This window comes from Musa acuminata, chromosome BXJ1-10 (assembly GCF_036884655.1).
Source record: "Musa acuminata AAA Group cultivar baxijiao chromosome BXJ1-10, Cavendish_Baxijiao_AAA, whole genome shotgun sequence".
In the NCBI taxonomy this organism is placed as follows: domain Eukaryota; kingdom Viridiplantae; phylum Streptophyta; class Magnoliopsida; order Zingiberales; family Musaceae; genus Musa; species Musa acuminata.
The window spans coordinates 4,181,117-4,253,205 of NC_088336.1; the positions used below are offsets into that span (position 1 = coordinate 4,181,117).

The window sequence follows — 72,089 nt, forward strand, 5'->3', positions numbered from 1 at the left end:
TCCCAACGAAATTGCGTTCTTGACTTTGAGACTTCATTTTGCTTTATAACTTGCTATCATAGTTAATCCTGCACATATAAAAACACACTTCGATCTAGACAATTATTACTAAGCATGAATCATGTCGTTCAGCATGTCATTGGTCCATCGACACTTCGTCTGATTCATCGGCGCATCATTCTCTCTTGTGGCCTATTACCCAATCAGCTAGTTGACCTCGCAACTCTGATATCCTTGGCGTAATTTTCACTCTTCTTAGCTCGATGCTCGAATCCATGGCCTGAAGCCTTCTGTTGATATGTCGATTGTTCCTCCGGCCCAACGTCTAATCTTTTGACAAGTTTTCCTCCGGCCCAACATGATTCTTCCTGCTTTAATTGTCTCTCCCTGATCGAAGCATCCTACATCACTCAAAATATAAATTAAATTATAAACACTTATCAATTGGTTTCATCATCAAAATCCGAGATTCAACAGGTTGATGGTGCATGGAGGGTCTCACTGCCTGCTTCAATCGCAAGTTCTCTGACACCTTTAAAGCAAGCCTCATTCCCCCTTGCAAGGATGAGGATGAATTTGCCACAGTTCTTTCAGCTATGTTTTCGATGCTCCCATGAATGTGATAGATGAGGAGTTCACAAGTATGGCTAAGGTTCACTTGATAGATTTCTCATTGAATGACAGTAGAGTTGGTGAAGGTTTTTGGAGATCATGCTACCTAGCAATGATCTGATATAGAGACTGCTACAGATTCGACTTAATACCAATAAGTACTTGGCTCCTTATAGTACTTAACTCTCACTCATCCAGATATCTCATTTGCATTCAATAAATTATCACAATTCATGCATCGGCCATCTATTACACATTGGTCTGCGATCAAATAAATTGTACGATATCTTAAAGGGGCCCTCAATCATAGCCTCTTTCTCTACAAACACGCTCCATTTTCATACCTTTGTTGATGCTAATTGGGCAGGAACTTTGATGATAAAACATCCACGTTAGGGTATATTATCTTCCTTGGAGCTAATCCAATCAGTTGGAGTTCTAAAAAATAAAAGACAATCGCATGATCTATAATTGAAGTTAAATATCATGCCATCACCACCGCTACTGCTGAACTCAATTGGGTCACAAATCTGCTCAAGAAACTCAATGTCAACTCCACAATTACTCCTACAATATATTGTGATAATGTTGAAGCTACCTACTTATGCACCAATCCAATGTTCCACTCATGTATGAAACATATTGCCATCGACTTTCACTTCGTATAAAATCAAGTTATCAGACATCAACTATGTGTTTCTCATATACATATAACTGAGCAACTAGCAGACTCACTCACGAAGCCTCTCGCTCGTAAACTATTTTCAACATCGATCCAATATCTATATCCTTGACAGAAGCTTAATCTTGTGGGGGGCATGATAGTAGTAGATAAATTTTTTTCAACTACACGAGAAAATCTCATTAATCAGTTAAGAAAAATCCTCTCTTCTAACTTGTATAAATAGGCATTACACTCAACTAATTCAAGTATGCTTTGTAATTACATTTTATTTTATTGGGTTCAACCCCAATTGACCTTACCTAACCCTAAGACATGTTACTAAAATGAGTTGCATAAGACGTTATAGGAAATGAACAAGTGTTTAGATGACATGAGGTAAAAACTCAAATAGAGAAAAAGCTCCACCAAGTCAATCGAGGTAAAAAACCTCTTTCCTATATCTATTGACAAAAGTACAAATGTCCATATTAGAAATATCACTATTCTATTCTGTTAAGAAAAATTAAATAGAGAGCATCATATCAACACAAAAATCATATCATTTTTATTCTTAACACGGTATCAAAGCATTTTGCCTGGAGCAAACTTTCTTCCCCATCCTAAGCTGACGCCGAGAACCCTCTCTCCGCTACTGGCCGCGTCTCCATTTGGTTCTTGGTCCCTTTCCCTGCGCTCTCGGTGACGCTTTTGTGAAGATCGTCCTTAGTTGTGAGAGGATATTTTGTATTCCTCCCGTTCCGTCTCCATTGGCTAGGAGTAATTGGTATTCTTCTGGATAAGCCATTCGCCATTGGATCCATGCCAATTTTTCAGCTTCCCCGAGCAAATTTTCAATAAACTCCATTTTTGCTAGAGGATCTGTAAATCCTTGTGAAGATACCAAGTTCTTCGTTATTGATTCCCACCTCATAAATACTTCATCAAACATTCCCAGTTGGGATGGGATTATAAATATTGCTCCCTACTGCTGAAAGGCTGAAGGGAGGTTCCAGGCTTCTGAAAAGTTCTTTGCCTTGAACCTTGGTTGTCTTGAATGCCCTTCATATTCTGGCCTTTGGCTTGTGGATTCTATATTCACAGCCGGAGGGTAATTTACTGGTCCCATGGTTGAGTTCGCCGGTGGCCTGTAATTTGACACAGCAGATGATGAATATACCTGATGAGATAATTTTACTAACTGGGGGTATTCCATTACTAGTTCTTCTTCTAGTCCTGCTGCAATTAATTCCCTCTGAGGCTTTCGAGGATACGGCATCTCTACTTCTTTTTCTAAGATATGGGTATCTTGAAAATAGGAATTCAGGCCTTCGCGTAGTTCTTCTGCTTCATCTTCACTACTACTTGATAATTGAATATTGACAGCTATTGTGTGTCTTCGTATTTCTTCTTCATCACTGAACGTTTCATCATCCACAGTGTTATAGTGGATTCTGCTGGATGTCGATGCTGCTTTATAATTATCAAAACTGATCGAAATCCTTCCGTCAATTAAGTTCCTGCTCTTGAGCTCAGCAGGTTGCATGGGGATTGAGACTTGCGTTGGTCTAATCATCCAGTCTCTTCCTCTGATTTCTGCCGTGGAATAACTTCTACCTGGTAGAGCCCTTATGCCATGGCTTGTTAGGTAATCCACCACCCCTGAGATTTCATAAGCAAAGGCGACATTCGGGGTATTTGAAAGCCGCCCTACCATTCCTCTGGTAATTAATAAATTTGCTTCTCCATTCTGCCATGTGTCATATCCACGGGTTAGTATAGAGAGTTGTATATTGCGGTAAAAATCTCCTACCGTCATCATAGTATCTGGTACAACATAGACCAGTTGACTTCCTCTGGTCAAGTCTACTTCCATGGTAGCAATGATGGACCTATCATCAGCCCATCTGTTGTCTCGGAACACTAATAGCGCTAGTGTCCCTTCTTCTTGCCTGTGGAGTGTCTGAATCCTTGTTTGTAGGATTCCAAGATGAATATATCTCATCCCGCTCCTAATTAGTTGGTCAAAGCTTTGTTCTTGTATGAAGGCCCTGTCTTCTTGGTTATTGGTGACCAACATAGCTTCTTCTGATCGATGCGTGTAAACCCTGTGGTGTGCATCGTCCCTCCGTGAGTGATACAGTATTTCAGCTGGTGCTATTGCAGCTCTTTCCCTCATGGATAATTGTAGCTGTGCCTGAGGGTCTATTTGTTGCTCCAGAACTTGTGTGTTTGAGTCTGGGTTTCTGGAAATTAGTTGTCCCAGTCGTCTTCTAGCGTTGAATATTCTCCTCTGGTTTCTTCTGTAGTTTCTGATCTGATCTTCTATAAGAGGAGTTGATGTGGATACCTCTTGGGTTCGCGTTCTGGAAGTCATCCTTTTGCTTCCTGAAAGATCTTTATAGGATCCTTAAAAACCAGGATTTTTCCTTTCGTCTCTTTAGGCCTTTCTGAAGGACCCAGGTTAAGGTTTGCCAATTTGGTAATAAGTTCGTCTGGTACTACTTGGGATTGTATTATTTTTTATTGTTGCAATTCCCGTATTGTTTGTAGTTCTGTCCGTATTCCTTTTATGTCTTCAGCAATTTGTATCAGAAGTTGTATCTGTACGTTATGCTGCTTGATTACGGCGACCTGGTGGCTGAGAGTTCCAGGAAAATCACTTGTTTTGAGAAAACCAAGTGATGGAGGTTCAATGGATTCAGTAACTTTGAGGGCCTCTTTGTAGGATTCGGTGCCCCTAGAGGATATATGGCTCATCCAAAGATCTGTTTCTCTATTTTGGATAATAGAATTTCGATCCTTTGGAGTTTTTGATCTAGGTTTTGTGATAATCGTAGGGCCTCCTCTTCAATAAGTTTGGGTTGCTTAGATATTTCTAACACTAATTTCTGAACCTCGGATTGGGTGAGAGGCTTATTTTCAATGAATAAAGAGGATAGCGTTTTTACTGAAGATTCGAGATTTCTAATCCTCTTTTCAAGGTTATGGTTTTCTTCAAGCAAGAGTTTGAAGTTTCTCAGGTTTACTCGGCTTGATAGACAGGTTCTGTCATAAATAACAGAGATGTTATGAGCATGTTCTTTCTTAGTGGGTTTTGTGGTCTCTGCTAGATTCAGATAGTCAAGATGAGAGGTATGAGAATCTGTATACCACTTTTGAATAGCTTCTTCCCAAAGTTTAGACATATACTAAATATGCATTGTTTTGGATCTACTTACGTTCTTAACCCTGAGGGCTTGCGTCAAAGGTCTTACTGCGGTTCCCTGACCTGATTGCCTTCCTCGGGCTCCTCACAGGTTTAGATTGTAAGAGATATTATTATCAAGCACATTTTAGCATAAATGTCATGATGGTTTGGTTGGAAACTATATCAAAACAACATACAAACTAGCTCTGATACCAAAAAGAAAGCGGAAGCTACCAAAAGTTTGTAAGAAATGATAAGCACAAAGAACTATAGAAAGCTTAAAATGCTTACAAAGGATTGGACTTAGACTTCTTCTCAAGTAAGACTCTGGTTTTTCGACCGATGTCTTGCAAGAGTCTGAGCTAGAGGATATATAGAGAAAGAGGATAGAACCGGGTACTCATTGGGCCCCATCGCATTCTTATCCCTTCATCTGATATATCTACTAAGCTTCCTGCTGAAGGAAAGCATATTCCTTGGTACAATTATTGATGACACTACGAGTGGCTCCCCGAGGCTCAACTCGTTTTTCTTGACAGCTAAGAAAAGCAGATGCTCTACCCTACGCAACTTGTTTTTACTTGGCGGCTAAGAAAAGTAGATGCTCCAGTTGCTGCAGGTCCTACCTCTAAAGGCTAAAGCTAGTTGTCCTTTGTGAGACAGCTTTTGCTAGAGATAGAGCCTTCTCCAGTTGTTGTTGCTGCTGGAGAACAACTGGTAACCAGTCCCTGTACCAGTTGTCTTTTCCACTGCTCCTTCTTTGATACTCTTCAGTCTTGATTAGGTGGATGTCTATGAATTGTTGTAATGCTTCACATGCTTGTCGGGAGGCTTCCTTTTGAATTGCTCCGAGTCTTCTTTCAGATAGTCCCATTTCGTCCAATGAGAGTCCTTCACGTGTCTTGGTTCTGAGCTTATCCATTTCTTGTTGGTATTGCAAGAGGAGGTCACCTGGTTTATTAGTTGATTCAGGCGTGCAGCGGCCTTGGGGTTTAGTTTGGCTTGAACTTCTTGAGTGGCTTCTAGGAGAAGGAGTAATGATTCGTTCGGCCATCCTGCAACCAAAATATTTATTAGTCGGGATAAAGAGTTAGCTAGAATGTTACTATCTCCTTCGATGTGCTCAAATTTGACTTCCACGCCACTTCCAGTGATGTAGTCTACAAAGGACATCCATCGGACTCTAGATGGTTTGTTCTGAGTGGATTTGTTGAAGAAGCTTATTATTACTTGACAGTCAGTTCTGATGATAATTTCCTTTTTATCAAGAAAGTAAATCTTCAATGCCTCCAGAGTTTTCATGACTGCATGCATTTCAGCGTCTATAGTGGACTTGATCGGATTGTACTTTCCGCTGGCGTAGGCACATACCTTTTCAGTGTTTCTGGGGTCGTATTTTTGTTTTTTCCATTTACAAATACCTCCCCATCCTTCCATGCATCCGTCCGTTTCAAGTATTATAAAACAGTCTTCAGGAGGTACCTCTAGATCAGGGAGATTTTGTACCAGGCTCTTAATCTTCCTGATTAGTTTCCAATCTTGCTCATTCAGTCTTTTCTCGCCAGTGGGGCTTGTTTTTTAATATAACGGGCCTAGAAGCCTGCCCAGGTTGGGTACATAGCTTCTTGCATAGTTTAGAATTCCCAGCCATGATCTGAGGCCTTTCTTGGTAGTAAGGTCTTCTTCCTGATACTCTGTGATTCTTTTAAAACTCTGGAGGCATTGAAGATTTACTTTCTTGATAAAAAGGAAATTATCATCAGAACTGACTGTCAAGTAATAATAAGCTTCTTCAACAAATCCACTCAGAACAAACCATCTAGAGTCCGATGGATGTCCTTTGTAGACTACATCACTGGAAGTGGCGTGGAAGTCAAATTTGAGCACATCGAAGGAGATAGTAACATTCTAGCTAACTCTTTATCCCGACTAATAAATATTTTGGTTGCAGGATGGCCGAACGAATCATTACTCCTTCTCCTAGAAGCCACTCAAGAAGTTCAAGCCAAACCAAACCCCAAGGCCGCTGCACGCCTGAATCAACTAATAAACCAGGTGACCTCCTCTTGCAATACCAACAAGAAATGGATAAGCTCAGAACCAAGACACGTGAAGGACTCTCATTGGACGAAATGGGACTATCTGAAAGAAGACTCGGAGCAATTCAAAAGGAAGCCTCCCGACAAGCATGTGAAGCATTACAACAATTCATAGACATCCACCTAATCAAGACTGAAGAGTATCAAAGAAGGAGCGGTGGAAAAGACAACTGGTACAGGGACTGGTTACCAGTTGTTCTCCAGTAGCAACAACAACTGGAGAAGGCTCTATCTCTAGCAAAAGATGTCTCACAAAGGACAACTAGCTTTAGCCTTTAGAGGTAGGACCTGCAGCAACTGGAGCATCTACTTTTCTTAGCCGCCAAGTAAAAACAAGTTGCGTAGGGTAGAGCATCTGCTTTTCTTAGCTGTCAAGAAAAATGAGTTGAGCCTCGGGGAGCCACTCGTAGTGTCATCAATAATTGTACCAAGGAATATGCTTTCCTTCAGCAGGAAGCTTAGTAGATATATCAGATGAAGGGATAAGAATGCGATGGGGCCCAATGAGTACCCGGTTCTATCCTCTTTCTCTATATATCCTCTAGCTCAGACTCTTGCAAGACATCGGTCGAAAAACCAGAGTCTTACTTGAGAAGAAGTCTAAGTCCAATCCTTTGTAAGCATTTTAAGCTTTCTATAGTTCTTTGTGCTTATCATTTCTTACAAACTTTTGGTAGCTTCCGCTTTCTTTTTGGTATCAGAGCTAGTTTGTATGCTGTTTTGATATAGTTTCCAACCAAACCATCATGACATTCATGCTAAAATGTGCTTGATAATAATATCTCTTACAATCTAAACCTGTGAGGAGCCCGAGGAAGGCAATTAGGTCAGGGAACCGCAGTAAGATCTTTGACGCAAGCCCTCAGGGTTAAGAACGTAAGTAGATCCAAAACAATGCATATTTAGTATATGTCCTCCTTTCTGATGATGCCAACCAATTGATGATAGATTTTAAACTAAACTCCCCATATCAATATGGTATATTGATAGAAACTTTGAATTTAGAAATCAAGACTATTTCATCATTTCATGCATCATGAATATTAAAAGAACCAATTAATCACATCATTGCATGCATCTTAAAATCATGAGTATTTCATGCATAATCAAAGTACATCATACATAATCATCATTATAACTTCTCTCCCTTTGTCATCAACAAAAAGGAAAAGTGTAACTAGCAAGTTTTTCAAGCTAGCAATTTAGCAAGATTTACATCATTTTAGAACATGGAAGCTAACAAGTTGGCAAATGTTACTTCTCTTTGTAGAATGAAGGCTAGCAAGTTTTGCTTCTCTTGAGATGAGTAAGCTTGCACTTTTATCTTAAGATGTGCAAGATAGCAAGTTTCTACTTCTTTGAAATGTGTAACAAAGCAATTTTGCTTTCTTTTACAATGTGTAAGCTAGCAATTTTTGCTTTCTTTTGCAAGCTAGGAAGTTTTCTTACCTTGAAATGTGCAAGCTAATAATTTTTGCTTCCTTTTGTGATGTGCAAGCTAGCAAGACTTTCTCCCCCTTTATTATTGTAAAAAAATAGGGAAGAATACAATAGTACAATTTTTCTCTTTTTTAAATTAATGATTTAATCATATCATGAGATATACAAATCATAAATACAAGTCAATTGTACATTATAAAATTCAAGTCATAACATCAAGAAGTCAAGTGACATATCATGGTTAATATGAATACATCTCTACTTTAGAAAATACCAAGAAGAATCGTAGGAGGACAATTAATGAAAAATCTTGATTCATAATAAATCTCAATTTATAAATATCAAGTGAAAGATTCAAGATTCGTTTGGATGAATCTCTTCTTTAGTGAAAGGAAAAATCTTGATTCATATGAAACTTTTTAAGTTATAATCAAAAGAACAATCATGATTCATTTGGATAATTTTTCTTTTTAGTAAATGACAAAAAGAAACATAGGAGATCAAATACGAGATCCTTGATTCAAAAAAATCTCAAGTATCAAATATTGACAAATTAAGATCATGATTAGAATAAAAAATAAATCTCAATCCATAAAATTTTCTTGTAAGAAATGCCAAATCATTATTATCATCACTTTGGGCATGATACCTGAACAATAAATTTTCAAATCATCATTACTTGGGTATGCATGATACCAAAACATAGTTTCAAGTCATCAAGGTATAACATGCACAATTTCAAACCATTACAAACCATTATCAAGGTAATCATTTATTTGCATAAGTCTCTTCTTTAGTAAATAGTAAGAAGAAATCATCAAAGATAAAAAAATATTTTGATTCTCATAAAAGATACCTCAAGTAGAGAAATCAAAAGAAGGTTCATGATTCGGAGGGAAAAATTTTATTCAAATTCAATTTGTCAACTCCAAACTCATCATCAAAATCACTTTTCTTACATTTGGAAAATTCATTGAAAATAATGTATATTGATTCCTATGAGATTAAAAATAGCTAAAATTCTTTAGTTTCAATTTGTATGATTGACTTTATACTAGCACGTTATAGTCTTCTATACAAAAGCATTGCATCATCATTTAAAACTGAAAAGCAATATGAAAATCATCAAGATCAATAGATTATTGTTTGTGTAACCATAAACAATTTTCAATCAAAAAATTTATTATAACAAAAATCAACAAGTTTCAATCATGATATTTCCTTTATTATTGTTTGTTATAGTAATACATTTTTTTTAAGTGAATCTAACTCTTCATACATAGTGATAAGAGTTAACATGCAATTGTTATGCTTAATTTTTTTATTTTTTTAAAATCACTAGAAAGAAAAGTATGATCCCCTTTTTTTTTTGTATTTTATATACTAATTTAAAAATATCACATGAAATGTATTAAGTAATTTCATAGTAAAGTAAAGGAGTTTTGGTTGAGTCACTTATCTTGTTGTCGAAAGCCACTAAGGTGTAGTTCGCCACATCTTCTTTGTCGGTTTGCTCATTGTCTTTGGATGCACTCGAATCGTCCCAAATCACCTTGAGTGTCTTTTTGTTCTTTTGTAGCTTGTTCTTCACTTGCGGACATTTACTTTTGAAGTGCCCCGACCAATTGCATTCATAGCAAGTTGTTTTGTCCTTTTTAAGTTCTTTTTATTCTTAGATTCTTGTTTTATGAGCTTCTTTAATTTTATTATAAGGAGTTCAAAGTCATCATCACTTGAGCTTTCGCTCGATTAGTCTTCATTTGTATAAAGTATCAAATCTTTCTTGTTCTTTAGAAGGTTGTTCTTATATTCATCATGTTTGTCATGTGTCTTCCACGTCATTTCCTATGTCATCAATGAACCAATAAGTTCTTCGAGTGAAAAATTGTTTAAGTTCTTTGTCTCTTGTATTGCTATTACTTTTGGATCCTAACTCTTTGGAATGGATCTTAGAATCTTATTTATAAGTTTAGTATTAGAAAAATATTTATCAAGAGCTTTTAAGCCATTGATGACATCCGTAAAATGGGTGTACATATCAAAAATAGTTTCGCTTAGCTTCATTTGAAATAGTTCAAAATCATGCATCAGAAGATTTATTTTAGACTCTTTAACTCTATTTGTGCCTTCATGAGTTACTTCTAGTATATGCCAAATCTCATGTGTAGTTTCGCAAAAAGAAATATGATTAAACTCATTTTTGTTCAAAGCATAAAATAGAGCGTTCATACCTCTAACATTCAAAGAAAATGTTTTCTTTTCCAAATCATTCCATTCATTCATTGGATTAGAAGACTTTCAAAAATCACTTTTGATAATTTTCCATAAATTTAAATCCATAGAAAGCAAGAAAACTCTTATTCGAGTTTTCCAATAAGTATAGTCCGTCCCATTGAACATAGGAGGACGAATGATAGAATGATCCTTTAGATTGCCCAAAAAAGTCATCTCTCATAGGTGTTAGACTAATAGAGAGAAACGTGACTCTGATACCAATTGTTAGAATCAAGTTGGCATTAAGAGGGGGTGAATTAGTACTTACGATAAAAATGACGGTTTGAAAATTCTCATTCGATGAAAACTAATATCAGAAAAGAGTTTAACTTAAAAGCATGTTCGTAAGCATAGAGAGAGTAGTAAGCAAGTAAATCAGTTTGCAATATGACAATGAAAAATAGAATTGAAATGCAAATCGAGTACAATGGATTTATAGTGGTTCGGTCATCGTGACCTACGTCCACTCCTAATTCCTCCTCCGTTGAGGCCACCGGCATCCACTAACAGCCTTCTTTCAATGGGAGAAGACCAACTACTCTATTATATCTCTTTTCTCCTTTTCATAAGATTAGGTGATAACCTTTACAACCCACTCACCCCTCTCTTAAACAAAAATCAACACTTAGAGCTAAAGGAGGGGAATTCTCACAAGATTACGATAGTGTTTTCCCTATTTTTTTGTTCTTAGTTGATGTGCTAACTGAGTAGGGATAAGTGGGGTCTTTATAGGTCGTAAATGGATTTAAATTTGGAGCCAAAACGGTCTCATCCCGAGTTTTTAGGGTCCTTGTGGTACCACCACCAGTATTGGGCGGTACCATTGCCTAGTCTGGCGGTATCACCACCTAACACAGTCTTAGAGATGGTGTCTTGGAGACTAAGCAGTTGGCGGTTCCACCGCCTAGACTGGTAGTGCCACCACCTAACCCAACTTTTGGGTTACTGAATGAGCCATTCTCTTGACTCAAAACTGCCCTATCTTAGGCCCAATGGGCCTCTAATTGAGTTGGCATGGATACACCTAAAACCAACTCAATTAGCCCTCTAAACTACTTCGATCTAGACAAATTATTACAAAAAATGAATCCTTTGTTGTCCGACATGTCATTGGTTCATTCGGCGCTTCGTCCAACCCTTTGGCGCATCATCCTCTCCTTCCATGTATTGCCTAATCGGCATATTGGCCACCACAACATCCGATCATAATGTTCGATCCTTCGGCTCGATGCCCAAACCCATGGCACTAGTGTGCTATATACTCATTTGGAGGTAATTAGTCTCATAGCTGCTCAAGTGGGGATACTAAGGCTACAATATAGGTGCTCATTGGAGAATGAGTTCAATGATTGATCCGCTCACGTAATGCTAGATACCTCATTATTAAATAATAATTATGTTGTCCTAGTGGTATACTTGGTCCTTAGATTTGAGACACTAAGAATGTCCTATATTAGTACTCCACTCTTTGATACCAGACTTATAGGTTTAGAAGTTCCAGATCTAGCACAACTGGTCATTGGGAGTGGCAATCAACCTTACGAGGGTTACTGAATGTTGATAGAGAATCATCCGCTCTCAGTGTCATAAGAGGAATATCTCATGTGTTCTTGCTCTAACAAATCCCTAGCTAGAGTCATTCGAATTGAGAGAGAAAGAGTTCTCCGGGAGAATCCGATTAGAGCGAGGCTCGAGTAGAAATCGTATGGGTCTGACAACACCATACCCGGTATATAGTCTTTGGGATATTAGATGGATAAGAGACTATAGGTACATAGTAATTGAGGACAAATAGGTTCAAAAGATTATATTCCCTTATATTGTCTTAGGGCTGTGGCATAGTGGCCTAGTATGTCCGTAGTCGATGAGTCGAGTGAATTATCATAAAGATAATAATTCATAAATCTAGAAGGAGTTCTAACAGGTATGACTCATGGTTAGCTTGATATTGGGCTTAGAGGATCACACACATATGGTAAGCGTTGTGATGAGTAGAGGTTCGGATATAACATATCCGCTAGAGCCCCTATCTTATTGGATATCCAATAAGCCCATAAATTATTAGATCCTATGGATGAGATCCAATAACAACCAATGAAAGATTATTGGATAGAGATTCACTAATCTAAGAGGCTTTGGTAGTTAGATGAAGATCCAATACCCAATAGGGTAGGATCCATTAGGGTTAAGTTGATAGGGGGGCCTCTATAAATAGGAGAGAACCAAAGGACAATAGACTACATGCTTCTTGGTTGCCACCTCCTATTCTCCTCTCCCCTTCGTCTCCTCAGATAGTAGGTGTGGAGATTTAGGCAGTGATTTGAGGAGCATCATCATAGCCCTACTAAATGGATCACCGGTAGAGAGGAGGATGCTTGATCTCCTTTATCTTCTCCTATAGATCTACCGGGATTCAGGGATATATGATCTCCCTAGGTAACATAACTATCTCACACGTGATTTTAAGTTTCGTGGGTTTTTACATACCAATCTTTGCACGATGATAAATACCTTATTGGGAAATTTGGGGGTTTTTTTTTTGTTCTTCCACTGCACATGTGATGTCACCTCTAGATTTCCATACAGTGGTATCAAAGCCAAGTTGTTCATGTGAAAGATTGGTTTTTAACTATATGTATTGTGTTTTAGAGAGGCTTTTGATGTCAAAATTGTTGATGCAAAAGCAAGAAAGGCCAATAACTATTGTTGCCCTTATTGCCCTCGTATATGGCAGCCTTGGCCACCATCTATGTACAAGGGGCTAGCGACTAACAAGCTATTATTGGTTACCTGTGACTAGTGTGTTGCTACTGGCTGCTTACGACTGGCGGCCTGCCTACAGTAGGCACCACTTGTGATTTGGGCGCTCGCAGGCTGATTCTCCCCTTTTGTCATCAACAAAAAGGAGAAGAGCAACTAGTATATTTTTGAGATATAATTTTAAAATTTTCTATTATAAACATAATTTCAAGTTTTTGAAACATCATTGCATATATCATCATGCAAGTTAGCAAGTTTTTCAAATATAAAAGTTAGCAAAATTTTTGTATCTTTTGCAATGTGCAAGATAGCATGTTTTTGCATCTTCTTGAAATGTGCAAGCTAGCAAACTTTGCTTCTCTTTTGAGATTAGAAAGCTAGTAATTTTAGCAAGTTTTACATTATGCAAGCTAGCAAATTTTATATCATTTTATAATATGCAAACTAGCAAATTTCACATTATTTTAGAACATACAAGCTAGCAAGTTTTCTGCTCTTTGAAATGTAAAAGCTAGCAAGTTTTCTCCTTGAAATATGTACACTAGCAATACTTTCTCCCTCTTTGTTATTTTCAAAAAGAAGGGAAGAATACAATATTGTAATTCATTTCCCTTTAGATCAATTATCAAATCATCACATGAAGAATATCAAGAAAATTTAATTTGGTGATGAGATATACACTTCATGAATACAAGGGAGTACTAAAATAACTTTCAAGTTGTGAATCAAATATCAAAAAAATTAAGAGAAAAATTATGATTCATTTGGATAAATCAAATAGCGAAAAGAAGAATCATAGTAAACAATCTTGATTCATATAAAGAAAATCTCAAATTATAATTCTGAGAAATAAAGATCATGATTTGGATTAATAACTCATTCAAATTCAAATTATCAAATCATCAAAATCACTTTCAAGAGATTCAAAATGGCATAAATAGATTTATCAATCTCTTGAGACACTAGCGATTTTCTTTCTCCCTTTCGTCATTGTAAATAAGAAAGAAGAAGAGGGGAATTATATAATGATGCAATTCATTTTCCTTTACATCAATGCTTTACTCATAACATAAGGTTTACAATCATAAATACAAAAAAATTATTCATAATGAAAATTATGTCATAAAAGATAGTATTAATGATCATGTGAATACTAAAAGACATGATTCATTTTAACAAATATATCCTCTTAAATAATCTAAAAGAAATCTTAGGAGATCAAATAGTAAGGGAAATCTTATGTTATGAATTCTCAAAATGGTACTCTTTAGTAAATAGTGAATAGAATCATAGGAGATCCAATAAGAGATCTTGATTCACATAGAATAAATCTCAAATCATTAATGTCGAGAATCAAGATTCATTTGAATAAATCTTCTCTCTGAAGATAAAATCATACAAGAATGAGGTGATTCATATAACATACAACTCATGTTGAATAAATCAAGTGTTTGGATAAATATGAAAACAAATTGTCAAATCTAAAATCATCATCAAAATCACTTTTTTTTCATTAAGGAAATTTATTGAAAGTAACATAGATTAATTCCTATAAGATTAAAAGTAGCTAAAGTTCTTTTAATTCTAAATTTTATGATTGATTTCATGCTCTAGTCTTCCATACAAAAGCCATGCATCATCATTTAAAATCGAAAAGCAATATGAAAATCATAAAAATACACATTATTGCTTCTTATCTTAGTCTGTGCTGATGTAGGGTGATCTTGACAATAGCTACTATAGCAACTTTTGCTCCATTACTCATCTTGAGATTCATCTCATCTCTCGCCAATCTCCCAAGTCTCACCAAAACCTATAATTAATTGCAAATATGAGAAGCACTACTAGTATCCAATACCCATGTGTTATCATAAGAGTCTAACAAATAGAGACTAATCATAAATGTACCTGAAGCTTCTCCAAGCTACTATTTCACCCTCTCTACAAGGTACTTTTTGCAGTTCCTCTTTTAGTGCCCATCTTTCCCATTGTGGAAGCACTGGCCTTTATCTTTTGCTAGATCTTTCTTAGCAACCTTTGCTTTACCTGGTTTGCCCTTGCCCTTTCCCTACTTAAGAGACTTTTCTACCTTCCTTTTCTTTCTAGTCTCACCAGTATAGAGAACTAGCATCTCTTTCTTGATAGTACTCTTTGTCTCCCTATACATATTGAGGAGCTTAGGGAGAGTAACATCAAGCTTGTTCATATTAAAATTCATTATGAACTGTGAAAAGGAATCTAGTAGGGACTAAAGCATAAGATCCACACACAGGTTATCCTGTAGGACTATTCCTAGACCTGTGAGTATCTATCCACTCAATCATCTTTAGGACATGGTTCTGAACCGATATCCCCTTAGTCATCCTAGCATAGAAGAGGCTTTTATATCTTATATTACCGAGTCCTTCCCTATTCCTCAAACAGTTTATGAACATATAGGAGAATAGATCTAGCATCCATCTTTTCATGTTGTCTCTGTAACTTAGGAGTCATAGAGCCCAACATATAACACTGAGCGAGAGTGGAGTCATCTATGTACTTCATGTAGTAAGCGATCTCATCCTCGCTTACCCCTTCCTCGAGCATAGGAATCATTGTATCAAGAATATATGTGATTTTCTATGTCATAGGCAAGATAGCGAATCACGATATAGGTGAGCCTCAAGGGACTCAACCAACTCAACCTATGTCAAGAATCGATCCCTACCTATAATGATGGAAGGTCACATGGGTCAATATAATTGCCTCATGTTTATCGACTTAATATTATCGAGAGAGAAGATTTTGATTTGGTCTCCTAATATGACATGTCACACACACACACACACACACACACACACACACACACACATATATATATATATATATATATATATATATATATATATATATATATATATATATATATATATATATATATATATATATATATATATATATATATATATATATATATATATATATATATATATATCGCATACAAATATATATACATATCTAGTAGGTGTATAAGCAATCACACATCACATGAGCAATCACACCAGATGATCATGGACCACAACCTAATGTGATTAAGCCTAAGCTAGTGGGCCTAATCACTCACATCAAGATATATGTGTGTAGTGGTGCATCTTCATGCCTTGTGATCATCCGTCTCATCCTTATCAGTTTTATTAGCATCCTAGCGTATCTCCATATGTCACGATCGTTCGTCTCGACCTTGTGGGTCCCGCTAACGCTTCCACTCTCTCGTTGCACCTCCTCCTGTAATTACAACTTAATCATAGGCATGCAGACCCGACAATAAATGAGAAATAAAATGAAGGCTCGTAAGCCCTAATAATAATAATAATCACAAGTACACACACATCACATGGTCAATGATCATTCGTCCACATCATACATTACATGTAAATATCATTATGTAGGTCTAATAAATAATAATAATAGTTAGTTAAACCTTTTAATTAACTAATATTTTTCTAAAATTAGGGACATTCAAAAAAAAATTTTAATTATGAGGGGTATTTTGGTAATTTAGATAAAAAGGATTGGTATTCAATTGTTGCCCTCTCTCACCTTTTGTGTCAACGATTTTGACAATAAAGGTCTTCCTAAAACATAACTTACGCAGATCAAAATTAATCTTTTGCACAAACAACTTGGCTCTGATATCACTATAGGGAATTTTGGGGGCGACATCATATGCATAGTAGAAAAACAGAAAACAAAAACCTCAAATTTCCCTAAAAGGTGTTCATCGTCATGTGAAACATAAAACCATGTGTGAGATAGTTGTGTTACCTAGGGAGATCGTATATCCCTGGATCCCTATAGATCTTTAAGAGAGGATGAAGGAGGTCAAGCGTCCTCCTCTCTAGTAATGATCCATAAAGCAGGGCTGCGACAACGCTCTTTAAATCGCTGCCCAAAACTCCATACCTACTATTTGAGGAGGAGAATGAGAGAGGAGAATAAGATGTGGCAACCAAGAAGCCTCTAGCCTATATGTGTTTGGTTCCCTCTTATTTGTAGAGACCCCCTATTAACTTAACCCTAATATATCTTATCATATTGGGTATTGGATCTCTATCCAACTACCCAAGCCTTTAGATTAATGAATCTCTATCTAATAATCTCTTATTGGTTATTATTGGATCTCATCCATAGAATGCAATAATTCAGGGGCTTATTGGATATCCAATAAGATAAGGGCTCCGACGGATATCTAATATCCGAACCTCTACTCATCGCAACACCTACCATATGTGTGTGACCTGTTGAACCTCAGATTTTGATGATAAAATCAATTGGTAAATTATTTGATCCAATCTATATATTGAGAAAAGTGTGCAAGATTTACTACGATAGAGATGAAGGCATAAAGCAAAAAAAAATACTAGAGTCAAGATAGAGAATTCGTTGAGAGTTTAAGAGTTCATCGAGAATACGGAGGTTTGTCGAAAGTGCCATCAGAATTGGCCGAGAAGTCCAAGAGCTTTTCAAAAGAGCTCATCAAAACTCGCCAAGAAGATCTTCGTGAAGTCCAAGAGCTTGCCGGGAGTCCATTGGAAGATTGTCGAGAGATCGTCAGAAGTCCGTCAGAAGATTGCTAGAAGCCCACCGAAAAAAACCTAGACTTAGCAGAGTTATCTTATTTTGTGTATGCCTTAAAAATTGAAGTTAGCACATAATTAGGGTTAGGTTTGGGAGGTAATCCCATTAAACCTGTTAAGGGCCAACTAGGCCTATAATTGGATTGGTTTGGGTTGGATTCAAGGCCCAAATAGGTTATTGAACCTTGTCTGGTGGTGGCACTACCAAACTAGGGTGGTGGAACCGCCCAAGGCTCAGTCTCCAATAATCCTGGGTGGTGGTACCACCTAGACTGGGTGGTAGTGACGTCGATAGTTAATGTTGTCAAGCGGTGGTACTGCCCTGTCAAGCGGTGGTATCGCCTAGTGTCAGTCTACAAGCGGTGGTACCACCAGTACCCAGAAAACTGGAGATGTAATACTTTTTGCTTCCAATCTGAATCCAATTGAGGGCTATAAATACCCCTTCTCAACTGGTAAAGCATAGAGGAGTGATAAGAACTAAACCGTAACTTAGAGGAGTGATACAAACTTATTCGAGTCAAATGTCTTTTTAAAATGGTTTTCGTCAAACTAAGAGTTTTATCGTATAAAGTTTTCCGAAATTGATTAAATTTATCATTTTTATCTGCTATACTAATTCTTCACCACACCCCCCCCCTCTTACTGTCATTGTTGATCTTACCAATTGGTATCATAGTGAGGTCACTCTCATTTTGGCTTGAAACCTAAGAGAGATGATGTTTGCTGACAACCAAGAGGGTCACTCAATCACACGTCCACCCACGTTCAATGGGACAGATTACACCTATTGAAAAACTAGAATGAGGATTTTTCTAATTTCTATAGATTTTAAGTTATGGAACATTGGGAAAAACAGCTTTCAAAAGTCTTCCATTGAATGATTGGAATGAGTTGGAAAAGAAGACTTTCTCTTTAAATGCCAAGACTATGAATGTCTTGTTTTGCACTTTAGATAAAAATGAGTTCAATCAAATATCTATTTGTGAGACGACTTTAATATTTGGCACATACTCAAAATCACTCACGAAGGTACTAGCAGAGTAAAGGAGTTCAAAATAAATCTTTTAGTCTATACTTATGAATTGTTTCAGATGAAACCAAGTGAGACTATTGGAGACATATACACCCAATTTATGGATGTTATCAATAGCCTAAAAGTGCTTGGTAAATTTTTTTTTAACTTTGAACTCGTTAATAAAATATTGAGATCACTTTCAAAGTGTTGGGACCCTAAAGTAACAGTCATTTAAGAGGCCAAGGATTTGAATAATTTTCCTCTCGAGGAACTTATCTGGTCGTTAATGACCTAAAAGATGACTTGCAATGCTCATTAAGAGCTTGAAATAATCTTCCAAAGAACAGGAAGGATATGACACTAAGAACTTATAAAGACCACTTGAAAGAAAGTTCAAGTGATGAGCACTATGATGATGACTTGGCACTCTTGACAAGAAAGTTTAAAAAATTCATAAAAAGAAATAAATCTAAAAATGATACTAAAAATAAAATTGAACCCAAGAAAAAATAAGTTATATGCTATGAATGCAAGAAGCAGGGACATTTCAAAAGCGAATGTCCTCAAGTGAAGAAGAAACAACTAAAGAAGAAGAAGGCGCTCAAAGCACTATGCGATGATTCAAGCGATTCCGAAGATGAAGAACAAATCAATAAGGAAATCGTCAACTATGCACTAATGGCTATCAAAGATGAGGTAAGTGGTTCATTAGATGTAAATTTATATTTTAATGAGTTTTTAAGTGCTTTTCATGATTTTTTCAATGAATATAGAATAATGAGAAAAAAGTATAATTCTTTAAAAAAGGAGCATGCCTTTTTAAATAATAAATTTAAAAAACTTAAGCATGATAATCCTTCATTGCCTCTATGCACTAAGTGTGAACACTTAGAGGCACTCGAGAAGAAAATTTTGCTACTCAAAGAATCTCTAAAAAAGTTTAAGGTTTGTAGCAAGTCCTTGAACATGATCCTTGCCAATAAGGGTCACGTTCATTGAAGAGGTAAAATCAGATTTATGAGTAGCTCTCACCAAAATCCAACCACCTTTATTAAAGGCCCTATCTTACATGTATCACCCTACACTAAATGTAACTTTTGTTGTAAACTCGGATATATTGCTTGTAAATGTCCGTTTTAGATATATAGTCCACACAAATTGATTTGGGTTGCTAAAGGAACCGCAATGAACTCCATGTAAATGGATACCTAAAACTCATTTTTTTTATAGAAATATTTACGATCACAAGCTAGGAGCAAGAGATAATACCTTAATAGTGAATGCTCAAGGCACATGACCGGAGATCCATCTAAATTCTCTAAGCTTACTAGCCTAGACGAAAAGTATGTCACCTTCAGAGATAACAACAAAGGTAAAATCATTGGCAAAGGAACCATAGGTAACAAATCTAATTTTTTGATTGAAGATATGTTGTTGGTTTATGGCTTAAAGTATAATTTCTTAAGAATTAGTCAATTGTGTGATAAAAGATATATCATTAGATTTGAATCCAATGCTTGCATTATTGAAAAACTACACAAAAAAACATAGATGATTGCCCTAAAACAAGATAATGTATACACTATTGATATTGATGATGAAATATATTTTTTGGTTTTGAATAACGATGCTTGGCTTTGGCATAGGAGATTAGGTCATGTAACATGAAACTAATCTCTCAAATCTAAATTGTAAAAGGTATTCCTAATATTAAGTTTGTTAAAGATAATGTGTGTAATGCATGCTAAATAGGAAAACAAATAAAAGGTAGTTTCAAATCAAAGAATCAAATAAGCACATCTAGACCATTGTAATTAATCCATATGGATTTGTTTAGACCAATTGATACAACAAGTCTAGGAGGTAGCAAATACACTTTTGTAATTATAGACAATTATAGTAGATATATTTGGATATACTTTTTGGCACACAAAAGTGATTGCTTTAAGTGTTTTTCTAAGTTTTGTAAACTTATTCAAAATGAAAAAAAGCTTAATGATTTTATCAATTCAGAGTGATCACAGTGGTGAATTTCAAAATCGTGATTTTCAAAACTTTTATGAATCTAATAGATACAACCACAATTTCTCTACTCTGAGAAATCCTCAATAAAAAAGAGTAGTAGAAAGAAAAAATTAGGAGTTTACAATAAATGACAAGAACCATGTTGAACGAACATAGCCTACCCAAATATTTTTGGGCTGAAGTCGTTAATACGGCATGCTATGCCATGAATAGGATTCTCGTAAGACCATTACTTTCCAAAACTCCTTATAAATTGTGGAATAACAAAATACCCAAAGTTTCATATTTTAAAGTTTTTGGTTGTAAATGTTTTATCTTGAATAAAAAAGATGCCTTGGGAAAGTTTGATGCAAAATCTAATGAAGAAATTTTTCTTAGTTATTCTTCTATTTCTAAAGCCTTTCGTATCTTTAACAAAAGAACTTTAATTATAGAAGAGTCTATTCATATTGTCTTTAATGAAGTTTTTGAATTTAAGAAAAATAATTTTGATGATGATCTTAATTTTGATGCGTTGAATTTAAACGAAACCCTTCCTCCAACTAGCAACTTGGATGCATCTTCTTCCGAAATATATTTACCTAAGGAATGGAAGTACGTAGACACTCATTCTAAGGAGCTAATCATAGGATTTACATCAAAAGGGGTTCAAACTCGTTCTTCTCTTAAAAATTTTTGTGCCAACGTCACTTTTCTTTCTCAAATTAAACCTAAATACATTGACGAGGCCTTGAAAGATGATTCATGGGTTATCACAATGCAAGAAGAGTTGAAGCAATTTGAGATAAATAAGGTGTGGGAGCTTGTTTCGAGACCTAGTAATCATTTAGTTATTAGTACTAAATGGATCTTTAAAAATAATCAAGATAAATTTGGTATCGGGGTTAGAAATAAGGCAAGATTAGTGGCCAAGGGTTAAGAAGGTATCGATTATAAAGACACCTTCACTCTTGTGGCAAGATTAGAAGCTATAAGGATACTCCTTACTTATGCTAGTAGTAATAATTTTAAGTTATTTTAAATGGATGTCAAGAGCGCTTTCTTAAATGGCTTTATTTCCGAAGAAGTATATGTTGAACAACCACCCGGATTTGATAACTCTCTTTTTCCTAATCATGTGTTTAAGTTAACTAAAGCTCTCTATAAATTATAACAAGCCCCAAGGGCTTGGTATGAAGGACTTAGCTCCTTTCTTATCTAAAATAATTTATCTAAAGGTAAGGTCGATACTACATTATTTATTAAAATTTTTTAAAATAATTTTCTTGTTGTTCAAATTTATGTTAATGATATTATTTTTGATTCAACAAATGAATCCTTATGTGAATCATTTGCCAAGAGGATGAGCCAAGAGTTTGAAATGAGTTTAATGGGTGAACTAACTTTCTTTTTAGTCTTACAAATCAAACAACTTAGTGATGGTATTTTTCTTAGTCAAACCAAATATGTATTAGAATTGCTAAAATGGTTTAATATGCATGGTTTAAAGGCTATCAATACTCCTATGAGTACCTCCACTAAATTAGACATGGACGAAAGTGGAGAAAGCTTTGATAAAAAAAACTTATAGGGGTACGATAGGTAGTTTACTATACCTCACTACAACTAGACTGGACATCATATTTAGCATAAGACTTTGCACTAGATTTCAATCTAATCCTAAGATATCTCATTTTAAAGCCATTAAAATAATTCCTAGATATCTTAAAGGAAACCCTAATATAGGATTATGGTATCCAAAATTCAAAAACTTTGAATTAATTGCTTATGCTGATGTGGATTTTGCTCGATGTAGAAAAGATAGAAAAAGCACATCTGGAACATGTCAATTTTTAGGTCATGCACTTGTCTCTTGGTCTTCCAAGAAACAAAACTCGATACTATTATCTACAACCGAAGCTGAGTATATAGCAGCTGGTGCATGTTGTGCACAACTTGTATGGATGAAAAATATATTAGAAGATTATAGCATTCACCTTAAGAATATTATCATAAAATGTGATAATACAAGTGCAATATGTTTAACAAAAAATCATATTCAACACTCTAGAACTAAACATATTGATATTATACATCATTTTATAAGAGATCGTGTTAATAACCATGATATATCTTTAGAGTTTATTAATACGAAACATCAATTAGCCAACATCTTTACAAAACCTATAAATGAAGAACAATTTGATTTCATTAGAAAAGAGTTAGGGATGTTAAACTATTTGAATGCATGAGCTTGTTGTATATCTTTTTCGGGCTTTCTCGATTTTTTTGTAAATAAAGCTTTCATGAATTTATTTCATTTCTATCTTCCTCTTAACTTGGTATTAAATTTACTTCATATCCTTGCTCCATCACTTAATGATTTTTGATACACTTAATCCCTTCACTCATGGATTTTTGGATTAATGACTTGATCTTTTATCAATTCCTATGAATCCTTCTTCCTTCTATTTACAAGAAAAGCCATTTGATTTATGAAGTTTTATTCATGGATTTTTGATCCTTTATGATGAAACCTCTCTCTTTGCTATAGTAGAAGCTTGATTTAATGGAACTTAACTTTCATGAATTTGGTTCTTGATTTCTTATGGATAATGAATTTCTCTCTTACTCTTCTTTCTCTTCTTCTTATTTTTGTGACAAAAGAAGAAAGAAACTTGCACATTGTTGGACCCTTTTTCTAAGCTTTTGAATAATGTTTATTGAGTTTGTTTAGTCCAGTTATTTATTGAGTCTATTTAATTCAGTTAGAATTAGGTAGAGGTTTATTTAATATTTATTTATTATTAAATATCTAAGTCCTAGTGGACCCTAGGTGGAACTCTATAAATAGTGATGTAACCCTTTCTTTTAATCAATCAATCAATGAAATATTAGTCCAGTTTGTTATGACAAACCCTAGGAGGTCGATCCCCTTGAAGCGATCAAGGAGGCCGATCCCCTCGAAGTGATCAAGGAGGCTGATCCCCTTGAAGCGATCATTATCATTCTCTTTTCTATTCTTTCTTTAACGATAAGACCTTAGGGTCTTATCATTTAGTATCAAAGCCTTATCATTCAGTATCAAAGCAGGTTACGATAAGACTTTAGGGTCTTATCATTTGGTATCAGAGCAGTAAGACCTTAGGGTCTTATCATTAGGTATCAGAGCAGCGATCCTTGGCATTCTCACTGTAGTGTTATCATAGTGTTAGGACTCTAGCTAGGAGAGTCCTAATTGAGAGGGACATTCTGTTAGGACTCTAGCTAGGAGAGTCCTAATTGAGAGGGACACTCTATTAGGACTCTAACTAGGAGAGTCCTAATTGAAAGGGACATTTTGTTAGGAGGTTTTTTCTTAGAGAAGAATTAGGAGTTGTAAGGGAATAGGAGTCTTGAGTATGAGTCATATTAGGAGTTGGTTAGAAGTAAGAGTCTTAAGTAGAAGTCCTATTAGGAGTTAGGGTTTAGAAGCCCTATAAATAGTCATGTATTCCTTCTCTTTTCTTAAGCAATAGATGAAACTTTTCTGCAGCCATTGAGCAACACTTGGAGGGAGGAACCCCTATAGAGTTCCAAGGAGGCCGATCCCCTAAAGAGATCAACCCCAAGTTTAGAATCTGCAAGGGTTCTAGCACCTAGTATCAGAGCAGCGTTCTTGGCGTCTCCCTGCCCTTCCAGCCATCCATCAACCCTCCACAACCATCCAAAGCAATTCCCACAATTGCTTAAAAGATCGTCGCCCAATTCCACCATCATCTCCACCACCGCAGATCAACCTTTGATCTCCCCGTGAATTGCAATAGGTTCTGGTTTCCTACCTTACTGCTGCTGCAATTTATTTATTCCTATCCAAAAATACAAAAAAAAAAAAAAAAATTCGTTCCTTTATTGCTGCAAATTTTCATCGTAAATTGCTGAAATTTTTCGACGAGAATTCTGCTATCGCAACTTACACCAATTTTCTTGCTATTACTGTCGAAATTTTCTTGATGGACATCTTTGCTATCATATAAACTGAGATATTGCTGTCAACTCTCTCCTCAAATCTCTCAAATTTTTTGTGGAGATTTCGTCGAGAAACCGCTGTTTCTTCGACGATAATTCTGCTCTTACAAGACAACACAATTCTGCAGCAAACTTTCACTGATTTCTATCAAACCTATACATGCCTTTAACTCGTCAACAAAAGAGAGATCTTAACATTACAGATTTGGAGTCATATACTATGGCATCTGAGGAGGCAATCAATGCTAAATTTGAAGCCTTTGAGGCACGAATGGAGGATAAGATTCGGACTCTCCTTACCGAATTCAGTTTGGGCCGACCACCAAGCCCGAAGAAATCACATCAAGGAGAGTGCTCTAACCAATCACATCATGCCCAAAGAGATGACTTCCAAGAGAGGGGAGGCTCTATGACCGACCCCAACTATTCGCGCATGAGAGTGGACTTCCCTAGATGGGAAGAAGGAGACCCAATTGGTTGGATCTCGCGCGCTGAGCGATATTTTCGGTACCATAAAACTACGGATGCATCCATGGTGGAAATTGCAGCTATACATCTTGAAGGGGATGCCATACAATGGTTTGACTGGTTTGAACACACTTATGGAGCCCTTTCATGGCGACAATTCAAAGAAGGACTACTGATCCGCTTCGGACCAACTTATTACGAGAACATTGACGGACAACTAGCAAAGATCCGACAAACCTCTACCATTCAGGAGTACTAAACCAGGTTTGAAAGGTTATCTAATCAAACTCGTGATTGGTCTGAAAAACAGTTATTGGGGACTTTTATTGAGGGCTTAAAGCCGGAGATCCGGGGAGAAGTTAAGGCGCGACAACCATACACGCTTATGGCAGCCATCTCTTTCGCACGACTTCAAGAGGAGCGATTGAATCATGAAGCCCGAAGGACAAGGATCACTCCACGACCTACAATACTAAAGCCCTCAGCCCCCCCTACTATCAACCGAGTCCCTGCACCAAAAAGGTTAACAAGAGAAGAACTTCGGGAGCGATCTGCGAAGGGGTTATGTTGGCATTGCGACGAGCCGTGGAGCCGCGAGCATCGCTGTAAAAAAGGTAGACTTCTTATGATTGAACCAGTAGAAGAAGAGGTCATTGAACATCTAGAAGAGAGCCTTGAACATGAAGAAGAAGATATGGAAGAAGAGCCACAGCCGACCGACATTACGGTACACGCACTAGCCGGCTATTCAAATCCGCAAACGATGAAAGTTGGAGGCCTTCTCAAACAACAGCCGATCACTGTTCTCATCGACACGGGTAGCACTAATAACTTCCTGAATAGTAAGGTTGCTGCTCGGATGGCACTGCATATTGAAGGTTGCAGCAAGTTCGATGTAAAGGTTGCCGACGGTAGAATCCTAAAGTGCGACCAAAGATGCCCGCAGGTGAAACTATTACTGCAAGACCAAGAAATTATCACTGATTTCTTCCTCCTACCAATCGATGACTATGAGGCAGTGCTTGGTATAGAATGGCTGACTACACTAGGTGATGTCTCTTGGAACTTTTCTAAATTAATTATGAAATTCTACTGTAAGGGCAAGCAGATCATCCTACGCGGGAAGCGCAGAAGCAACGTTACCACTGTTTCGACCCAACGAATGGAGAAAGTTTTACACAAGGTAAATGGTGCCTTTTTGATGCACCTCCAGCAGCAACCAGAGGGGAAGAAAATAGAATTTGAAGATCAAAATCTTGCCCAATTACTTACTGAATTTGCCGACATATTTGCTGAACCGCGTGGTCTTCCTCCTTCTCGACAACATGACCATCGAATTCCAATCCTTCCGGGCAAGCCACCAGCGAACAATCGACCATACCGATATCCTCACCTCCAGAAAGATGAAATTGAAAAGATCGTAAAGGAAATGCTTGAAACAGGGGTGATTCGACCAAGTTGCAGCCCCTATTCCTCACCGGTGCTACTTATACGCAAGAAGGACGGAACTTGGCGGATGTGCATCGACTACCGAGCTTTAAATGGCATCACCGTCAAGGACAAATACCCAATACCAGTGGTGGATGAACTTCTTGATGAATTGAAAGGAGCTCGAGTCTTCACGAAGTTGGACCTCCGATCCGGTTACCACCAAATTCGGGTATGTAACGATGACATTCCAAAAACTGCATTTCGCACACATGATGGCCATTATGAATTCTTGGTAATGCCTTTTGGACTCACTAATGCTCCTTCAACCTTTCAAAGTCTCATGAATGATATATTTCGGAGCTTTCTTCATAAATTTGTGCTGGTATTTTTCGATGATATTCTCGTTTACAGCCCTTCTCTTGAGACTCACTTTCAGCATTTACGGATTGTTTTGACGATCCTTCGGGAGAATACTCTTTTTGTTAAGCAACCAAAGTGCAGCTTTGTCCAGCAAAAAGTAGAGTACCTTGGGCATATAATATCAGAAGAAGGAGTGGCGGTAGACCCAACAAAAATTGAGGCAATGCAAGGCTAGCCGAAACCTACAAACGTGAAATTACTGCGGGGGTTCCTTGGACTAACGGGCTACTACCGAAAATTTGTTAAGGACTATGGGAAGATCAGTGCACCACTCACTTCTTTACTGAAAAAAGATGCTTTCCAATGGTCGGACAAAGCCTCTGCTACCTTCGACAAACTTAAAGCAGCCATGACAACGACGCCGGTGCTTGCGCTACCAGATTTCAATAGACCCTTCATCATTGAGGCCGACGCATCTGGAGTCGGAATTGGAGCCGTTCTCATGCAAAATGGTCGACCACTCGCATACACTAGCAAGGCATTATCTCCCTCCCATCAAAATATGTCAGTATATGATAAGGAGATGCTTGCCATTGTACACGCAGTAACGAGGTGGAGACCCTACCTGATCGGCCGGCGATTTCAAATTAAAACTGACCATAAAAGCCTCAAGTACTTTTTGGAGCAAAAGATATCATCCCCTGAGCAGCAAAAATGGGTAACCAAACTTCTTGGATTTGATTATGAAATTATTTACAAAAAGGGGAAAGAAAACGTTGTTGCAGATGCACTCTCACGGCTACCTGAACAAGCTAAGGTTTCAGCCATCTCCCTTCCTACCACCGGTCTCCTCGAGGACATTAGGGAAGAATGGAAGAAGGATCCAGAGATTAGCAAGATCATAAAAAAATTAGAGGAGGATCCAAGTGCAATAGCCCACTACACTTGGGATTCGAGGGATTTACGCTACAAAGGTCGCATTGTGCTTATACCTGACTCCCCTTGCATCGCAATCATCTTGCATTAAATGCACTCTATACCTTCAGCAGGGCACTCTGGATTCCTAAGAACCTACAAAAGAGTGAAGCAAATTTTTTATTGGAGAGGGATGAAAAAAATTATTGCTGAATATGTGGCACAATGTGATGTATGTCAACAGCACAAGGGTGAAACTGTGGCAAATCCAGGGAAGCTACAACCACTACCCATACCAGACTCAGTGTGGACTGACATCTCCATGGACTTCATTGAAGGGCTGCCATCTTCCAAAGGTAAAAGCACGATTCTCGTGGTGGTTGATCGACATACGAAATATGCTCATTTTTGTGCTGTGAGAAATCCCTACACTGCTGCTAGTATTGCTCAGATTTTCATAGAAAATATTGTTAAACTGCATGGGATGCCAAGGTCCATCGTAAGTGATCGTGACAGGATCTTCACTAGTAAATTTTGGACCGAGTTATTTCAGTTACAAGGCACCAAACTCAAGATGAGCATAGCATATCATCCACAAACTGACGGCCAAACAGAGGTGGTAAATAGGTGCTTAGAGACGTACCTCCGGTGTTTCGCTAGCGACCGACCAAAAGAGTGGGCAAAATGGCTTCCTTGGGCTGAATGGTGGTATAATACTACATATCATTCATCTACAAAATGTGCCCCTTATGAAGCATTGTATGGTCGACCAGCACCTGTGATTCCAAAGTATGTAATTGGCTCGGCCAAGGTAGATCAGGTTGACCAAGAATTGATTGATAGGGACAAACTCTTACAACTGTTAAAAGATAATCTCTCTACCGCTCAAGCCAGAATGAAGCAGCAAGCCGACACACGACGAAGTGAAAGAGAATTTTCAGTGGGAGATTGGGTTTATCTTCGCCTACAACCATACAAGCAACTCTCTATCAACACTCGAGCATCCATGAAGCTATCCCCATGTTTTTATGGGCCCTATAAGATCACAGAGCGTATTGGAGCCGTGGCATACAAACTTAAATTACCTGAAGATGCCAAAATTCACCCTGTCTTCCACGTATCATGCCTAAAGCCCAAGTTGGGAGAACACGAGTCACCCCAGATCCAACTGCCCAACACAACTGAGGATGGAGTTATTCAAGCCCAACCACAGGCCATCCTCGATCGTAGGATCGTGATGCATCGCCGACATCCCTCTACTGAAGTACTAGTGCATTGGAATAATCTACCACTTGAAGATGCCACATGGGAACCATATGAGGAGCTGAAGACCCGGTTCCTTGAGTTCATGTAATCTCAGCCTTGAGGACAAGGCTGATTTGAAGAGGGCGGGTCTGTTAGGACTCTAGCTAGGAGAGTCCTAATTGAGAGGGACATTCTGTTAGGACTCTAGCTAGGAGAGTCCTAATTGAGAGGGACACTCTGTTAGGACTCTAACTAGGAGAGTCCTAATTGAAAGGGACATTTTGTTAGGAGGTTTTTTCTTAGAGAAGAATTAGGAGTTGTAACGGAATAGGAGTCTTGAGTATGAGTCATATTAGGAGTTGGTTAGAAGTAAGAGTCTTAAGTAGAAGTCCTATTAGGAGTTAGGGTTTAGAAGCCCTATAAATAGTCATGTATTCCTTCTCTTTTCTTAAGCAATAGATGAAACTTTTCTGCAGCCATTGAGCAGCACTTGGAGGGAGGAATCCCTATAGAGTTCCAAGGAGGCCGATCCCCTAAAGAGATCAACCCCAAGTTTAGAATCTGCAAGGGTTCTAGCACATAGCTATCAAAAACAAAAAAAGAAAAAGAAAGAAATTTGTGTGAGGAAGGGTGAAGCCGACAGCCACGAACGCCGATCCTTCTCAACTGAGAAGGAACCTCCGTGTCCTGGCCAATGACCACCGTTACCCCTTCTCCACCGCCATCACTACTGCCCAGCCATCAGCCACCCCCGCCATCGCTGCCCCCTCACTGTAGTTATCTTCAACTTCAAAAAATAAAAAAAGAACATAGAGAGGAAGAAGAAGCCGCAGCCACGCACCCTTGCTTCTGGCCAGCCTACCCACCGCTGCTGCTCTCCGGTCAATGATCACTACCACCGCTACTTCTCAATCGAGGGACCACCACTGCCGCCGTTGTTGCCTAGCTAGCAGCCACCACTGCCGCCGCTGCCCCCACCCAGCCAGTGACCTCTCCTCCTCGCTTCCCCATCTCGATCGAGCGAGAAGGACCGCCGGCACCATTTCCCATCCAGCGGACCACCCCATCTTCGCTTCTACCATCGGTGACGCTGCCCTAGTTCGTCATCGTACCCGCCCCCCCTTGGGTCACAGCCATAGCCGCTGATTGTCACATCCCCTCCTTGCAGCGATTGTAGAAACAGAGCTTCCTTTGTTGCCGCAGCCCCTCGTTGATCGCAGCCGCGACCCTCGACCTCCTTCTCCTTCTCCACCACCGCCGCTACTTCCCGACCGCTCGACCACCGCCACCACTGCTCCCCGGCCACCAACCTTCCCCTCTCCAACACCGCCATCCTTGCTTCCCGACAGCCTTTACCCCTGCTTCAGCCTGTCACATCGCTACTTCCCTTCTTCCCCACCGCCGCTGCAAGGCAACTCCTTCTCCATCGCTACCATTGCTTCCCGACCGCTCAACCACCTCTGTCGCTTCTCCCTAGCTAGCAACCTTCGCCTCCTTGCTGCCCCATCTCACTCGAGCGAGAAGGGCTATGGTCGCTACTTCGCAACTAGTGAACCACCCCCTCGTCACTTCTACCGTCGGCAATGCTGCCATAACCGTGCCACCGTCACTACCTTCCCTTGGGTCACAGCCATTGCAGCCACAATCACTCAAGCTCCCCTCCTCGCGGTGACCACAATAGAGCAACTTTGCGTTTTCTACTACAGCCACCGATCACCACAGTTCCCGGCCAGCAACCACCGCCGCTGTTGCTCCCGGCCAACGACCAACCCCTCGTTCTGCAGCAGCCGCCATCCAGCAGCACATGTAGCAACCGCAGCAAGTACGCTGCCCTACCTCAACCCAAGCAGCGCATGCACCACCGATTCCTCTTCTCAACCCTGGTCACTTCAACTCTGCCTCCCCCTTGCTTAGCATCTTCTACCGCAACTGTAGGTTGTCTTCACTATAGGTTGCCATCACTGCAGCCTCAACCTGGTTGCTCGACGATCACACCCTTGGGTCGCAGCAGCTACAGCCACACTGACGTAGTTGCCTTCCAGCCCTTGGCGCTCTCACCCCACACAGCGATAGAAACAGGGCAGCAACTCTTCCTCCAATGCAGCGACCACAGCACTACCCTTGGCGTCCACCTCCTTAGCAACTTCACATCAATAGTATTGATGCCCTTGATCAACACTAGAAATAGGAGTTGAGATTACCGATTTGCAGTCGTACGCAATGGTTGCTGATAACTTAGTGAAAGCACAAATGGAAGCGTTGGAAACCAGAATTGAGAATCAGCTAATGGAAGCGTTGGAAACTAGAATTAAGAATCGGCTACAAGAAACCCTTCATGATTTCAAAAAAAGCTTGTTGGAGCACTTTAGCGGGTTTCAATAAGATAGGAGCTCAAGTTCTACGTTGCACAGATATAAAAATGCAAGAAAAGGGCCCCAAGATTGTGACACAAACTACTCACATATGAAGATAAAATTTCCTAGATGGGAAGATGGGGATCTGACTAGTTGGATCTCCGGGGCGAAAATTTTTTTTCATTTTCACAGAACCCCAAAATAATCTAAGATAGAGGTGGCCTCAATCCAACTTGATGGAGATGCAATCTAGTGGTACGATTGGTATGAAACTTTCCACGAAGTTCCTTCGTGGGAGCATTTCAAAAGAGGGCTTATTGCTTGCTTCGGCCAATCAGAATATGAGAATGTTGATGGATAACTCATCAAAATTCGTCAGACTTCTACAGTTTTAGAATATCATAGCAGGTTTGAAAGATTATCAAATCAAGCCAGAGATTGGTCGAAACGATAACTTTTGGGTACATTTATTGAAGGGCTTAATCTAGAGATTTGGTGTAAAGTTAAGGCTCATCAACCCCACACCATGATAGCTGCGATTTCATTTGCATGCCTGCATGAGGAAAACATCAGCTTGGAATACTGTCGAAACAGAGGTGTCAATAAATAGGTGATCAGTAAGCCACCCGCCCCATCTATTCCTAACCAGGGCATCTTCTGATGATTGAGCCAATTGGAGAGGAACTGGAAGTAGAAGAGTTAGACTCTGATCATGAAGGTGTGGGAACTTATGAAGATATTGAAGCCAGCACACATATAGTGCATGCATTGGCTAGCTACGCTAACTCACAAAGTATGAAAATCAAAGAAACTTTGAAGTATCAGCCTGTCACTATTTTGATTGATACAAGTAGCACTAATAATTTTATGGAAGGAAAGTTGTAGGCCGATTAGCCCACCACATTGAAGGGTATGACATATTCGAAGTAAAGATCGCTAAAGGATGGATTTTAACTTATGATAGCAAATGTTCAAAGATAAAATTGATTATACAAGGCTAGGAGTTTCTTACAATAATTACTACACTGAAAAACCGACCTATTGCTTACACTATCAAAAAGTGAAGACCATTGTTACTTGATTAACAGATTGTGATGCGTTGCAGATAGCCTATGACTGAAGTGCTGAAAGAAAAGCTCCCCAAGTTTGATTTTGCTCAGCATTGAGGATAAAGCTAATTTAAAGAGGGAGGAATTGTTATGACCCTTTTTTTGAGCTTTTGAATAATGTTTATTGAGTCTGTTTAGTCCAATTGTTTATTGAGTCTGTTTAGTTCAGTTAGAGTCAGGTAAAGATTTATTTAATATTTATTTATTATTAAGAGTCCAAGTCCTGGTAGATCCTAGGTGGAACTCTATAAATAGTGATGTAACCCTTTCTTTTAATCAATCAATCAATAAAATTTTATTCTAATTTGTTATGACAAACCCTAGGAGGTCGATCCCCTTGAAGCGATCAAGGAGGTCGATCCCCTCTAAGTGATCATGGAGGCCGATCCCCTCGAAGCGATCATTATCATTCCCTTTGCTATTCTTTCTTTGATGATAAGACCTTAGAGTCTTATCATTTGGTATCAAAGCCTTATCACACATCTAAAACAAAAAAGCTAGTTTATCCATTTCAAAAACCAAAAATAGTTATCATGCAATGTTTTTGCTTAACTTCTCTTTTTTTTTTTGCTAGCTTGGATATTTTTTTAAAACACTTGCATTGTTGAATAGTTCTCCTTCTTATTGATGACAAAGGGGGAGATATATGATAAATTGATGACAACTTGGCATTATGAATGTTTGAAATAATGTGTAAATATTTGAATGTATTGCAAATGCTTGAAATATGATTGGTATCGTCAAATACATCATAAATACTTAAAAAATATCAAAATGTATATCATATATGCATCATATAAAATGTATCATGAATGCATGAAACGCATCGTAATGTGGTATGGATACTTGAAAATATTTTATTCTTAAAATCATACTTGATTTCGTATCAAAATGATAAATGTCTATCATTATGATGAGGTATCAAACTTATAATACTTAATTTCCTACTTCCAATTAGTATCATGCCTCAGATTGATGAATTGTCATCTTTTATCAAACTTGAAATTTGAATCTTGCTAAATTTCATATTTGAAATTTGTATCATACTTGAAAATGATCATTCGATATTGGACTTGAAAATGGATGTCATGTCTTGACATTATTTTTATTGTGATAAATACGTAGTATCATATTTTGAGATGGTAAATCATGATTAGTATAATGATGTGTATGTCAATAAGTTTAAATGCATATAACTTATCAGTTTGATGTTTGAATTCAAAGGCCTTGAATTCAAGAGTGTCTTTATTGAAGTATGACATATAGATAGGGGGAGTTAAGGTCAACTCCATCATCAATTGATAAAAAGGGAGAGATTATTGAATCTGGAATTTTGATGATAAAATCAATTGGTAAATTGTTTGATCCAATCTATATGTTGAGAAAAGTATGTAGGATTAACTACGATAGTGATTAAGGCATAAAGCAAAACAAATGCCAAAGTCAAGATTCAGAATTCATTAGGAGTTCGTGAGTTCATCGAGAGTCCAAAGGTTGTCTATCGAGAGATCGTCAGAAGTCCGCCGGAAGATGATCGTGAAGTCGAGGAGCTTGTCGGGAGTCCGTCGGAAGTCTGTCGAGAGATCATCAGAAGTCCACCGGAAAATCATCGGAAGCTCGTCGGAAGATCGTCGGAAGCTCGCCGAAAGAAATCTAGACTTACCAGACTTGTTTTGTTTAGTGTATGCCTTAAAAATTGAAGTTAGCACATAATTAGAGTTAGGCTTGGGAGGTAATCTCATTAAACCTGTTAAGGGCCAACTAGGACCATAATTGGATTGGTTTGGGCTGGATTCAAGGCCCAAACAGGTTGTTGAACTCTGTCTAGTGGTGGCACCACCAGATTAGGGAAGTGGAACCACCCAAGGCTCAGTCTCCAAGAAGCCTGGGCGGTGGTACCATCGACAGTTAATGCTATCAGGCGATGGTACCACCCTATCAGGCGGTGGTATAGCCAAAGCTCAAGACTCTGTCAGGCAGTGGTATAGCCAAAGCTCAAGACTCTGTTAGGCGGTAGTACCGTTAGACTGGGCGGTGGTACCACTTAGTGTCAGTCTGCAAGCAGTGGTACCACCCAATAATGCGGTGGTACCGTTAGTACCCCAAAAATCGGAGATGTGACATTTTTTGACTCCAAAGCCAATTGAGGGCTATAAATACCCCTTACTTCTTAGCTAATAAAGCACAGAAAAGTGATAAGAACTAAACCGAAACTATGGTAAAATAGCTTGCAAAAGTTAAGAGTTCACCTCCATCATTTCTAAGTGTGAAAGTTTGTAAAAGGAGAGTGAGCCACTTGTGAAGGTTCTGTAAAAGGGTGATTGGTCTTTGCCCTTCAACAAAGATCAATAGTGGAAACCAATGACCTTATTGGAGGAGGTATCGGGAGTGGATATAGGTCGGATGACTGAACCACTATAAAATTGACGTGTTCTCTTCTTGGTGCATTTTACTTTTGCTGCATTCTACTTTACTTTATTACAAACTGTCCAATCCCCTCCTCTCTACTCACTTGCAAACTTATTCAAGTCAAACGTCATTTCAAAACGGTTTTCGTCGAACTAAGAGTTTCATCGTATAAAGTTTTTCGAAAATGATTAAATTTATCGTTTTTATCTACTGCACTTTTCACCCCCCCCCCCTCTCTTAGTATTGTTCTTGATCCTAACATGACCCTCTAGGCCCAATATCGAACTGACCATGAGTCATACCTATCAGAACTCTTTTTGGGTCAATAAATTATTATTTCAATAATAATTCATTATATTCATTAACTACAGATGTATTAAGCCACTATGTCGTAGTCCCAAAATGATATAGGGGAATCCAATCCATTGGACCTATCTATCCTTAGTTACCATGTACCTATAGTCCCTCATCCATCTAATACCCTAGAGACCATATACCGGGTGTGGTACTATTAGGCCCATATAATTTCTCTCTCAATCCAAATGACCCTAGCTAGAGATTTATTTGAGCAAGAACATATGCAATATTTCTCTTATTACACCGAGAGTGGATAATCCTCTATCGACACTTAATAGTCCTTATAAAGTTGGTTACCACTCTCGATGACTAACTATACTAGATCTAGAACTTTTAGGTCCATAAGTCCATATCAAAGAATGGAGTACTCATATAGGATATCCTTTGTGTCTCAAGTCTAAGGACTAGGTACATCACTAGGTCAACGGAATTACTATCTGATAATAAGGTATCATTAACCATCCAATATTTCGTGAGCGGATCAATCAATGAACTCATTCTCCAATGATCACCTGCATTGTATCCTTACTATTCCCACACGAGCAACTATAAGACCACTACTTTCATCATATGTATGGGTATACAGTATACTAATCTGTCTAGTTATCTTGATTTCTTTCTCGAATAACCTATGACTAGGATTATTTAGGATTTGTGTTTAAAGGTAAATCGATCTCATTATCGTAATCTCATCACGATCCGATTGCTAATGCACAAATCCATGGATATCATATATATATATATATATATATATATATATATATATATATATATATATATATATATATATATATATATAATATAAATTCATAAAATACTAAATATAATAAGCAAAAAGAATGTGTATCATATCACATATGTCATCACTTACGTGATTGGCTTGCAAGGCACCTATGACTAATAGTATCGACTATACTTTTCATTAAATTATTTTGAATAAGAAAAGAACTAAGCCTCTCATATCAAGCCTTAGGGGCTTGTTTTAATCCATAGAGAGCCTTAGATAACTTAAACACATGGTTAGAAAAAAGAGCATTCTCAAATCTGGGTAGTTGTTCAATATAAACTTCTTCGGAAATAAAGCCATTTAGAAAAGCACTTTTAACATCAATTTAAAATAATTTAAAATTATTACAATAAGCATAGGCAAGGAGTAACCTTATGGCTTCTAATCTAGCCACAAGAGCAAATGTTTCTTCATAATCGATACATTCTTCTTAGTTGAAACCTTTGGCCACTAATCTAGCCTTATTTCTAACTACGATACCAAGTTCATCTTGCTTGTTTCTAAAGACTCATTTAGTATCAATTACTAAATGGTCACTAGGTCTAGAAATATGCTTCCACACCTCATTTCTTTTAAATTGATTTAACTCCTCTTGTATTGTAATAACCCATGAATAATCTTTTAGGGCTTTGTCAATGCATTTTGGTTCAATTTGAGATAAGAAGACTATATTAGTACATAAATTCTTAAATAAATAGTGAGTTTGAACACTCTTTGATGTATCTCCTATGATTAGCTCCTTATGATGAGCTTCTATATACTTACATTCCTTAAGTAAGAATATTTTGGAAGAGGATGTATCTAAGTTGCTTAGGGGAGGAGAGTTTTCATTTAAATTTAAAGCATTAAAACTCAAAATCATCATCAAAATTATTTTTCTTAAATTCAGAAAGCTCATTAAAGACAACATGAATAGATTCATCTGTAATCATGGTTCTTTTATTAAATATACAAAAAGCTTTAGAAATAGAGGAATAACCAAGAAATATGTCTTCATCGAATTTTACATCAAATTTTCCTAAAGCAACTTTTTTGTTTAAAATAAAATATTTATAACCAAAAAATTTAAAATATGAAATGTTGGGTCTTTTATTATTTTATAATTAATAAGGAGTTTTGAAAAGTAATGATCTTACGAAACCCTATTCATGACATAGCATGCCGTGTTAATGGCTTCGACCCAAAAATATTTGGGTAGACTATGTTTGTTTATAATGGTTCTTGTCATTTCTTGTAAGCTTATATTTTTTCTTTCAACTACACTATTTTGTTGTGGATTTCTTAGAGTATAGAAATTATGGTTATACCCATTTGACTCATAAAAATTTTGAAAATCATGGTTTTAAAACTCACCATCGTGATCACTACGAATAGATAAAATCATAAAACCCTTTTTATTTTGAACAAGTTAACAAAATTTTAAAAAATATTTAAAATAATCACTTATGTATGCTAAGAAGTATATCCAAGTGTATCTACTATAATCATCAATAATTACAAAGGTGTATTTACTACCTCTTAGACTTATTGTATCAATTGGTCCAAATATATCCATGTGGATCAATTGTATTGGTCTAGAGGTGCTTAATTGATTTTTTTTTATTTAAAACTATTTTTATTTATTTTCCTAGTTAACATGTATCATAAACTTTATCTTTGACGAACTTGATATTAGGCATTCCTCTTATAAGTACTCTAGTTAAAATTTGAGAGATTAGTTTCATGTTAGAATGACCTAATCTCCTATGCCAAAGCCATATATCATAGTCTAAAGCTGAAAAACATGTTTCATCACAAAAATCATAAATATCAATAGTATATATATTATTCTTTTTAAGGCAATCATAGATCTATTTTTGTGGTATTTCAACTATACAAGCACTAAATTCAAATTTGATGATATATCCTTTATCACATAATTGACTAATGCTTAATAGATTATGTTTTAAACTATCTACTAATAACACATCTTCAATTAAAAGGTTTGACTTGTTACCTATAGTTCATTTGTCAATAATTTTTCTTTTGTTGTTGTCTTCGAATAAGACGTATCCTTCGTCTTGGCTAGTGAGCTTAGAGAAGGGTGTTGGATCTTTGGTCATGTGCCTTGAGCATCCACTATCAAGATACCATCTCTTGCTCCTAGCTTTTAATTGTAAACATATCTACAAGAAAGGGGGTTTTCTTTTAGATACCCATTTAACTTTAGGTCCCTCATTAATAGATCTACCTACTTTTAACTATTGTCGTTGAATTATTTAAGGTTTCTTTAGGAACCCAAACTAATTTGTGTAGATTATACTTTTTAAAAGAACTTCTATAGGCATAATATCCATATTTTTCACAAAAATTATATTTATCTCTAGATAAAAAATGTAATGTAGATCTTTTAACGAAGATAGTTGGCCAATTTCTTCCTTTCTATGAATATAATCATTGTTAGTAAGGATTATGTTTATAGATTTATTACCTATTTTAAAATTTTCTAATATTTCTTGTAGTCAAATATTTTTTTTCTTAAGTGAATCTATCTCTTCACACATAGTGCAACGAGCTAACATACTATTATCATGCTCATTTTTTAATTTATTAAATCACTAACAAGAGAAGAATGCTCCTTTTTTAATAATTTATACTTTTTACTAACTAATTTAAGATCATCAAATAAATCATTAAAGGCATTAAATAATTCATCGTAAGATAAAAAATATTCGTTTGAATTACATACCTCGTTGTCAAATGTTATTAATGTATAATTTGTAACTTCTTTGTTAGTAGGCTCCTCATCTTCAGATGCACTTGAGTCATCATAGGTAGTTTTTAGTGCTTTCTTTTTCTTTGTTAGCTTCTTCTTCACATAGGGATATTCATTTTTGAAATACCCCGACTTCTTGAATTCATAGCAGATTATTTGGTCCTTTTTTAATTTATTTTTTTCTTAGCGTCTTATTTTGTTTTGTTCCTTCTAAGTGTCATTTTCTTCCTATTCTTTGGAAGGTTATTCTCAAGTTCATCATATGCTATATATGTCACTTCATAGGTCATCATTGACCTGATAAGTTCTTCAAGCAGAAAGTTATTTAGGTCATTTGTTTCTTGTATTATCGTTACTTTAGTATCCCAACTTTTTAGAAGAGGTCTTAATATTTTATTAACAAATTTAAAATTAGAAAAACTTTTACCAAGTGCTTTTAAACCATTGATGACATCTGTAAAACGAGTGTATATGTCTCCAATGGTCTCGCTTGGTTTAATACAAAATAACTCATAGCCATGAACCAAAAGATTAATTTTTAACTTTTTAACCCTACTTGTGTCTTCGTGTGTCATTTCGAGTGTATGCTAAATGTCATGTGCAGTTTTGCATGTAGAAACCTGATTAAATTTATTTTTATCAAGAGTGCAAAACAAAGCTTTCATCGCTTTAGCATTCAAAGAGAAAGTCTTCTTTTCCAAATCATTTAATTCATTCATTACTTTGGAAGACTTTTTAAAATTATTTTCAATAATGTTCCATAAATCAAAATCTATAGAAAGTAAGAAAATTCTCATTCTAGTTTCTCAATAGGTGTAGTCCGTCCCATTGAACATAGGAGGACGAGTGATAGAAAGACCCTCTTGATTGTCGGTAAAAGTCATTTCTCTTGGGTGTTAAACCAAACGAGAAAAATATTGTCTCTAATACCAACTGTTAGGATCGAAATCAGCACTAAGAGGGGAAGAGGGGGGGGTGGTGTGTGAACTTGTGCTTACGTTTTGGGGGGGGGGGGGTGGTGAACTGGTGCTTACGTAAAAATGTCAAGTATTTAAAAAAATCATTTTGATAAAATCATATCGAAAATACATTTGAACTTAGAGAAAGTATGAAGTGGAGTGAACAGTCAAATCAGTAAGCAATATAAAGGAAAAAGGCAAAGAGGAGAAGGCACACTAATTTTATAGTGGTTCGGTCGTCGTGACCTATGTCCACTCCCGATTCCTCCTTCGTCGAGGCCACCGACATTCACTAACGGTCTTCCTTCAATAGGCGAAGACCAACTATTCTCTTACAACTCTTTCTCCTTTTTACAGGTTTAGGAGGCAATCTTTACAAGCCTCATACCTCTCTTAGAATGATCACAAAACTAAAGGAGGAGGAGGACACTTTCTACTTTTTTAACACTTTTACAACTCAAAATCTCAATACTTTTGTTCACACTTTCAAACTCTTTTATGCAAGAAAGAGTGAGATATTTATATGCCCTAAATGACTTGAAAATGGAGCAAAAAATTATCTCGTCTTGGGTTTTCAGGGTACTTGCGGTACCTCCGCTAGTACTGAGCAGTACCACCACTTGTAGACTGACACTAAGCGGTACGACTGCCTGATAGAGCCTCGGAGACTAGGCTTTGATAGTACCACCGCCTGGCAGTATTAATTGTTGGTGGTACATTGCCCAGTCTAGGCGGTACCACCACCTAAATTACTTGGGAGGCTGAGCCTCAGGTGGTGCCACCGCTTGGACCAAACAATAGACCCAATTTAGCCCAAATTCTGGCTCAATTGACCCATAATTGAGTTAGTAGGGTTACTCCCAAACTAACTTAAATTGACACCTAACTACGATATTTAATACTAAACAATTACAATATAAGCAATCCTAATTATCCGGCACGTCAATTGTTTATCCGAAATTCCGATGAAACTTTCGGCGCACTCGTAGTGATCTTTCGGCGAGCTTTCAACGAACTCCCGACGAGCTTCCGATGCATCATTCGAACCTTCGGTGTATCTTCCGATTCTTCCAACCCAACATTTGATTCTTCTTTAATTGTTTTACTTTACAGGATTATAGTTTATCCTATATCATTTTTCTCTTAACACATGGATTAGATTATTAATTCATCAATTGATTTCATTATCAAAATCCGAGATTACAACAGCTTCTCATAGCCATTTATTTTCATGTAGAACATGTTTTGTAGCATGACAAATCATAAAATTAATCCAATTTGCTGCTCCAAGAAAATGTTTTTAGTGTAGAAGAAATTTTGCAACATGGTTACACTCATCAGAGAATTTGCTGAAGCGCTTTGTATGTCTCTACCAAATAATTCATGTTACTCCTGAGAAATCATGCAGCACCCAATGCGAATCTGATTCACATCCATCTTGGTTCATGTGTTGAATCAGCTCTTCCAGTGTCTGATAAACCAAAACAATATGTGGACTACTGCTTCTGTCACCGGAAGCAAAGCCACGTACCTCATCCCTCACTTCAATCCAGCTCATTCCTGCCTCTTTCTTATTCCCCTGCTCTCTCAAACATCTCCTCATCTCTGCAAAATCTCCCCATGCCCTGCCAGCTGCATATATATTCGAGAGCAAGACGTATGTCTTCGACTCATTTGGCCTCATGTCAAAGATCTTCTGAGCAGCCAATCTTCCCAAATAGACATTCTTGTGCATCTTGCAAGCCCCAAGCAGTGCTCCCCAAATTGTTTCATCAGGTTCAAAAGGCATTGTTTCTATCAGCTGATAGGCCTCCGTTATTCTTCCAGCTCGGCCAAGAAGATCAACAACGCACCCGTAGATTTCCCTATTTGGAGGAACATTGTACTCGATGTTCATCAAGCTGAAGTACCTCAATCCTTGATCTACCAGTCCCGCATGACTGCATGCACTGATTACACTCATAAGCAAAACTTGGTCAGGTTGAACACCCGAACTAATCATCTCATCAAAGATTTCGGTTGCCTCAGCTCCATATCCATTCATCCCACATCCGATCACCAACGATGTCCATGTTACCAAATCCTTCTCAGTTATTTCATCGAAGACCTTTCTCGAATTGCCTATGCTTCCACACTTGGCATACATATCTATGAGCGCGTTCGCTACTTGGAGGTTCCTTTGATGGCCTCTTCGAATTGCAGCGCCATGAACTTGCCGTCCGCAGTTCAGAATTGCCATGTTTGCGCAAGCCGCTACGACGCTACTAAAGGTAAAGCTAGTTGGCTGCATGTTCTGTGATCCCATCTCGAGAAACAGTAGCAAAGCTTCATGTGAGTTTGACCGCTCGAGACTGGCAATCATGGCATTCCAAGTAATCAGGTCCTTTCGAGGCATTTCATGGAAGAACTTCTTTGCTTCCGAGATGTTCATGCACCTGGAGTACATGTTCAGCAAGGAATTGGAGACTGGAAGACTTGAATCATGCCTGGTTTTCAATGCCAATGCATGGAGTTGCTGACCGGTTGTTGCACAACCAATTGAACTGCAAGCGTGGATTGCGATCGAACAAGTAAATGCATTCAACTCGGTGCACTCCTGCTTCAGAAAACAAAGATACAAATGTCAAGCCGTTAGTTGTCACGTCAAAAGGTCGAACACCTTACAAGAATTGCGTGCAATGCAGGTTTTTGTGCAGACTTGAATCATCTGTTTGAACAGCAGAAGTCCAGTGTCTCCATGGCTAATCCGGGTATAGCCAGCGATCATAGTAGTCCATGAGACGACTGTACGATCCGTCATATTCTTGAACACAGCCTCAGCGTCGCCGATGCATCCGAACGACGCATACAGGTCAAGCAGCGCGTTCTCCACATAGGCTCCGTTATCGATGCCCCACCGCACCGCCATTCCATGCACGGCTACGCCGGCGCAGCTTGACTGGAGGCCTCGGCATGACGTTAGCACACTGGATATCGTGTATCGGTTGGGACAAACGCGGCTGGCTATCATGCGGCAGAAGGTGGCCAAAGCGTCCTCATGGCACCCGTTGGAAGCGTAGCCCGAGATCATGGCCGTCCAAGAAACGACGTCCCGGTGGGGCATTTCATCGAACAATCGGCGGGCCAACGCGAACGAGCTCTGACGGCAAAGGTTTTTTATGAGATTGGTGGCTGTAACGGGAGAGAGGCTCAGGGCAGTCATGGGCTGGGCTTGGTAGAAGCAATGGGCCCCCCCGACGTGGTCGGTTGGCTCTTGGAAACTTACGGAAATGAGATGCGGTCGATTTGGATCCGGAAACCGGAAGGGATGGAAGCTTCTTCGTCCTAGAAGAGGAAATGAAAGGCTCGGAGTTATTCGCCGAACCATCGTTCATTGACTGGGGAGGATTATCTCCAAAGGTTCTTCTCGATGGAATCATCATGTTCACAACTCATCTGTCGCCCATCTGAGCCAAATACGTCATCAGTACGAATGACCTAATTACTAGCGAGTACAAAGTCTGGCCGCCACAATATACCAACGAAGAACTTTGCTTCCGAGATGTTCATGCACCTGGAGTACATGTTCAGCAAGGAATTGGCGACTGGAAGACTTAATCATGCCCAGCCAATTGAACTGCACGCGTGGATTGCGATCGAACATGTATATGCATTCAACTCGGTGCATTCCTGCTTCAGAAAACAAAGATACAATTGTCAACCCATAAGTTGTCACATCAAAAGGTCTCTGTGCAGACTGGAATCATCTATTTGAACAGCAGAAGTCTAGTGTATCCATGGCCAATCTGGGTATAGCCAGCGATCATAGTAATCCATGAGCCGACTGTACGATTCATCATATCCTTGATCACAGTCTCAGTGTTGCATGACGCATATAGGTCAAGCAACAAGTTCTCCACATAGGCTCCGTTATTGATGCCCCGCCGCACCTCCATTCCATGCACATTTACGCCGGCACGGTGTGACTGGGGGCCTCGGCATGCCGTTGGCACACTGGATATTGGGTATCGGTTGGGGCAACGGCGCTAGCCATCATGCGGCAGAAGGTGGCCAAAGCGTCCTCATGGCACCCGTTAGAGGCATGGCCCGAGATCATGGCCGTCCACGAAATGACATCCCGGTGGGGCATTTCATCAAACATTCGACGGACTAATAAGAACGAGCTTGAGGGATAATTACGGATTATGGAACTAGGGGTAAATTAACTGATTGTCGTAATGGCACTAGGGGTAAATTAATACTATAAAATTTTTTAACCAATTTTAAAAAGTTTGATCGATAAATCCATATTGGAAATGTGATTAACAAAAAGAGTAAGTAAATGTTACAAGTAAGTAAATCAGTATACAATAATAAATTACTGGAAGAGAGAGAATATACATCGATTTATAGTGGTTCGATCATCCTAACCTACGTCCACTCCTTATTCCTTTTTCCTAATGACTATCGGCTTTCACTACCGATCTTCTTTCTAATGAGCAAAGATCAACTACGTTTATTATAATTCTTCTCCTTTTAATAAGTTCAGGAGAGATCCTTCACACTCACTCTTTTACAAGAGACCTCACATCTTCTACAATTGAGAATCATGTTGAATCTCGGATTTTGATGATGAAATCAATTGTAATTTGTTTGATCTAATTTATATGTTGAGAAAAGTGTGCAAGATTAACTACAATGACAGTAAAATATAAAGCAGGTGTTGTGTTGGAGTCAAGATCGAGATCACGTTGGGAGTTCGAGAGTTCATCAGAAGTCTGGACGTTCGTCGAAATTTCTACATGAACCAACTGAGAAGTCCAGGAGCTTGCCATAGAAGCTCGTCGGAACTCACCAAGAAGATCGTCGCAAAGTTGAGGAGCTTGTCAGGAGTCTGCCGGAGCATTACCGAGAGTTCATCGGATGTTCGTCGGAAGTACGCTAGAAGCTCGTCGGAGAAGCAATTAACGCACCGGAACATGAAGTGCAGTAATCATGTCTTAATTGTGATAGTTAAAGTATAAATTAAGTTAAGATTGGGAGGTAATCCCACTAACATAATTAGAGGCCAATTGGGCCCTAAGTTGGGTTGGTTTTGGCCAGATTCAAGGCCCAACCAGGACCCTAAATTCCTGGCCAACAGTGGCACCGCTTGGGATACTCGGTCTCCTAGGAATTCTGGGCGGTGGTACCGCCCCTGTCAGGTGGTGGCACCGCCGGTAGTTATTGCTGCTAGCGGTGGTATCGCCCCTGTCAAACGATGGTATCGCCAGAGCTCGGTCTCCGGGCTTTATCAAGCCGTGGTATTGCCCAGACTGAGTGGTAGTACAACCCAGTGTTAGGTGTCAGGCGGTAGTACCGCCCAATAATGGCGATGGTACCTCCAGAACCCTGAAAATCTAGGATTAGACACTTTTTGGCTCCATTTTTGAAGCCGTTAGGGCCTATAAAAATCCCACCCTTTCCTGCATGAAAGGGCACGAAACCTATTGGCATAATCTTGAGTTCTTGAGCCTTAAGGTGTTGTAAAAGTTAGAGTTCTCCTCCTTCATCTCTTAGCCTTGTAACCATCTAAGAAAGAGGAGTGAGACTTGTAAGGGTTCATCTCCTAAACCCGGGAAAAGGAGAAAGTGCTATAAAGAGGTGTTCGATCTTCACCTATTGAAGGAAGGCCTTTAGTGGACGTCGGTGACCTCGTCGGAGGAGGAATCCGAAAGTGAATATAGGTCACATTGACCGAGCCACTCTAAAACTCGGTTTGCATTTATTTTGAGCAACTTTCTTTTATAGCAAATTGCCTCTCCTCCTTATTGTGCTTTAACTACGTCTACATACGCTTTTACGTAAACATCTTCAAAGATCTGCTTTAATCATATAAAGACTTTACGAAACCTGTTAGGATCAAGAGCACTAAGAGGGGGGGGGGTGAATTAGTGCAGCGAAAAACTTTCGACGATTAAAAATGCGTTCGTTAGATAAGAGCGATTTCGGTAGAAAAGCCAATTCGTAAATCACTTTAACTTGTGATCAAGCAAGATGCAGTTAAAGCGAAACTATAAAGGTAGTTTGCAGTTATGATGGAAATCATAATGTAAGCGCAAACTGAAATATGATGTTCATACGATAAAACTGATTTACGTCTAAACACCGATTCGAAAAATACTGAACTTTGAAACACGATCGTAAATTCGCAGAAGGCAGTAAGCTATTGAGGAGGTTTGCAGTAAAGATAATATGCTCAAAGTAAATGCAAACCAGAGAGCACCGCGATTTTAGAGTGGTTTGGTCAATCTTGACCTACATCCACTTCTAGCTTCCTCCACCGACGAGGTCACTGACGTCCACTAGAGGCCTTCCTTCAATAGGCGAAGGCCAACCACCCTTTTACAGTTTCACTCTTTTTGACGGGCTTAGGAGACAACCCTTACAAACTTTTCTCTCCTCTCTTTGAAAGATCAGAACATGGAAGAAAAGAGGGAGAAGGACTTTTAACTCATACAACACTTTTGAGCTCTAAAAATCACAGAGTAAGATCAGGATTTCGGTGGTTTTTGGTTACTTTGTCATTGCTGAAAGGGTGGGGTATTTATAGGCCCCAACCCAGTTTGAATTCCGAGATCAAAACTGTCAATACCCGGAATTCCGGGGTCTGGCGGTTGCACCGACTGACTAGGGAGGTTGCACAGCCTATTAGAGCTCGAAGACTGAGCCTCTGGGCGGTGCCACCTCTTGTCAAGGACGGTTGCATCTCCTGCCAGAGCTCGGAGACCGAGCTTAGGCGGTGCCACTACCTGACTGGGGCGGTTGCACCGCCCAACCAGAGCTCGGAGATCGAGCTCAGGCGGTTGCACCTCTATCAGAGGCGGTTTCACCGCCTAGCCAGAGCTCGGAGACTGAGCCCTGGGTGGTGCCACCGCCGACCCAGGCGGTGCCACCTCTGGCCAAGAAATCTGGGTCCGAATGGGCTTATCCATTCGGCCCAATTTGAGACTGTCAAGGGCCCAATTGCCCCAAGATTAAGTTAAAGGCTTAGCTCCTTTCTTATTTTAAATAATTTTACCAAAGGCAAGGTTGATACTACATTGTTTATTAAACATTTTAAAAATAATTTTCTTATTGTGCAAATTTATGTTGACGATATTGTGTTTGGCTCTTCAGATGAATCACTATGTGAATCATTTGCCAAATGTATGAGTCTTGAATTTGAAATGAGTTTAATGGGTGAATTAACTTTCTTTTTGGGATTACAAATCATCAAATATCAATGTATTTGATATTTAATGCTAGCATTAAACTCATTTCTAGCCAAATGAGTTTAATGATTACAATTGACGTCATCATTAAAATCAGAGATTCAACAATCTCCCTCTTTTTTATGATGACAATCAATTGATAACGGAGTTAAACTTCACTCCCCCTATCTCTGTGCCATAATTGAGATAAGTCATTCTTGAATTCAAAGCCTTTAAATTCAAGAGATATATTGATAAGTTAAAATCATTTAACCTTATCAATTCCCCTTCATTATTCTCATCATGATGTATCTCTCTGAAAATGATGTCAAAACTTGACGTCCATTTTCAAATTTCAAAAGTGAATGATGGTAATGGTAGCAATTCATCATATGGTAAGACATCAACATGTAAAATTTTAAAGTAAGATTTTGATATCTTAACATGATGCACACATTTCAAGTATTTTAGCAATCATAGCATTTCATCACATGCTAAGATATCAACACGTAAAATTACGTTGCAAGTTCTTGATATCTTAACATGATGTAAATATGACAATCATAGCAAACATGGCATAATGCAAATATGGCAATCATAGTTATCATCAATTCATATATTTTCGATGATGCAAGCATGGCATAATCATAGCATCAATACTCATATATCTGCTTCTTTCAACATAATATGGCATTTATAGCATCAATTCATATATTTCTCCCCCTTTGTCATCAACAAAAAGAAGAACGATATAAACAACTTTTAAATATAAGTGCGATGTCATAAGTAGGTTCATGTCATTTATCTATATAGAGTGATAGGATATAAATTATACAAACATCTCAAGAAAAACATGACATGAAGATTATAGAGTGAAAACTTCTTCCTTTTTATTTGTTATTATCTTTTTGCATGAAGGAGGAAAGCCATTTGTGTAGTTCAAATCGATAGGATATTAAGGCATGCTTTATAAGGATCAGGATATTTATGTGAATCAAATCCTTGCACATAAAAATATCTTCCTTTTATAAGAAGGAATCATCAAATCTATTTCTCAAAGAGAATATTTTTCACATGATAAGTCTAAAAGATATGCATTTGCTAGATGATTCTATTTGTCAAAAATCAATGATGTGAATCAAACTATATGTGACATATGTTTATTATGTCCGAAAGAGAATAATGTATTCATGAAATCCGATAGGAACAGAAAATTTAATTTAATACTTTCATGTAATCGGACAAGACTATACAATCATGAAGACATGCTCATTGTAATGAAAATTTTTGTATTAATTTCCAACATATTATTTTAGGCATATAATGGCAATTAAGTGATTTGATCATTCAATCAATAAAGTCCGAATAATTTTAACAAGTTTATGCATTCGTACACATCAACATCATGGCAATACATCAACATCATGGTAATATTATGTCACATTAACATCATGGAAATGACACATCAATTTCATGGCTATATTACTTTCACATTTATCATGGAAACCAAGACACAAGGTTTTCAAAGTTAGCATTATAGAAATATTTAATTTCAACATGAAATCCGACAATGAGTAACGAGATTGAGCAACGTAACCTTGCATATTCTCACCAATTAATACATCAAGTAACCATATCAAAGATTAGTAGTCATCAAGGCATTGTGATCAAGGTGAGTAATATAAAGAGTTTACAACAACGTAATTGTTACAACAAGAGGTTATTGTGTCCACATATACAAGCTTATTTAGGAGGTGGAAAATTAAAGTGCCTAAATAAAGAGTCAAATTGTCGATGAATTTGCTGCAGTTCAGATAGGATTTGATCTTGTCGATGTTCAAGCCGATCTTGTCTTTGTTCAAATCGATCCATCCGAATCCCAATGTCTTCGATAGATGATGCATGAGCTTGCTCAAATGGATGTGTTTCCTCAAAGGGACAGATCGGAGGAGATTGAGTGCCCCTAAATACTAGTGTATCGGGTTCTGGTTTAAGTTGAGGGGGATCGGTTCTTCTAGGCATTCTAACCCAATTACCGTTTCTATAAACACATCTCAATCGATGAAGTAGATTTTTGTTTATTATGCTAAACCTATCTACTTTCATCACTTCTTCGTCGGGTGGGATTGGAATATCGTAGGCTTTAAGTATTCTAGTGATTATACCATCATATGGAAGCATCATGTCTCTCTTAGATAGTTCTATCATGTTTTGTTGGATAAGGTATCCAAAACAGATCTTATGTCCTTTCATGATCCAATACATGGTTCCTAATTCCATTTGACTTACTTCATCATGATGGTATTGTTTAGGGAGAATGATGCTAGTTAGGATATAATGAAGTACTTTAGTGTTTAGTGGTAGTAGATGTTCACAGCTTTTAGGAACTATCACTAAGTTGGGATTACCGAAAATTGTTCCTAAGGCTTCAACATATGTTGTCCCAACTGTTTCATTGTTCCACGATCCTCTAAAATAAAGTCCTCTATTTTTTATGGGAATGCCTATCATGTCGCAAATGAATTTATCTATAATGGAGATGTGTTGTCCTAAGAGATAGGTAGACATTATTTCTTCTTCATCTACTTGTAGACTGTTGTAAAACAGTCTAACAAGTCTTGGATAGATGGGTTCACTAATTTGTAAAATAGGGAGTAGATCTAGGTTTGCAAACTATTGGATTGTCTCAAAGTCTCTTAGTTCATCTAAATCTACATGTTTTCCCTTATTGACACTTCTAAATTCGAAAGAGAAAAATTTTTCAGCATAATATTTTGAATCGAAAAGGGTAAGATCAAAGTCTTCCACTAATCTCCTCTTCCCTTTGTCCCTTGAGGATCTTCTAGAGCCCATAACTACTGTTATTTAAGAGGATAGTAACAAGCAAGAGTAAATGAATCAAAAATAGAATTTAGAGGCTTCTTAGAGAATACTTTAAGTGAGATCTTCAAGAGAAGGAGTATTTGATTACCTTGTTGATCTTTTGCTTCGAAATGAGGAGTATTTGGGATGCTAAGAGGGGAGAAATGGAGGTGGAGAAGCTTTGGAAGAGTAAAGAGGGGAAGGGAGTGAGTTGGGGTCGGTTCCACTATCGGCCCTAGCTTGGTTTAAAAAGGGGGCAGGATTGTGGGAGGTTGCACCGTTGGCTGGGGCGGTGCAATCGCTTGCAACCCATGACAGCCGACGGTGCCACAGCCTGCAAGTAGTGAGCACTCATTTTGACTGCTGTGTGGTCTGTTTTGAATGTTTTTGACTTGAGAAGAATTTTTATTTATGGAGCAGTCAACTTTACTTACGTAATTACGTAAGAATTTTCATTTTAAGATGAGAAATTTTGCACGATCAAGATAGATCTAGTGACACGCATACTCTACTTCAAATGTCGTATTCATGTTTATGACAGTTTATCTAAGTTGGTAAGCTTTGCAAGTCCATGACAAACTTTGGTTACAAGACGTAAGTTCATGATATAGTTGGATTTGAAAGTAACGAACAAGTCAATTTGATGGGTTCGGAAATCCAGAGGATATGTGAAGGTAGAATCATGGGTTTCCAATTCTAAGGGATCAAATAGGTTTGTATTGCTCTTGTAATTTTAATTTTCTAATCCTCTTTTTGTTATTTAGGCTAGGGAGCATCGCGTGTTGTTTTTGGATCTCAAGTTATGAATATCGAGAATCCAAAGAGCAGGATATTATTTCTTACTCCCAGCTTGGGATGGTTTACGTTTCTATAAGATAGGATAATTTTTAGGTACCCATATACTTTTGGGTGCCTCAAAAACTAATCTACATTATTTGTCATGTTGCATAGAGTTTATCATGGTTCCTTTAGGAACCCAAATTAATTTGTTCGGACTAATTTTCTTGAATGGACAATAATGTGTTTTGTGTCCATGTTTGTAACAAAAGTTGCATTTGCTTTGGTATCGAACATGTACGATGGGGCCTTTTATGAAGGTGGTTGGATTTTGGTGAGGATTTCTCACAAATCCGATTCCACTTCTTTTGGGAACGTGACCCTTGTTTGTAAGGATCATGTTCAAAGACTTGCTACCAACCTCGAATTTCTTCAAGGTGTCTTTAAGTAGCAAGTTTTCCTTTTGGATAGTTTCTAGATCATGGCATTTTATACAAGAACCTAAACTATCATAATATTCAGTTTTTAACTTATCGAAATTACAAGTAAGACTATCATGCTCCTTTTTTAGCAATTTGTATTTTCTACTAATAATCTTGCATTCATCAAATTAGTCATGGAAGGCATTTAATAACTCATCAAATGATAAATCTACATCAATTAAATTTGTTACCTCCTCTCTGATGGCCATTAAGGCGTAATGAGCAACTTGCTCGATGTTGGACTCCTCTTCTTCGGACGCGCTCGAGTCATCCTATGTTGCTTTGAGCGCCTTCTTCTTTGATGTTCTCTTCTTGGCTTGGGGACAATCACTTTTGTAGTGTCCCAGCTTTTTGTACTTGTAGCAAATAACTTGGTCCTTTTTGGGTTCAAGTTTATTTTTTGTGTCATTTTTAAACTTGTTTCTCTTAATGAATTTTTTGAATTTTCTTGTTAGAAGTGCCAAGTCATCGTCACAGTCCTCATCACTTGAGTTTTCTCTCAAGTGGTCATCTAAAGTTCTAAGTGCCATATCCTTCCTGTTCTTTGGAATGATGTCTTCTTGCTCTTCATGAGCCTTGTATGTCATTTCATAGGTCATTAATGACCCGATTAGTTCTTCAAGAGGGAAGTTGTTTAAATCTTTAGCCTCTTGAATAGCAGTGACTTTAGGGTCCCAACTCTTAGGAAGAGATCTTAGAATCTTATTTATGAGCTCAAAATCCGAAAAACTTTTGTCGAGTCCTTTTAGACCATTGACGACATCCGTGAAACGGGTGTACATGTCGCCAATAGTCTCACTCGGTTTCATTCGGAAAAGTTTGAAAGAGTGTATCAAAAAATTGATTTTTGACTCTTTCACTCTATTTGTGCCTTCCTGAGTCACTTCGAGTATATGCCAAATATCAAACGCGGTTTCACAAACCGAAACACGATTAAACTCATTTTTATCAAGCGCACAAAATAAGGCATTCATTGCCTTTGCATTAAGAGCGAAAGTCTTCTTCTCCAATTCATTCCAATCGATCATTGGAAGAGAAGACTTCGAAAATCCATTTTCGACAAGATTCCAAAGTTCAAAATCCATTGAAATAAGGAAGATCCTCATTCGGGTCTTCCAATAGGTGTAGTCCGTCCCATTGAACATGGGTGGACGTGTAATAGAATGACCCTCTTGGTATCCGGCGTATGCCATCTCTCTTGGGTTTTAATCCATTTGAGAGTTAACCCCGCTCTGATACCAATTGTTAGGATCAAGAGCACTAAGAGGGGGGGGAGGGGGGAGGGGGAATTAGTGCCGTGAAAAACTTTCGACGATTAAAACTGCGTTCGTTCGATAAGAGCGATTTTGATAGAAAAGCTTATTCGTAAATCACTTTAACTTGTAATCAAGCAAGATGTAGTTAAAGCGAATCTATAAAGGCAGTTTGTAGTTATGATGGAAATCAGAATGTAAGCGCAAACTGAAATATGATGTTCGTATAATAAAACTGATTTACGTCTAAACACCGATTCGGAAAATACTAAACTTTGAAACACGATCGTAAATTCGCAGAAGGTAGTAAGCTATTGAGGAGGTTTGCAGTAAAGATAATATGTGCAAAGTAAATGCAAACCAGAGAGCACCGTGATTTTAGAGTGGTTCGGTCAATCTTGACCTACATCTACTTCTGGCTTCCTGCACCGACGAGGTCACTGACATCCACTAGAGGCCTTCCTTCAATAGGCGAAGGCCAACCACCCTTTTACAGTTTCACTCCTTTTGACGGGCTTAGGAGACAACCCTTATAAACTTTTCTCTCCTCTCTTTGAAAGATCAGAACTTGGAAGAAAAGAGGGAGAAGAACTTTTAACTCATACAATACTTTTGAGCTCTAAAAATCACAGAGTAAGATCAGGATTTCAGTGGTTTTTGGTTACTCTGTCATTGCTAAAAGGGTGGGGTATTTATAGGCCCCAACCCAGTTTGAATTCCGAGCTCAAAATTATCAATTCCCGGAATTCTAGGGTCTAGCGGTTGCACCGCCTGACTGGGGCAGTTGTACCGCCTGGCAGAGCTCGAAGACTGAGCCTTTAGGCGTTGCCACCTCCTATCAGGGGTGGTTGCACCTCCTGCTAGAGCTCGAAGACCGAGCTCAAGCGGTGCCACCGCTTGACTAGGGCGGTTGCACCGCCAAGCCAGAGCTCGGAGACCGAGCTCAAGCAGTTGCACCTCTGTCAGAGGCGGTTGCACCGCCCAGCTAGAGCTTGGAGACTGAGCCCTGGGTGGTGTCACCGCTGACCCAGGTGGTGCCACCTCTGGCCATGAAATCTGGGTCCGAATGGGCTTATCCATTCGGCCCAATTTGGGTCTATCAAGGGCCCAATTGCCCCAAGATTAAGTTAATGGGATCACCTCCCATTTCTAACTTAATCATCGTGCTAACTATGAATTTCTTAAGACATTTACTATAGCTTGCTTCCGGTGCGTCAATCGCTTCTTTCGGCGAGCTTCCGGCGAACATCCGACGAACCTCTAGCGATGCTCCGACGGACTTCCGGTAATCTCCTAGACTTGCGACGATCCACTTGGCGAGTTCCGACGTGCTTCTTTTGGCAAGCTCCTGGACTTCTCGGATTTGTTCCCGTAGAACCTCCGACGACCGTCCGGACTTCTATCAAGCTCTTGAACTGCCAATGTGATCATAGTCTTGACTCCGGCGTAACTCCTACTGCATGTCTTACTTTCATCGTAGTTAATCCTACACACTTATCTCAACATATGGATTAGATAACAAATGACAATTGACGTCATCATCAAAATCCGAGATTCAACAAAACTAACACTTTTCATTTGTGCAATTTACATTACTACAAATCACCTTAGTCTTCTCTCGCACTTTCACGAAAGATTTCAAGTTTAAATTCCTTTCAAAATGGATTGAATCTAAACCATTCTCATTGGAATCGGTTTTAATTGAAACAAGTTTTTTGAAATAGAGAAAGTTTTCTACTGCACTAATTCACCCCCCCTCTTAGTACCGCTCTTGATCCTAACAATTGGTATCATAGCAAGGTTCACTCTAATTTGGTTGAAAACCCAAGAGAGATGGCATTTGCCGACAACCAAGAGGGTCATTCAATTACATGTCCGTCTATGTTCAATGAGCCGGATTACACATATTGGAAGACTAGAATGAGGATCTTCCTAATTTCAATAGATTTTGAGCTTTGGAATGAGTTGAAGAAGAAGACTTTGACTTTAAATGCCAAGGCTATGAATGCCTTATTTTGTGCATTAGATAAAAACGAGTTTAATCAAGTATCGATTTGTGAAACGGCTTTTGAAATTTGGCACACACTCGAAGTGACTCATGAAGGCACTAGTAGAGTGAAGGAGTCAAAAATTAACCTATTAGTACATTCTTATGAATTGTTTCGAATGAAATCGAGTGAGACCATTGGAGACATGTACACCCGATTTACGGATGTCGTCAATGGTCTAAAAGGACTTGGCAAAGGTTTGTCGAATTTTGAACTCTTTAATAAAATTTAAGATCCCTTTCAAAGAGTTGGGACCCTAAAGTAACGGTTATTCAAGAGGCCAAAGATCTAAATAATTTTCCTCTTGAAGAACTAATTGGGTCACTAATGACCTATGAAATGACATGTAAAGCTCATAAAGAGCATGATGACACCCTTCTAAAAAACAGGAAGGATATGACACTAATAACACAAGAAAATCACTTGAAAGAAAACTCAAGTGATGAGGACTTTAACGATGACTTGACACTTTTAACAAGAAAATTTTAAAAAAATATTAAAATAAATAAATTTAAAAATGACACTAAAAATAAATTTGAGCCCAAGAAAGATCAAGTATTATGATACGAATGCAAGAAGTCGGGATACTACAAGAGTGATTATCCCCAAGCTAAGAAGAGGACACCAAAGAAGAAGGCTTTCAAAGCAATATGGGACGACTCAAGTGCATCCGAAGAAGAGGAGCCAACCAACACCGAGCAGGTTACTCACTATGCACTAATAGCCATTGGAGATGAGGTAACAAGTTCAATTAATGCAAATTTATCATTTGATGAACTATTAAATGCTTTTCATGATTTATTTGATGAATGCAAATCAATTAGTAAAAAATATAAATTATTAAAAAAGGAGCATGATTCTCTTGTTAGTAATTTTGATAATTTAAAAATTAAGCAAAATGATAGTTTATATCCATGTACGAAATGTCATGAAGTGGAAACTCTTAGAAAGGAAAACTTGCTACTCAAAGATATTTTAGAAAAAATTAAGGTTGGTAGCAAGTCCTTGAACATGATCCTTGCCAATAAGGGTCACATTTATAAAAAAAGTGGAATCAGATTTGTGAGTAACTCACATCAAAATCCAACCACCTTTGCTAAAGGCCCTATCTTACATATTTCACCCCAAAGCAAATGTAACTTTTGTTGCAAACTTGGACATATAGCTTATCATTGTCCATTTAAAAACTGTATAGTCCACACAAATTGATTTGGGTTCCTAAAGGAACCGTAAAGAACTCTATACAAAATGATAAGTTAAGCCGATCGGTTTTTGAGGCACCCAAGGTTTTTGTAGAAACGTATACCATTACAAGCTAGGAGCAAGAGATTGTACCTTGATAGTGGATGCTCAAGGCATATGACCGGAGATCCATCTCAATTCTCTAAGCTCACTAGCCTAGACGATGGATATGTCACCTTCGGAGACAACAACAAGGGTAAAATCATTGGCAAAGGAACTATAGGTAACACATCTAACTTTTTTATTGAAGATGTATTATTAGTTGATGGCTTAAAGTATAACCTTTTGAGTATTAGTCAATTATGTGATAAAGGATATATTGTTAGATTTGAATCTAATGCTTGTATTATTGAAAATCCATACGAAAACACATCTATGATTACACTAAAGCAAAATAACGTATACACTATTGACATCAATGATCTTTGCAATGAAATATATTTTTCGGTTTTAAATGACGATGCTTGGCTTTGGTATAGGAGACTAGGTCATGCTAGCATGAAACTAATCTCTCAAATTTCATCTAAAGAACTTGTAAGAGGAATTCCTCACATCAAGTTCGTCAAAGATAATGTGTGTGATGCATGTCAACTAGCAAAACAAATAAAAGACAGTTTCAAACCTAAGAACCAAATAAGCACCTCTAGACCTTTGCAATTGATCCATATGGACTTGTTCGGACCAATTTCTACATCAAGCCTAGGAGGTAGCAAATACGCATTTGTCATCGTGGATGATTATAGTAGATACACATGGACTTATTTTTTGACACACAAAAGTGAATGCTTTAGGTATTTCTCTAAGTTTTGTAAACTTGTTCAAAATGAAAATGGTTTTATGATTTCGTCAATTCGAAGTGATCACGATAGTGAATTTCAAAACCGTGATTTCCAAGAATTTTATGAATCTAATGGATACAACCACAACTTCTCTACTTCAAGAAATCCTCAACAAAATGGAGTAGTAGAAAGAAAGAATAGAAATTTACAAGAAATGACAAGAACCATGTTGAATGAACGTAGCTTACCCAAATATTTTTGGGTTGAAGCCGTAAACATGGCATTCTATGTCATTAATAGAGTTCTAGTAAGACCCTTACTCACCAAAACTCCTTATGAGTTATGGAAAAGCAAAAAACCTAATGTTTCATATTTTAAAGTTTTTGGGTGTAAGTGTTTTATCTTGAATGAAAAAGATGCCTTAGGAAAATTTGATGCTAAATTTGATGAAGAAATTTTTCTTGGCTATCTCTCTATTTCTAAAACATTTTGTATCTTTAATAAAAGAATTTTAATTATAGAAAAATTCATTCATGTTGTTTTTAATGAGGTTTCCGAAATTAAGAAAAATGATTTTGATGATGATGTTAATTTTGATGCTTTAAATTTAAATGAAACCCTTTCTCCATCTAGCAACTTGGATGCTTCTACTTCCGAAATATCCTTACCCAAGGATTGGAAGTATTTAGATGCTCATCCTAAGGAGCTAATCGTAGGAGACACATATAAAGGAGTTCAAACATGTTATTCTCTTAAAAATTTTTGTGCCAAAGCCGCTTTTCTCTCCCAAATTGACACTAAATGTATTGACGAAGCCATGAAAGATTATTTATGGATTATCGCAATGCAAGATGAGTTAAATCAATTTGAGAAAAATGAGGTGTGAAAGCTTGTTCCTAGGCTAAATGACCATTTAGTTATTGGTACTAAATGGGTCTTTAGAAACAAGCAAGATGAATCTGGTATTGTGGTTAGAAACAAAGCTAGATTAGTGGTCAAATGTTTCAACTAAGAAGAATGTATTGATTATGAAGAAACCTTCACTCCTGTGGCTCGATTAGAAGCCATAAGGATGCTCTTTGCCTATGCTAGTAGTAATAATTTTAAATTATTTTAAATAGATTTTAAAAGTGCTTTTCTTAATGGTTTTATTTCCGAAGAAGTTTATATTGAACAACCTCCCAGATTTGAGAATGATAGTCTCCCTAATTATGTGTTTAAATTAACTAAAGCTCTTTATGGTTAAAACAAGTCCCAAGGGCTTGGTATGAGAGACTTAGTTTATTTCTTACTGAAAATAATTCTCTAAAGGCAAGGTCGATACTATATTGTTTATCAAAAATTTTAAAAATAATTTTCTTATTGTTCAAATTTATGTTGATGATATTATTTTTGGTTTCATGAATGAATCTCTTTGTGAATTATTTGCTAAAAGTATGAGTCTTGAATTTGAAATGAGTTTGATGGGAGAATTAACCTTCTTTTTAGGCTTACAAATCAAACAACTAAGTAATGGCATCCTTCTTAGTCAAACAAAATATGCTTTAGATTTGCTAAAAAGGTTTAATATGGATAGCTCAAAAGCTATCAATACTCTCATGAGTACCTCCACTAAGTTAGACAATGATAAAAGTGGAGAAAGCTTTGATCAAACAACTTATAGGGGTATGATAAGAAGTCTACTATACCTCACCGTAACAAGACCGAATATCATGTTTAGTGTAGTTCTTTGTGCTAGGTTTCAATCTAATCCTAAGATATCTCATCTTAAAGTAGTTAAGAGAATACTTAGATATCTTAAAGGAAACATAAATCTAGGATTATGGTATCCAAAATCCAAGAACTTTGAGCTAATTGCTTATGCTGATGCAGATTTTGCTGGATGTAGATTAGACAGAAAAAGCACATCCAGAATATGTCAATTTTTAGGACATGCACTTGTTTCTTAGTCTTCCAGACTAAGAAATAAAACTCAGTTGCATTATCTACAACCGAAGCTGAGTACATTGTAGCTAGTGCATATTGTGCACAAGTTGTGTGGATAAAAAACACTTTAGGGGATTACAAGATTCATCTTAAAAATATTCCCATAAAATGTGATAACACAAGTGTAATATGTTTAACAAAAAATCCTATTCAATACTTTAGAACAAAACATATTGATATTAGGCATCATTTTATATGAGATTACGTTACTAGTCATGATGTTATCTTAGAGTTTATTGATATAAAACATCAATTAGTTGATATCTTTACAAAACCTTTAAGTGAAGAACATTATTATTTTATTAGAAGAGAGTTAGGAATGTTAATTTGTCCAAATGCATGAATTTGATGTATATCTTTTTCGAACTATCTTTATGAATTTCTTGAATGGAGCTTTCATGAGATTATGCCATATCAAGTTTACTTCATACTCTTGCTCCATCACTTTTGATACACTCAATCACTTCATGGATTTCATTGACAAATGCATCTCTCGGATTTATCTCTTGTGAATTTTTATTGAGAAATAGATGATCCTTTCATTATGAAGGCTTATTCACGGAATTTCTTTTATACTTCATATGATGATTCTTTCACATGAATTCTTTCTTAATGAAGGAAGAATTTTTATGATTCCTTTTTATGAGATGAACACTTGCAAGAATGAGGATTTGATTTCACATGAATATCTTGATCCTTGTGAAAATTGAAGCATGATTTAATGAAACTATTTTATCATTTCTAACTTCATTCAAAGTTGATTCTCAATGGATTTTCCTCCTTACTCTCCTTCTTCATGCGAAGTTTTGATAAAAAATAAAAAGGGAGAAGTTGAAGGAAGCTATTTGTTTAATGTTTATAACTTTTAATGTTGAGAACTTATGAATGATACCATGTCATGAATGCTTAAAATATGATTGGTATGAATTTTTTTTAAATTTGAAATATGACATAAATTTTTACCACACTTGAATTGTTGAATTATTCTCCTTTTTGTTGATGACAAAGGGGGAGAAATAATACCAAAATGTGGTAAATTAATGATAAATGTATACAATATATCTCATCATATATACTTGAAATATTTGCTTGATAAATTTTCTTCATTATGATAAGATATCTAGAGCTTAACTTACAATTTTACAAATTGATATCTTACCATAGAATGATAAATTGCTATCTTTGTCATCTTTCATATTTGAAATATCAGACTTGAAAATGAAAGTCATACCTTGAAATCATTTTGAGAATGTTAGATCATGATAGGAATCATAATGTGTGTATTGATAAGTTTAAATGAACTTAACTTATCAATATATCTCTTGAATTCAAAGGCCTTGAATTCAAGAATGTCTTTTCTCAAGTATGACATATAGATAGGGGGAGTTAAGGTTAACTCCGTCATTAATTGATTGTCATCATAAAAAAGGGAGAGATTATTGAATCTCGGATTTTGATGATAAATCAATTATAATATGTTTGATCTAATCTATATATTGAGAAAAGTGTGCAGGATTAACTATGATGGCAATAAGACATAAAGCAGGTGTTGCGCCGGAGTCAAGATCGAGATCACGTTGGGAGTTCAAGAGTTCGAGAGTTCATCAGAAGTCCGAACGTTCATCAAAAGTTCTATGGGAACCAATCGAGAAGTCAAAGAGCTTGGCATAGAAGCTCGTCGAAACTCGCCAAGAAGATCGTCGCAAAGTCCAGGAGCTTGCTTGGAGTTCGCCGGAGCATTGCCGAGAGTTCGTTAGATGTTCGCCGGAAGTACGTTGGAAGCTTGCCGGAAGAGCAATTGACACACCGGAACATGAAGTGCAGTAATCATGTCTTAATTATCATAATTAGAGGCCAATTGGGCCTTAAGTTGGGTTGGTTTGGGCCGGATTCAAGGCCCAACCAGGACCTTGAATTCCTGGCTAGTGGTGGCACCGCTTGGGATACTCGGTCTCCTAGGAATTCTAGGCGGTGGTACCGCTCCTGTCAGGTGGTGGCACCGCTAGTAGTTATTGCTGCTAGCGGTGGTATCGCCCCTGTCAAGCAATGGTATCGCCATAGCTCGGTCTCCGAGCTTTGTCAGGCAGTGGTACTACCCAGACTGAGAGGTAGTACCGCCTAGTGTCAAGTGTAAGGCGGTAGTACCATCCAGTAATGGTAGTGGTACCGCCAGGACTCTAGAAATCCGGGATTAGATACTTTTTGGCTCCATTTTTGAAGTCATTGGAGCCTATAAAAACCCCACCCTTTCCTGCATGAAAGGGCACGAAACCTATTGGCATAATCTTGAGTTCTTGAGCCTTAAAGTGTTGTAAAAGTTAGAGTTCTCCTCCTTCATCTCTTAGCCTTGTAACCATCCAAGAAAAAGGAGTGAGACTTGTAAGGGTTCATCTCCTAAACCTGTGAAAATGAGAAAGTGCTATAAAGAGATGTTCGGTCTTCACCTATTGAAGGAAGGCCTTTAGTGGATGCCAGTGACCTCGTCAGAGGAGGAATCCGAAAGTGGATGTAGGTCACATTGACCGAACCACTCTAAAACTCGATTTGCATTTACTTTGAGCAACTTTCTTTTATAGCAAACTACCTCTCCTCCTTACTATGCTTTAACTATATCTACATACGCTTTCACGTAAACATCTTCCGAGATTGGCTTTAATCGTATGAAGACTTTACGAAACTGATGCTTTTCATTTGTGCAATTTACAGTACTGCAAATTACCTTAGTCTTCTCTTGCACTTTCATGAAAGATTTCAAGTTCAAATTCCTTCCGAAATGGATTGTATCAAAACTATTCTCGTTGGAATCGGTTTTAATCGAAACAAGTTTTTTGAAATAGAGAAAGTTTTCCGCTACACTAATTCACCCCCCCTCTTAGTGCCACTCTTGATCCTAACAAATCACTTCTAAACTCAACAAAGAAGAGACTCAACAAATGCTCAAAGAGAGTTACAACCCTTACAAAATTTACAACTTGTTTCTTACTCCAAATAAACCAAAGTAGGGGGGCATTTATAGCCTCAAACGGCTTCAAGATGGAGACAAAAAATTCAAATCACCCAAAATTTTAGGATTTGGATGATCTTGCAACCATAAATTTTGACGCCACAATTTTCGACTGGTACTACTACCACAAAATTTGAATTCTGGATGGTACTACCACCACCTTGGGTGGTACCACCGTCGATAATGCTGATAGGCACAAAACAATGGCTATCGGTTGCTTTGGATGGTACTACCACTTGGGCCTGGAGGTACCACCGCTTAGGCCTGTATAAGGCCATTGATTTAGCCTTCTAATGAGCCCAATAGTCTTAGCCAATTAGCTTTCTTAACAAGTTGACATGATTAATACCAATTCAATTAGACTCCAAACGACCTTGATCAAGACTTAAATACTTAAATCACATATTTAGCACAATCACGAAGCCTTCAGCACATTGTCTAGCATTCTGACATATCATTTGATCATCTGGTACTTTGTCCGAACCTCTAATGCATTGTCCTTTCCTTCGACATAATGCTCGATCTATCAGTATATTTGTTGAATCTTAGATTTTGATGATGAAATCAATTGATAAGTTTATGATTTAATATACATTTTGAGTGACATAGGACTAGCTTCGATCATAGAGAGACAATTTGTTTAAAGTAGGAAGAATCAATGTTGGGCCAAAGTAGAACACGTTAGAAGATTGGACGTCGAGCCGAAGGATCGGTTGATGTGTCGGTAGAAGGCTTCATGCCATGAGTTCGGGCATCGAACCAAGAAGATCGGACATTGCACCAAGGAGATCGGATGTATGCGGGAAGACAATATGTCGATTGGGCAATATGTCGAAGGAGAGGACGATGCGCCGAAATGTCGGACGAAGCACTAGATCAACAAATGACATGTTGGATAACATATAATTAATGCTTTATAATAATTATCTAAATTAAAGTAGTTTTAGGTCTAATTGAGTTGGTATTGAAGTAAAATAATATCATCTCAATTAGGGGCCAATTGGGCCTAAATCAGGGCTGAATTGGGAAGGTCAGGTGGTGGTACCAACTAGACACAGTATTCAAGACTGTGTCAAGCGGTGGTACTGCTAGACTGGGTAGTGGTACTATTAGGATCAACAGTGGCACTAAGAGAGGTCAATTAATTCAGTGAAAAAAAAAATCATTGATTTTAAAAAATATTCGTTTTGATTCAATCCATTTCATAAAGATATTGAACTTGAATGTTTTCGTAAGAGTGTAAAGTGAAGGTTAAGGAAGTTTGTAGTAATGTAAATTGCACAAATAGAAAAGCAAACCAGAATTTAGAGTGGTTCAGTCATTATGACCTACATCCACTTTTGATTCCTCCTCCGTCGAGGTCACTAGCATCCACTAATAGTTTTCCTTTAATAGGCGAAGACCAACCACCTCTTTATAGTGTTTTCTGTTGAATCTCGGATTTTGATGATGATGTCAATTATCATTTGTTATCTAATCCATATGTTGAGATAAGTGTGCAGGATTAACTACGATGGAAGAAAGACATGTAGCAAGAGTTACGCCAGAGTCAAGACTATGATCACGTTGGGAGTTCGACGGAAGTTCGGACGATCGTCGGAGGTTCTACAGGAACAAATCCGAGAAGCCCAGGAGCTTACCAAAGAACTCATCGGAACTTGCCAAGTGGATCATTGCAAGTCCAAGAGTTTGCCGGATGTCCGCCGGAGCATCATCGAAGGTTCGTCGGATGTTCGCCGGAAGTTTGCCGGAAGCTCGCCGGAAGAAGCGATTGACGCACCGGAGCAAGTTGTAGTAAATTTCTTAAGAAATGTCATAGTTAGTATGTAGATTAAGTTAGGAATGGGAGGTGATCCCATTAACTTAATCCGGGGGCAATTGGGTCCTTGATAGACCCAAATTGGGCCGAATGAATCTACCCATTCGGACCAGAATTCCTGTTAGGAGGTGGCATCGCCAGGGTCGGTGGTGTTACCGCCCAGGTGAGGGTCTCCCAGGAAAGCTGGGCGGTGCAATCGCCCTAGTCAGGCGGTGGCCTCGCTTGGGTTCTGTCTCCGAGCGAGACTTGGCGGTGCAACCGCCCCAAGCAAGTAGTGGCACCGCCTGGGCTCAGTCTCCGAGTGAGACTGGGCGGTGCAACTGTCCCAGTCAAGCGGTGGCACCGCCTGGGCCCAGTCTCCGAGCGAGATTGGGCGGTGCAACCGCCCTTGACAAGCGGTGGAACTGCCTAAGCTCGGTCTCCGAGCTCTGCCAGGTGGTGGCACCAACTAGAGGCTCAGTCTCCGAGCTGCCAGGCAGTTGTACCACCCCAGTAAGGAGGTGGTACCGCCAGGACCCCGGAAATCCGAGAAAAGATATTTTTGAGCTCCAAATTCAAATCAGTTTGGGGCCTATATATACCCCACCCTTTCCTGCATGAAAGGACACCAAAAATCTAATCTTACTCTATGATTTTTAGAGCTCAAAAGTGTTGTAAAGGCTAGAAGTTCTTCTCCCACTTTTTTCAAGTTTTGATCTTTCAAGAGAGGAGAGAAAAGTTTGTATGGGTTATCTCCTAAGCCCGTCAAAAGGAGTGAAACTATAAAAGGGTGGTTGGCCTTCGCCTATTGAAGGAAGGCCTCTAGTGGACGTCGGTGACCTTGTTGGTGGAGGAAGCCAAAAGTGGATGTAGGTCAAGATTGATCGAACCACTCTAAATCTCGGTTTGCATTTATTTTGAACATCTAATCTTTACTGCAAACCTCCTCAATAGCTTACTGTCTTCTGCTCATTTACGAATGTGTTTCATAGTTAAGTATTTTTCGAATCGGCGTTAAGACGAAAATCGGTTTTATCGTACGAACATCATATTTCAGTTTGCGCGTACATTCTGATTTCTATCTTAACTGCAAATTGCCTTCCTTACTTTACTTCAAATATGTTTCCGTAAGCTTTCAAAGTTATTATCTGCATGAAACGACTTTTATGTCAGAATCAGATTTCAATGTACGAACGCAGTTTTAATCGTCGAAAGTTTTCCGCTACACTAATATAAACCCCCCCCCCCCCCTTAGTGCTCTTGATCCTAACATTTTCTCCTTTTCACGAGTTTAGGAGATAACCCTTATAAGTTTCACACCTGTATTGAATGATCTCAACACTTAGAAAAGGAGGAGGAGGACTCTAGCACTTTTACAACACTTTAACACTCTAAAAATTCAAGATTTTGCCAATCACTTTCGTGCCCTTTCATGCAGAAAAGGGTGGGGTATTTATAGGCCCCAATGACTTCAGAATTTGAGCCAAAAAGTGTCATATCCCCAGATTTCGAGGTACTGGTGGTACCATCGCCATTACTGGGCAATACTACCACCTGCAGACTGACATTGGGCAGTACCACCGCCCAGTTTGGACGGTATGATGGCTTGACAGGGGCTATACCATCGCTGGCAGCATTAACTACCAATAGTACCATCGCCCAAAATACTTGGTGTTGAATCTCGGATTTTGATGATGAAGTCAATTGTCATTTGTTATCTAATCCATATGTTGAGATAAGTGTGTAGGATTATAACTATGATGGCAGTAAGACATGCAGTAGGAGTTGCGCCGAAGTCAAGACCATGATCACGTTGGGGGTTCGAGAGTTCAACGGAAGTCCGGACGGTTGTCGAAGGTTCTATGTAAATAAATCTGAGAAGTCCAAGAGCTTACTAAAGAAGCTTGTCAGAACTCGCCAAGTGGATCATTGCAAGTCCAAGAGTTTGCCGAAAGTCCGTCGGAGCATCGCCGAGGGTTCGTCAGATGTTCGCCAAAAGTTCGTCGGAAGCTCGCCGGAAGAAGCGATTGACGCACTAGAGCAAGTTGCAGTATTAATATCTTAAATATCATAGTTAGCATATAGATTAAGATAGGAATGGGAGGTGATCCCATTAACTTAATCTGGGGGCAATTGGGCCCTTGACAGACCCAAATTGGGCCTAATGGATCAGCCCATTCGGACCCAGAATTCCTACCAAGCGGTGGCATCGCCAGGGCTGGCGGTGCCACCGCCCAAGAGACTTGGCCTCCCAGGAATTCTCGGTGGTAGTACTGCCCCTGTCAGGCAGTGGTACCGCTTGAGCTTGGTCTTTGAGCGATATTAGGCGGTAGTACCACCCAAACTTAGCGGTAGTACCGCTCAGTGACAGATGACAAGCGGTAGTACCGCTCAGTTATGATGGTAGTAATGCCAGGACACCGAAAAACTGAGAGATTACACTTTTTAGCTCCAAATTCAAACCAGTTGGGGCCTATATAAACCCCACCCTTTCCTGCATGAAAGGGCACCAAAAGCTTAATCTTATTCTATGGATTTAGAGCTCAAAAGTGTTGTAAAGGCCAAAAGTTCTCCTCCCTCTTTTCTTCCAAGTTTTGATCATTCAAGAGAGGAGTGAAAATTCTGTAAGGGTTGTCTCCTAAGCCTGTCAAAAGGAGTGAAACTGTAAAAGAGTGATTGACCTTCGCCTATTGAAGGAAGGCCTCTAGTAGACGCTAGTGACCTCGTTGGAGGAGGAAGCCGAAAGTGGATGTAGGTCACGTTTGACCGAACCACTCTAAAATCTGGTTTGCATTTCCTTTGTGCTATTTATTTTAACTACAAACTGCCTTCCTTACTTTACTTCAAATACGTTTCTGTAAGCTTTCAAATTTATTATCCGCATGAAATGACTTTTACGTTGAAATTGGATTTCAATGTATGAACGCAGTTTTAATTGTCGAAAGTTTTCCGCTGCACTAATTCACCCCCCCCTCTTAGTGCTCTTGATCCTAACAATTGGTATCAGAGCGGGGTTAACTCTCAAACGGATTAAAACCCAAGAGTGATGGCATACATCGGAAACCAAGAGGGCCACTCTATTACATGTCCACCCATGTTCAATGGGACAAACTACACCTATTGGAAGACCCGAATGAGGATCTTCCTTATTACAATGAATTTGAAACTTTGGAATCTTGTAGAAAATAGATTTTCAAAGTCTTCTCTTCCAATGATCGATTGGAATGAATTGGAGAAGAAGACTTTCGCTCTTAATGCAAAGGCAATGAATGCCTTATTTTGTGCGCTTGATAAAAATGAGTTCAATCGTGTTTCGGTTTGTGAAACCGCATTTGATATTTGGCATAATCTCAAAGTGACTCACGAAGGTACAAGTAGAGTGAAAGAGTCAAAAATCAATCTTTTGATATATTCTTTTGAACTTTTCTGAATGAAACCGAGCGAGACTATTGGCGACATGTACACCCGTTTCACGGATGTCTTCAATGGTCTAAAAGGACTCGGCAAAAGTTTTTCGGATTTTGAGCTCGTAAATGAGATTCTAAGATCCCTTCTTAAGAGTTGGGAATTATTAAATGAGATTCTAACAAATTTAATTGATGCAGATTTATCATTTGATGAATTATTAAATGCTTTCCATGACTTCTTTGATGAATGCAAAATAATTAGTAGAAAATATAAATTATTTAAAAAGGAGCATGATAGTCTTATTAGTAATTTCGATAAATTAAAAACTAAATATCATAATAGTTTAGCTCAATGTATAAAATGCCATGATCTAGAAATTCTCCAAAAAGAGAACTTGCTACTAAAGGATACCTTGAAGAAATTCGAGGTTGGTAGCAAGTCTTTGAATATGATCCTTACAAATAAGGGTCATATTCCTAAAAGAAGTAGAATCGGATTTGTGAGAAGTCCTCACCAAAATCCAACCACCTTCATTAAAGGCCTTATCTTACATGTTCGGCACCAAAGCAAATGCAACTTTTGTTGCAAACATGGACATAGAACTTATCATTGTCCATTCAAGAATGTTAGTCCGAACAAACTGGTTTGGGTTCCTAAAGGAACCATGATAAATTCTATGCAACATGATAAACAATTTAGATCAGTTTTTGAGGCACCCAAAGGTAAATGGGTATCTAAAAATCATTCTTTCTTATAGAAACATATACCATCACAAGCTAGGAGCAAGAGATGGTACCTCGATAGTGGACGCTCAAGGCATATGACCGGAGATCCATTTCAATTCTCTAAGCTCACTAGCATAGACGAAGGCTATGTCACCTTCGGAGACAACAACAACGGTAAAATCATTGGCAAAGGAATCATAGGTAACAAATCCAACTTCTTTATTGAAGATGTTTTGTTAGTTGTTGGTTTAAAACATAACCTCTTGAGCATTAGTCAACTATGTGATAAAGGATATATTGTCAAATTTAAAACCATAAAAAACACATCTATGATTGTATTAAAATAAAATAACATATACACCATTGACATTAATGATCTTTGTAATGAAATGTGTTTCTCGGTTTTGAATGAGGATGCTTGGTTTTGGCATAGGAGATTATGTCATGCTAGCATGAAACTAATCACTCAAATATCATCCAAAAAACTTGTAAGAGGAATTTCTCATATCAAGTTCATCAAAGATAATTTGTGTGATGCTTGTCAACTAGGAAAATAAATTAAAGGTAGTTTTAAATATAAAAATCAAATAAGCACCTTTAGGCCCTTACAATTGATCCATATGGACTTGTTCGGACCAATCTCTACATCAAGCCTAGGAGGTAGCAAATATGCCTTTGTTATTGTAGATGACTATAGTAGATACACATGGACTTATTTCTTGAAACATAAAAATGAATGCTTTAGATATTTCACCAAGTTTTGTAAACTTGTTCAAAATGTAAAGGGTTTTATGATTTCATCAATTCGAAGAGATCACAGTGGTGAATTTCAAAACCATGATTTCCAAGAATTTTGTGAATCTAATGGATACAACCATAACTTCTCTACTCCAAGAAATTCTTAACAAAATAGAGTAGTAGAAAGAAAGAATAGAAATTTACAAGAAATGACAAGAACCATGTTGAATGAACATAGCCTACCCAAATATTTTTAGGCCGAAGTCGTAAACACTAATGCTATATTTTGAATAAAGTTCTAGTAAGACCCTTACTCATCAAAACTCCCTATGAGTTGTGGAACAACAAAAAACCCAATGTTTCATATTTTAAAGTTTTTGGGTGTAAGTGTTTTATCTTGAATGAAAAAGATGCCTTAGGAAAATTTGATGCTAAATCCGATAAAGAAATTTTTCTTGGTTATTCTTCGATTTCTAAAGCTTTTCATATCTTAAATAAAAGAACTTTAATTATAGAAGAATCCATTCATGTTGTTTTCAACAAGAATTCTGAAATCAAGAAAAATGATTTTGATGATGATGTTAATTTCGATTCTTTGAATTTAAATGGAACTCCTTCTCCAACTAGCAACTTAGATGCATCCACTTCCAAAACATTGTTACCCAAGGATTGGAAGTATGTAGATGCTCATCCTAAGGAGCTAATCCTAGGAGACACATCTAAGGGGGTTCAAACACATTCTTCTCTTAAAAATTTTTGTACCAACGCCGCTTTTCTCTCCCAAATTGACCCTAAATGTATTGATGAAGCCATGAAAGATGATTCATGGATTATCGCAATATAAGATGAGTTAAATCAATTTGAGAGAAATGAGGTGTGGAAGCTTGTTCCTAGACCAAATGACCATTTAGTTATTGGTACTAAATGGGTCTTTAGAAACAAGCAAGATGAATATGGTATCATAGTTAGAAACAAGGCTAGATTAGTGGCCAAAGGTTTCAACCAAGAACAAGGTATTGATTACGAAGAAACCTTCGCTCCTGTTTTTCGATTAGAAGCCATAAGGATGCTCCTTGAATATGCTAGTAATAATAATTTTAAGTTATTTCAAATGGATGTTAAAAGCGCTTTCTTAATGGCTTTATTTTTGAAGAAGTTTATGTTGAACAACCTCCAGGATTTGAAAATAATAGGCTCCCTAATCATGTGTTTAAATTAACTAAAGCTCTCTATGATTTAAAACAAGCCCCAAGGGCTTGGTATGACAGATTTAGTTCTTTTCTTATTAAAAATAATTTCACAAAAGGCAAGGTTGATACTACATTGTTTATCAAGAATTTTGAAAATAATTTTCTCATTGTTCAGATTTATGTTGATGATATTATCTTTGATTCTATGAATGAATCTCTTTGTGAATCTTTTGCTAAAACCATGAGTCTTGAATTTGAAATGAGTTTGATGGGAGAATTAACCTTTTTTTTAGGCTTACAAATTAAGCAACTAAGCAATGACATCTTTATTAGTCAAACTAAATACGCTTTAGATCTGCTGAAAAGATTTAATATGGATAGCTCAAAAGCTATTAACACTCCTATGAGCACCTCCACGAAGTTAGAAGTTGATGAAAGTGGAGAAAGCTTCGATCAAAAAACCTATAGGGGTTTGATAGGAAGTTTATTTTACCTCACTGCAACTAGACCAGATATCATGTTCAGTGTAGGACTTTATGCTAGGTTTCAATCGAACCCAAAGATATCTTATCTCAAAGCGGTTAAAAGAATACTTAGATATCTTAAAGGTACCACAAATATAGGATTATGGTATCCAAAAATCAAGAATTTTGTGTTAATTACTTATGCTGATGCGGATTTTACGGGGTGTAGACTAGATAGAAAAAGCACATCAGGAACATGTCAATTTTTGGGACATTCCCTTGTTTCTTGGTCATCTAAAAAATAAAACTCGGTTGCACTATCAACAACCGAAGCTGATTATATTGTAGCTAGTGCATACTGTGCACAAGTTGTGTGGATGAAAAACACCTTAGAAGATTATAAAGTCAATCTTAAAAATATTTCTATTAAATGTGATAACACAAGTGCAATATGTTTAACAAAGAATCTCATTCAACACTCAAGAATAAAACATATTGATATTAGACATCTCTTTATACGAAATCATGTCACTAATCATGATGTAATCATAGAGTTCATTGATATTAAGCATCAACTAGCTGATATTTTTACAAAACCTCTAAGTGAAGAACAATTTGATTTCATTAGAAGAGAATTAGGAATGTTAATGTGTCCGAATACATGAACTTGTTAAGATTATTTTTTAGACTTTCTTGATTTAATGATCAAATCACTTAATTGCCATAATGAATTTATATGATTACATGTTTTAATAACATGTTGGAAATGATGTGTTTTGGATACAAAAATGTCCATGATGATAAGCATGTTTTATCTTTATAATAATGTTTGAAAATCTATAGCAAAACCATATCGGAATGCATGAAAGTGTTAAATTTCATTTTCGGATCTTCTTGATCCTAACAATCAGATTTTCTCGATACATTATTCTCTTCCGGACTTAATAAACATATATCATATCCAGTTTTGATTCACATCATTGATTTTTGACATATGGAATCAACTAGCAAATGCATCTCTCATAGACTTATCATATGAAAAATATCTTTCGAGAAATGGATTTGATGATTCCTTCTTATATCTTTTGGGAAATAGTTTTACGTGCAAGGATTTGATTCACACACACATCTTGATCCTTGTAAAAATAAAGCGTGCTTTAATATCTTATCAAATTTAACTTCATTCGAGTAAGCTCACAAATGACTTTCCTCCTTCATGCAAAAAGATAATAACAAATAAAGAGGAAGAAGTAATGAAAGTTATCTCTTTGTCATGTTTTCCTTGAGATGTTTGTATAATTGGTAACTTATCACTCATTGTTAAAAAATGACATAAACCTAGTTAAAATTTGCTTATATCGTTCTCCTTTTTGTTGATGACAAAGGAGGAGAAATATATGAATTGATACTATGAGTGTCATATTTGAATTTAATGCTATATGAATTGATGCTATAAGTGCCATATTTAAATTTGAATTATGTTAAGATATCAAAAGCTTGCATCGAAATATATGATAAATTGGTGATAGAATTGCTATGATTATCATATTTGCACTATGCCATATTTGCACTATGTTAAGATATCTAGAGCTTACATCACAATTCTACAAATTGATATCTTGTCATGTAATGAAATGCTATGATTGCTAAACACTTGAAATGTTTGTATTATGTTAAGATATCAAGAACTTACATCACAGTTTTATATGTTGATATCTTACCATATGATGAATTACTACGATTGCTATCTTTCACATTTGAAATGTAAAACCTGAAAATGGATGTCAAGCCTTGACATTATTTTCAAAGAAATACATTATGATAGGAATCATGACGGGAGTATTGATAAGGTTAAACAATCTTAACTTATCAATATGTCTCTTGAATTCAAAGGCTTTGAATTCAAGAATGACTTATCTCAAGTATGGCATATAGATAGGGGGAGTTAATGTTAACTCCGTTATCAACTTAATTGTCATCATAAAAAAGGGGAAGATTATTGAATCTCGAATTTTGATGATGAAGTCAATTGTCATTTGTTATCTAATCTATATGTTGAGATAAGTGTGCAGGATTAACTATGATGGCAGTAAGACGTGCAGCAAGAGTTGCGCCGGAGTCAAGACCATGATCATGTTGGGGGTTTGAGAGTTCGACGATAGTCCGGACGGTCGTTGGAGGTTCTACGAGAACAAATCCGAGAAGTCCAGGAGCTTGCCAAAGAAGCTTGTCGGAACTCATCAAGTGGATCGTCGCAAGTCCAAGAGTTTACCGAAAGTCCACCGGAGCAT

At 37.7% G+C, this 72,089-nt stretch overlaps 1 protein-coding gene across 2 annotated transcripts; it reads right to left on the bottom strand.

Moving 5' to 3' along the window:
* Positions 1-41,042: 41,042 nt before the first annotated feature.
* LOC103999828 (putative pentatricopeptide repeat-containing protein At1g56570) lies at positions 41,043-43,648 on the bottom strand. Of its 2 annotated transcripts, none has more exons than XM_009421693.3 (2): positions 42,530-43,648; positions 41,043-42,427 (listed from the first exon to the last, which is right to left on the bottom strand). In XM_009421693.3, the coding sequence occupies exons 1-2, from the start codon at positions 43,196-43,198 to the stop codon at positions 41,213-41,215; spliced, it is 1,884 nt and encodes a 627-aa protein (XP_009419968.3). In that variant the 5' UTR covers positions 43,199-43,648; the 3' UTR covers positions 41,043-41,212. The 2 variants fall into 2 exon arrangements, with proteins under 2 accessions (XP_009419968.3, XP_018674939.2); XM_018819394.2 differs by having other exon boundaries at positions 41,043-42,430.
* Between the last annotated feature and the right edge of the window lie 28,441 nt (positions 43,649-72,089).

What these genes read in the sequence shown, in the direction of transcription:
- LOC103999828 (XM_018819394.2), bottom strand. Translation starts at nt 43,198, where the DNA reads ATGGTTCGGCGAATAACTCCGAGCCTTTCATTTCCTCTTCTAGGACGA. An exon ending in TGTTCAAACAGATGATTCAA is followed by an intron (nt 42,431 to 42,529) that starts GTCTGCACAAAA and finishes TGTTTTCTGAAG; the next exon opens with CAGGAGTGCACCGAGTTGAA.